General features: G+C 39.5%; 5 protein-coding genes across 8 annotated transcripts; 2 read left to right on the top strand and 3 right to left on the bottom strand.

Annotated features, from left to right (window-relative positions):
- Window positions 1-917: 917 nt before the first annotated feature.
- On the bottom strand, window positions 918-11098 carry ppp1r10 (protein phosphatase 1, regulatory subunit 10). Of its 3 annotated transcripts, none has more exons than XM_056740901.1 (19): window positions 10974-11098; window positions 10494-10791; window positions 6422-6537; window positions 6251-6337; window positions 6025-6160; window positions 5889-5940; window positions 5718-5804; window positions 5488-5619; window positions 5290-5395; window positions 5060-5163; window positions 4816-4919; window positions 4557-4716; window positions 4323-4466; window positions 3967-4213; window positions 3576-3651; window positions 3259-3480; window positions 3043-3178; window positions 2577-2954; window positions 918-2484 (listed from the first exon to the last, which is right to left on the bottom strand). In XM_056740901.1, exons 3-19 carry the CDS (start codon window positions 6526-6528, stop codon window positions 2360-2362), a joined length of 2403 nt encoding a protein of 800 aa, XP_056596879.1. In that variant the 5' UTR covers window positions 6529-6537; window positions 10494-10791; window positions 10974-11098; the 3' UTR covers window positions 918-2359. The 3 variants fall into 3 exon arrangements, with proteins under 3 accessions (XP_056596879.1, XP_056596882.1, XP_056596881.1); XM_056740904.1 differs by having other exon boundaries at window positions 8885-10791; XM_056740903.1 differs by having other exon boundaries at window positions 10884-10978.
- Window positions 11068-13420, top strand: mrps18b (mitochondrial ribosomal protein S18B). Its single transcript, XM_056740905.1, has 8 exons — window positions 11068-11198; window positions 11430-11706; window positions 11858-12011; window positions 12092-12189; window positions 12637-12705; window positions 12800-12866; window positions 12974-13033; window positions 13140-13420. The coding sequence occupies exons 2-8, from the start codon at window positions 11626-11628 to the stop codon at window positions 13334-13336; spliced, it is 726 nt and encodes a 241-aa protein (XP_056596883.1). The 5' UTR covers window positions 11068-11198; window positions 11430-11625; the 3' UTR covers window positions 13337-13420.
- Window positions 13413-24203, bottom strand: abcf1 (ATP-binding cassette, sub-family F (GCN20), member 1). Its single transcript, XM_056740900.1, has 27 exons — window positions 23992-24203; window positions 23432-23478; window positions 23131-23202; window positions 22899-23028; window positions 22441-22475; window positions 22026-22136; window positions 20975-21034; window positions 20604-20711; window positions 20228-20296; window positions 19918-19992; window positions 18580-18681; window positions 18355-18477; window positions 18177-18277; window positions 17963-18048; window positions 17736-17875; window positions 17504-17652; window positions 17330-17413; window positions 16620-16744; window positions 15703-15815; window positions 15456-15627; window positions 15247-15321; window positions 15077-15147; window positions 14962-14994; window positions 14709-14877; window positions 14564-14628; window positions 14396-14468; window positions 13413-14235 (listed from the first exon to the last, which is right to left on the bottom strand). The coding sequence occupies exons 1-27, from the start codon at window positions 24047-24049 to the stop codon at window positions 14069-14071; spliced, it is 2613 nt and encodes an 870-aa protein (XP_056596878.1). The 5' UTR covers window positions 24050-24203; the 3' UTR covers window positions 13413-14068.
- A 465-nt stretch (window positions 24204-24668) lies between these two features.
- Window positions 24669-32386, top strand: c25h6orf136 (chromosome 25 C6orf136 homolog). The gene is made up of 7 exons (XM_056742136.1): window positions 24669-24889; window positions 25630-25832; window positions 26483-27130; window positions 28514-28602; window positions 29005-29205; window positions 29281-29350; window positions 30469-32386. The coding sequence occupies exons 2-7, from the start codon at window positions 25734-25736 to the stop codon at window positions 30604-30606; spliced, it is 1245 nt and encodes a 414-aa protein (XP_056598114.1). The 5' UTR covers window positions 24669-24889; window positions 25630-25733; the 3' UTR covers window positions 30607-32386.
- Window positions 32387-33347: 961 nt separating this feature from the next.
- Window positions 33348-44588, bottom strand: bag6l (BCL2 associated athanogene 6, like). Of its 2 annotated transcripts, none has more exons than XM_056741811.1 (25): window positions 44458-44588; window positions 43926-44026; window positions 43697-43814; window positions 43273-43502; window positions 43093-43164; window positions 41439-41561; window positions 41151-41296; window positions 40937-41066; window positions 40685-40852; window positions 40369-40597; window positions 40173-40220; window positions 39647-39939; window positions 39453-39531; window positions 39077-39372; window positions 38689-38968; window positions 38253-38422; window positions 35837-35890; window positions 35658-35760; window positions 35358-35482; window positions 35143-35277; window positions 34984-35040; window positions 34667-34852; window positions 34474-34581; window positions 34183-34329; window positions 33348-34100 (listed from the first exon to the last, which is right to left on the bottom strand). In XM_056741811.1, the coding sequence occupies exons 2-25, from the start codon at window positions 44001-44003 to the stop codon at window positions 34005-34007; spliced, it is 3471 nt and encodes a 1156-aa protein (XP_056597789.1). In that variant the 5' UTR covers window positions 44004-44026; window positions 44458-44588; the 3' UTR covers window positions 33348-34004. The 2 variants fall into 2 exon arrangements, with proteins under 2 accessions (XP_056597789.1, XP_056597788.1); XM_056741810.1 differs by having other exon boundaries at window positions 40173-40223.
- Window positions 44589-50819: the final 6231 nt, after the last annotated feature.

Consider the following 50819-nt stretch of genomic DNA (forward strand, 5'->3'; position numbering starts at 1 on the left):
GATTCCCATCGTGCCCGATTTAAAGAAAGACCAAATAACACAAATATTTCGGTAAAATAACGATTGAAAAAAATACAAACGCTCAATCCAATCCAAAAGAGCTCTCCATTCCTTTTTAAAGGGACAGTTCACCCAAAAATAACAATCCTGTCTACATTTAATCACCCTGGAGTGGTTCAATATAACGTCTTTGTTTTGATGAACACGGTGAGAGATATTGTGCACAACAGAATGAAGAAACTTATAAAGCAATTTTTCCAATGGTGGCCAATAATTGTTTAGTTACAAGCATTCTTCAAAATATCTTTCTGTGTGTTCCTCAGAATAAAGACATTTATACAGATTTGGAACAACCTGAGGGTGAGTAAATGATGAAAGAATTTTCATTTGTGGTTGAACTGTTCCTTTAAGTTTTGTATTTTCTTCAGACACCCTATTGAATGTCTGTGACTATGACACGGGTCGAGAGAATTGCTGAGGTGTCCTTAACACTCATTTATTCTTCCTTCACCTCGTATAGGCAAAAACTCTCCATGTCAATATTTGTCCTTGAGGGTTGGGTGCACAGGCCACTCCTTGTCATACACACTCCATCGCCCATCTGCACCCGACTCCGCCCTGAGAACACGGATCTGACGGCCAGGAATGCAAACGCACGGCCACAGAACTGTTAGGATCCAACTGAATTGTTGTAACTGGAGGAGGAGACTTTGAGGTTCTAGTGAACCCGTCAAAAAAATTGAATTACGTTGTTTGAGGTGTACAAACACTGATGGATTTGGAAGTTGGAAAGCAAACAGGCACCGAGTGTGAATGATGCTTATATATGCATACATGGTATAATGCATACAATGTTAGTTACTATCAGAAAAAAAACATGTAAAGATAAGGAAAGTTAGAATCACTACACAATCCGATTCATTTCTTAACATTTATTAATTTACACGTAGAAAAAAACTTTACATTTCCGAATATGCCTTTCGTGTTTACTCCGCGCTCTGACACACATAGACATCTCTCAAATGATAATGAAACCTCAGATAGAAAAAATATCATAAGGCTCGTGTCAAAATAAAATCATGGGGAAAAAGTTCAAAAAAAAAAAAAAAAAAAAAAAAAGTCCCACTAGAGACACAACGGCCAATGTTTTCACAGAAAACACCCGAATTAATTAGGCCTTGATAGTGGTCCGAAGCCCGGGTTAGGCTCATCCGAACACCGAAGGAGCAGGACAGACGCGTCTCGGGAGTCTGAGAGCCTTACAGCTTGAGAACGCACACAGCAGATCAAACAATAGCATCAATATCAACACGTGAAAAAAAAATCACAACCAATTCTTCTGATTGTCGCACTATAAGGAACAACAGTTGATACTTCTTTACAGGCTGGGATCTCTTTTCATAGAAAGGTATGATCATCGGACTGAATTCAAGTATGCAGCGGGACTTCAGAGGTTTGTATCTTGTGCCCAGGAACAAAAGGTGTTGTTTGCATGTAGTATTAACCCTTCAAGCTAAGATTCACATGTACAGTATTCTGATGCAGGAATAGAGGAACCACAATGGCAATACAATTCAGTGCAAGAAAATATAGCTTAATACCAGATTTGAAAGAAAATCTTTGAAATATTCGTGAAGAGGACCGTCAGGCACTTCAAATGCCTGTTTGCGATCTACACATGTGGTATGAGGACTTTACCCTTTTTCAATAGAAATCAGCTGGAAATAAGAATTAAACAATATTTCTGGCGATCTTAAGAGGGACAAAATTCAACCAAAAGTATCGTAAAATAAAATTCTAGTAATCGATTTTTCAATTCAACCATTACCTTGTTCAATTTCATGATGAATGATTGAAATGAATTGATGTCCGATAATAATTAATACATTTGCACTCAGCACCCTGGGGCTTTGGAAAGCTACCAGAATAAAGCCCTGGCAGAAGACTTTCTATACCTTGTCCTAGTGGTTACAAAGCAAAAGGGTACAATCTTAAGCAGTCGATTCAGTGGTACACAGCGTCACAATAAAAATATACATTTGAATCACCATCTTCAGGAAGCAGTATTTACACAGATGGTATATAATGGGTTTCAACGACTCTGCTCCTTTCATAACTTTTCTTAGGAGTCCTGCATATTGTTTGTGGACCCCATCAAACTGGGGATAGTGTTGAATCGAGAGGAAACTTATGAAGAAACAACTGTACAAGGATGCAGATGGAATTGTGCTGTCACAGATGCAAACATCCCAGCCCACAGGTCCTGTTCCCTTGAGTCAGATTCAGTCACTGTACATAAGGCTCATTTTGAGTCCTGTTGCCCACTAGTGGCGGGATAAAGGAACAGCAGTGTTTTTTTTTAGTGTCCATGCTGGGGAGGCAGTGGTGGTCCATTTACACCAGGATGGTAAAATGCACAATTATTCTCATAGCGACAGTTTCCCTTCATCATGAAATGGCGACACATGGGCCTCTTTGACATGTCTGAAATGAAAAGAAAAAGTTATCAGACTAAAGGTTTACAGTTACATGCGTACAAATATTTCATATTTCTAAAAGCAGGCATTTAAGCTTACCACCCATGTTGTTATGTCCTCCACGAGGCCCCCCACGTCCACCTCGTCCTCTGAAGCCCTGATCTCCCCCCCTGAAGCTCTGTTCTCCTCTCCCTCTCCCCCGGTGAAAGTGTCCTCCTCGGTGTGGTCCTCCCCTCATAGATTCATCACCCCAATAGTTGCCGTTGTCCGCTCCTCTACCCTGCGGCCCGGGCGGGGGGCCCATCATGCGTGGCCCACCGGCGTTAAAGGGAGGACCGTGGCCGTGGGGAGGAGGCGGGTGGTTGAAATGGGGCCCCCCGGGGGGCTTGTTCGGTGGGAAGCCACCGTTCATGGGCATCTGCATGTTCATATTGTTCATGTTCATTCCAGGTCCATGTCCGAGCAAACCAGGGTTTACTACGAATGCAGAAAACAAAATTAGACATGCTGCTTATGCGGTTTGTCAAACGTTTTGAAAAACAACATTTAGATGAATAATACATACTTGGAGGAGCATTTGGAGGTGGGATCTGATTCTGGTTTTGATTCTGTTGGAGAGAGCCCAGAAGCTGCTTGATTTTATCAGAGAAATCAGGCTGTTTGATCAGATCCTCTGGTGACTGGTTTGTTCCCTGAGCACCCTGAAAACATGCAGGCAATTTTAGAAGTCATGTCTAGTCGAACACAACTATAATCATCCATAAAATGTATTTTTTCTTACCATAATGGAAGTCAGCAGTTCCTGCACATTAACAGCTGGGTTATTATTGGCTGGTGTGGTGCCGCACTGTGCCTGAGGGCTGCGGCCGCTGTTGCCCATGCTGCCCATGAGGTTAGCCAGAACAGGAGGCAGCTTGGAGCCTTCGCCAGATCCAGAAGCGAGACCAACAGAAGCTGTGGGGTCTGTCTGCTCCATGAAATTCTCTTCCGTCATAGTGGAGTCCTATAAGCACCACAGAATGAGGTCAAAGTCTGTCATACAATGGATAAGCGACAAGAAAAACGAGGGTGGATTTGTGTAAAAAAAAAGTTTCTCACCTCATCCAATGGGATGAGACGGGGAGGCATGGGCTCATATGGCTCAGGGTCTGGTTCATGAGGACTGTCTGGAACACTGCAGAGAGAAAAACACATGTTTATTAAAAGCTCAAAAACATCTTGTATTTTATACAAACACATCATATTCACTTTTTCAAATCTCTTGTATATTTTTCCTAACAAAACAACGCTTCTAACAACTTTTTGCTGTAATGACCTAGGAGCACTTTCATGATCCAAACAAACCATGATGTATGAAACCAATGACAACTCTCATTATTTACTATGTGATACCACATAAAGAATGCTAACGTTGATTCATGATGTCTTTTAGTGAAGAATAAATGGAAATGAATAACCCCATTATACCAGAACACTAGATGAGTCTTACCTCTCTTTAGTAAGGAAGATCTCCTGCAGAATTCCCATTTCTCGATCTCTCTGGATCGCCTTCTCTCTGCTGCTGGAGCCTGGAATGATCAGGCTTCCCACCATGGTCAGAGGTCGTGGTGGAGTCCAGGGCACCCTTTCCTCCATGGTGTCATGAGAATGACGACGTGCCATCTCAAACGTCTGCCTGTCCATCATCAACTCCCGTTTAGCCGCCTCTCCAAAGTCTTTAATCTTATTGACATTCACTATAATGAAAAAGAATGGTCAAATATGATCAAATGAGGCACATGAATTTTTCAATCCAATGTTTTTTATACAGGGGAAAGTCAGTTCATGTCAGAAAGGCAGTCTTACCCCTCTCTGTCTCATCCAGGTCAAAGTAGAAGTATTCTTTAAGATTATCTTCTTCCGCCCACCGAACGCTTTTCTTTTTCTTTCCTTTCTTAGTCAGCGATTCCTCCTCGCCTCGAGGTTCAGACAGAGCATTTGGTTTCTCACCTGCAATAAAAAGAAATATTCATAAAAAAATCTGCACATACAGTCACATATATAAAAGCTCTTTGCTGGTTTCTGTGAAGTGTGACTCACTGGTGTCCATTGCTTCAGGATCTTCGGTGGGCACCGGGGTGCCGGGCTGCTCCAGGTCTTGGTTCTCATGAGGAGGGGTCTGAGATGAGGAAGCCTCAGGGGAAGAGGGTTTGGCCTGTGTGCCCGAGTAGGTTTGTGGCCTGCTGTCGAATGGACAGGGCTGTGATGGAGCACGAGAGAATAAACACTGTTAGTGATTGTGTGTTTAGGGGTGAAATTAAAATTCTCAAATACACAAAAGCTATCTCTAGTAACAAACCTTATTAGAGGTTGGAGATACTGCCTTAGATTTCTTCTTTTTGATTTTGATGCCAGGAACTGGGGCAGAGTTAAGAGCATCCAAAAATCCAGTGGCCTCCATCGCTAAAGAAAGAAAACACAGATATTCAGTAAAGAGATGCTTTCACCATATAGATGAAAATGATCTCAGCTCATTATATGCTTTTGTGTTTATTATCATAATCATATTCCTTTGGCTAAAGATGCTGAATGGGCAAACTCACGCTGTGGAGGTATAAGTTTGACTTTGATCTCTTTGGTAGAGTTGGGGGTTGTGTTAAGGGGCTTGTACTTCTTCTCCACCGGCGGTGCGTCAGACGGCGTAGTGCTGAATGAACGGAAAGCCAAAGTTTTAGCATCTGCTTTAAATCCACTGAAGCACAACCCTATGCAAATTCATTCAAATAAACTAAAAAAGGAGAGGCCAGACGAAAGAATTAGACAAAGTATTTACCTTGGTCTCTTAAGTAAAGCAGGCTTGATGTTGTATTTGTCACCGAGCAGGGGTGCGATGGGGGTCTTCTTCACAGGAACAGGAGCTGGGCTCTCCACCTCCAAACCTGTTTAAACACACAAAGTAAGAAATTTATTTCAAAACGAAAAACACCTATTGACATTTTTATCATATCTGTCTAATCTCTGAAAGACGGACCTGTGAAGCGGATCTTTGCGTGACTCGGAGCGTATGCTTTCGGTTTCTCTTTCTTCTTCTCCTCTTCCGCTACCTTTTCGCGGGGCTTCACCTCCTGGCGCAGTTTTCCCTCATCTTTTTTCTTTTTCTTGTCTGGTGCAAAAAGGAGTTGGGTTACCAAAACGCTTCCAAAAGCACATGCATTCACAATAAATCCCATTGTAGGTTTTGGTGAAAATGAGAACACCTACCATTGGGCGAGACTCCACTGGCGACACTCTGAGAGCGTATAATAGCCATCCAGCCCTCCACCAGCACTAATGACAGCTTCCTTAGCTCTGAGGGAAAGAAAACACACCAGGTTCAAATCTAAACTCTTGTATTGGAAGCAGACGGATGATTCGTGAAAGATTCACTCTTACCTTCTGTCTCTGCACTCTTGCTCAGGTGCTTCACCAGCTTGGCTGTGTTGTTCTGGAAGGAAAGCAGAAAGATGTTAAAAGACTGTGTGGGACCGTGACGTGTGCATGATCGGAATGCATTGGTGTGATGAAGTACCTGCTTGAGATGATCCACGGTCAGGGGAAGTTTCTGCAAGGTTAATAGGATGAGCTGAAGCAGGGGGGTGTTGGTGGTGGTTTTTGAGTAGGTGAGCCAAGAGTTCAACAGCTTGTAGCCCCCAACCCGGATAAATCTGTGCCAGAGAGGAAAAGTTAATCACAACTTCCAAACCAAAGCGCTTGCATTTTTTAACGCAATTTCAATGTTGGTTTTTTACACTTACCGATTAAGTATGTCGTGCGATTTCGTCTGTAGCAAAATGTTTAGATACATGCATCTGCTGACCATTTTATGGGATGCCTTCATGAGACTGTATGGGAATAGAGGCATTAGACGACGATGTTTCAAAAAAAAATATTTATGAGATTTCTAAAAAGTGTTGTTTCTAACTCACCTAAAGACTTTGGCGACTCCCTCAAGGCTCCGTAGCTCTCCATCCTTCCCCAGCAGAGCTTCGACTCCTTTCAGCACCTCTCTGGGGTCCACTGGGCCCACAGCCATTACTGCTTACTGAAAGAGAAAGAAAAACCTAGTGTTATTTATGCGCTTGTACCACAAACAGGTTCCATATTGGTATGGCATTAAATCTGTAAACAATACTGAAAATGATGATTATTGTTTTTTTTAAATGAGAGCCCACTGGAACAGCACAAAAACTCAAAATCTTTCAAATGTGGATTCCTATTACTGTTAGTTTTGCCGAGGTGACCACAAGACTGAAGCGACATAAAAATTATCAAACCGAGGACAACGACAAAAAGGCTCTCATGGCCACCGTGATACATCACCAAAGACCAAACACATGGGTGCTGCCAAGTGCCACCACTGTCTGTGTTTATGAGATCTAAAAGTGAAAAACAACTTGAGTGGAGTTTGTTTTACTGAGCAATATATGCCACGTTCTGGTATTCACACAACATTATTCAGGTTTGATAATCCATGTGGAAACGACTATCCCTCACACAAAACCACAAGGCAAGCAGTGTCCTGAATTTCAGCGTCAAGTCATGTCTGCATTCATTAAACATACTTCATACAACAACTTTTGCTACTAGAATTCATTCTGTTTGAGCAGGATAAAATGAGGGACTTGGATTATCAAGTTGAATGTGATAATGTGGATGACTACAAAGCCCACTACCTACTGAAGAAATTCATTATGAATATATGATGCCTGTTCATATTTAGTTTCTACAAGAAAAAAGGGCCAATGGATCTAAGTCTTATAGTTTAACATCTGGTATAAAAACTTCTTAATTATACAAGACCATTTTGGTGCTACATAAACAAAGCATCATTGATCATCTATAAAATTGGATGCAAGATTAGCGATAAATAGAATGTTTAGCTGGAATAAAATTTAGTATTATATTTGTGTGTTATGCCACTGTCATCAACCCACCTGCTTTTCATATATACTGTACATTACAACAAAGGAAAGGTTTACAGGTAAAACAAACATTGTTAAACAATCCTGTGATGGCTGTGACCAGCACCGTGCATTCAACCCAATATTTCGTTTAAATGATATAACTGTACAACAAGAGGAAAGACAAAACAGACAAAAATAAAACGACAGTTACTTCAGGAGAATGCACTTAAGAGTTGAACATAGTCTTCACAATTTCTTTTATTTCAATTGATTTTATGATAACCCTACCAAAAGCTCTCAAATATATGGAATATTTCAAATACCTTTAACAATTTCATTAATATTTCTTAAAACACTGGTAGAGTGCCCATGAATGATCTTTTCATTCTGTCTACATTCCTGAACCAGTCAAGTTGGACAAACACGTATTCAGCTGTCTTGGAAACAGAAGAGCACTGTCACACCGACGGCTGTGAACCACATAGAAAGCCTGACATACACTTCCTCCTCTAAACTGATCATTTACATTTAAAAAAAAATAGAAATTATATAGAAATGTATATTTATAGATTAAATAGAAAGCAAGTCAATTCACTTTTATGGAGAAAAGAAATCATTATATCCTCATTACTTTCATTATACATTATTTTCATTATATTTCAAATGTGTGTTTATCAACACGCACTAAACATAATGAAAATGTTTTGTTATTTGTATATGTAAGAATTTAAACATGTATATATAGAATATCATATATTACAAAAAGAAATCATTTAGCTACTTCTGTGTTTCATATATAGTGAAAAAAATTATATATTAAATATATTTCAGGTGTTGCAATCTCAGTACATTAACTTGACCTTTAAATTATGATGTATGGCGCCATCTTGTGGTTATTTAAGTCCACATTTATAGTTACACTGTATTTCCCACGTAGTAATATAAAGAGAATTGCTTCCTTTATAAATATTATAACTGAGACAAAGATAAGCAAAAATAATTGTACATTTTAATCAAACTTAAATGGACATATACCAATAACACAAATACTATTTGACGGTGTGGGAAGAGTGGGGGCGAGGGCAGCGCTTCTGGTAGAGAGAAAGAGAGAGAGGTTAAGAGAGAAATATATCACGTGATTTGCCCTGCCCACGCGGAGCATCAGGGAATATTTCTGCCTTCAGTTCCTCTCGATACAACACAATCGACTGGATACAGCAACGACACGATCTACAACACTGTAAACTAATGAAACGACTTCAGAAAGTAAACAACGGCCGAGGGTATTGCGCAATATAACAAATGCAAACACCAAATGTATATGGATTATGAGTATTTAGCATGCAAATTGTAACGCTGTGATTTATGTACTGTATATATTCGTCTAAAAATACGGTCTACTAATGGCTGAATCGAAAAGTACAAAATTACGTTACTCACTTTTGATCTGATAAAAATCGAGTGAGAAATCAGGTTTGGTCTTACCCGTAACACTGTTGTTCTCAGAATTCCTCTAACACGGAACATTACACAATTCCTGGAAACGTCACAGTTGTCATAAACAAGAGTGTGAAAAGTAAACAAGAATGTACAATTCATATTAAAAAAAAAAGTGTTAACATTGTCAAGTTTTCATGGGAGTACAAATGTGAGGACACGTTGCCAGTAGATAACAAATAGAAGGAAAGGTACTGGTTCACTTTAAGATTACAAATAGATCAGATTTTCTGAAAATATATGAGAATTGACCCCCTTATCCTATATATTCGTGTTCCTACTAGCAATTTGATGACCAACATCACTTGTGGATAAACTAATGAACCCTTCAAGTTCACCACAATGGAGACTATTTAAATTTTAAACAAATAAATAAAAACTCATTTGAACAAATGCAGCATAAATCATCCATTGTTGATTAAACGTTATTAAAGGCCAGTTTACATAAACTTATGAATCCACTCCAGTAAAGCACACATGGGGATTTGCCATCTGTCGAAGTCGCTTTCTCTAATAAAGCAGATTGCCATAAACTGACAGAAGAACAGAGGGGCTACTCTGATTCGCTGACGCCAGGGTTAAGCCACGCCTTCCATCTTTAACCACTTGTCTCGCGAACTCGATGTCTACCAAAACTTGTGCGCGGTCGCCATCTTGGAAAAAAAACAAGTTCTTTAAAAAACAAGGTCTCTCTCTCTTCCTTCGCCCGCCACTCGTCTTATTCATTTACAACGTCCTATATTTACCCGCAAGCGACTCACGGATGTTAAGACGATACCTCGAGCTTTCCTAAGAGGATGATAGCGACGCGAAAGCCGATCCGGACTGCAATATTTCCCGTAACGTTACATCCAGTCTGGAAAACAAAGCCACCATTGCCTCGAGTGCTCCGAGCAAACGACAACCCGTCCGCCATTTTAAAAGCAAAATCTACAAGACAAATAACACCATCGCCGTCCGTTTCGTAACGTTAAAGCATCTTAAACACACAGCATAAAATGCAATCTTTATAGGCAGACTGCTATAAAGTGATACAAAACCGTATGCCTAGGTTTATTACATCAGACGAGCCCAACGGTATCAATTTCCGACAACTAATACACCTAACGACATTAAAAAAAGAAAATGTTGCAAGTCAGTCTGGGGTATTTTTCCATTCGGCTAAATCCACAGTCGCACTCGGCAATCTTTATGTGCAGATTGCGTTGGTTGTTCCAGTGAGCTCTCCTTTGGAAAGAGTTTATAAAAAGCCCCAAATTAAATTCAGTCACTTCCTGCCTCAGCCTATGGCAATCTTTATGTACAGATTGCTTATGGTCAGCGATGGCTAGCTTATTATGCTATTTATCGTTATTAAATCAGTAAGATGACTCCCGTCTCACACACAAAGAGAAACAGGGCGTTGAAGCCGCTGCTCGGACTTTGCGGTGTGAGCTCATACGCTAGCTAGCTCTGCCTCGCTTTATCTCAGCATGCTGCCTGCCCCTAACTGCCTGTGGCGCACGCTTAAACTTCATTTATAGATTTTAGGAATTTATCATTTTTAACAAGACAATTGGTTAATTCGATTCAAATGGTTTTGAAAGTAAACACTTACTATTAAACCTCTCCTCTGCGTCACGGGTTGCTATTAATATATTGTGCTTAACAGCAACAATTTTCAGCTATTAACAGTTTAAGAGAACGTAAACTGTCATGACTTTAGCATTATTGGCTGAAAAATGGCATAATGGGCGGGATTGTGGTGGCTGAATTTTAGCTTTTCCTTCTTGAACAATCTTGAGCAAAAAAAGTAGTAAGCAAATGTCCGTTACTCGAGTAGAAAAACTGAGTTATTTGGGCTTTGATCTTCGAACACAGTTGAAAAATCCTCGACGTCAGATTTTCACTCAGACCTGAAACGAAGAACAGCACAAAGAAATGTTAGAGAAAACGCTGCGACGCTCAGCAGAATCCATCAGAAGTAGTTTGTGTGGTCAATACTGACTTAGTAGTCGAACTTTGGGACCAAAAAATAACAAAAACGACGTATAAATCAGAAAAAATCGAAGAGTCCTTTCTCCGATATGCCACTTACCTCAGATGAATCCAGGAATGCGCTAGAAGGGTGGGACTCTGTTTATATAGTTCTGACGTTTTTTACGTCACGAAGCGTAGCGTGATCGCGCTTTCGGGCGTTCCCTCAACATAAAATGTACTCGGTGATCACGCGGTCGGCTCACGCGCACACTCTCGAAACGAGTCAACGACCTTTGTCTGTTGAAGGTCACACCCATCCCCCTCTGCCAGTGTATTTTAACATGTATGAACATGCCTTGTGCATTTGGCTGTTTGTTTGTTTGCAATGAGATGACCTGAGTTATTATCATTTATTTTAAAATGGATAATTTGTGTTTGTACATGTACATGTACAAACATTGTAACGATGATTCAGGTTTTGTTTTCACTATGTATTGATAAAAAATGTTTCACAGAAATGACATGTTAAAATGTATTAAAATGAGCTGTTGCGTGGTGTTCTTTTCACGTGTAGAGCTGCGGAGTTCGATCGGGTATGACGCCGAAGTATCGCGAGAGTAATTCCAACGATGAATTGGTGCTTCGAATCTCGCGGTGTTTCACAATTCAATCGCTTGGCGCTGCGCACGATCTTGGCTATGAAGTGGAACCCCTTCCGCCAGTGTAAACTTTAACCTCTCAGCAACTTCCTTGTTTTATAGAAAGACAAAATGGCAGCCTCCTTACAACGCATTGGAATAGTATGCAGTCGCATATTTCCAGGTATTTTGCAAAGAAATCTTCAAACACAGGTTGGTTTGATGAAATCGTTTTGATGAATGTTAATAATACAGAAGCGATTTATTTGCGGTGCTCGTATAATCTTTACGGTATAACTTAGTGATCATGCAGACAAGATGACAAGGTTGATGTAGGACGCATCTTGTGCATTCTATATTACAGAGAATTCGTGATTGGAAATTAACCCCCATTGCTTCAGTGCATCGGGTGACTCTTCGTGCTTCATCTTCATCATCATCATCAGCAGATGGCACTGAATCCCCTCAGACGGTGTCTAGATATGCAGACAGTCCATGGGAGTACTTAAAAAGTGAAGGTACACATGAGCATATCTTGGGTATGAGAAAGTATTAGTAGTCGTCATTGTTAGGTTTAATACCCCCTCCCACTCTTCAGAGTACATTGAGCGATATGGATCCAAACCTGTCTGGTCTGACTACAGAAGGAACCACAAGGGAGGAATTCCTCCTCAGAAGACAAGGAAGACATGTATTGTATGTACATAATTATTCTGCTTTATTTATTTATTTCTTTGCCTGTAAATCTCAGTGGTTATGCAACAGTAATGCTCCACTTGATGCATTGAGCTTAAAGGTATAGTTCACCCAAAAATGAAAATGGCGGCGTCATTTTTTCACCCTCTTGACATTTCAAACCTGTATGTACTTTCTTTTTACTGCAGAACACAAAGAAGGTATTTGAAAGAAAGTTGGTAACCAAACAGCGCTGGCACCCATTCACTTCCATTGTATGGACACAAAACCAATGCAAGTGAATGGGTGCCGGTTAACAACATTCTTCAAAATATATTTTTTCTTCTGCGAAAGAAAGAAAGAACGAACCTATAGGTTTGAAATGACAAGAGTGTGAGTAAATGATGACAGAATTTTCATTTTTGGGTGAATTATCACTTTAATGGGATTCATTTTCTGTTGCCATAGAGAGGAGATGAGATTTGTGGGAATCCTTGTCCCATATGCCGGGATCCAAATGTCATTATCCATCACAAGGTTTGTCACCAACCTGTATCCATCCCACTGTTAAATTTGAGAATACACATTAATCTTTGAGTGTTGTGTTACTATGTGTATTTTTTATCGGCAGAATGTGAACCTGCTGCAGCAGTTTATTTGTCCTTACACAGGAATTGTGTACGATCCCACTCGAACAGGTACTTCCCCCCATGTTTTATCTCTTAACACATCACAGTGGTCTTCTTTTGTCATGCGATAGTATCTTTACACCTTTCCCTTAACCTTCATGTCATTGTTCCTCCAGGGGTGTGCATGAAACAACAGAAACTACTCAACCAGGCCGTTGATACTGCTAGAGATCATGGTAAATGCTTGTTATTGACGCAAAAAACACAAAGCTATCAGTTCACACTGTAGGCTTTCTCTTTATTTGGTCTAAACAGTTTGTGGTGACTTTTTCTTTCTTTAAGGCTTACTTCCGCTTCAGTTGCCTCATGTGGACTACTCAAAAGAGGACTACTCAAACACGCATGGTGCTGTAGGACAGACACCTGCCCCATCTTCCCTCACCTCCGGAGAACTGTGGTATCCATGGTACGGTCATGTTGAACCAGATGAACGAGAACTGGCAAGAGTGAAGAGGATCTACAAAGCCTACCTAAAATAATATTGAATAACCAAGGACATGCGTTACATTTTGCCATAAGATTCAGTCTGAAATAAAACCTTCAGAATAACCTGGACATTGTTGCAAAAATCATTTATTTGGTTTTACATGACAACAACTGGATGCATACTTCATTCAACCAGAGCTTGTCAGTGAGAATGTGCCTTTAAACACAACTCTTCCATCTGACATTTTATTTGTTAACTGATTCAAAATAGTAGCGTAATTCATCACACATTAATTCTATAGTTTTATATTTTGAGACAAACTGCTAATTATACAAGGCAGTTCAATACTACATGTATGTTTCATCAGTCTCGCAATATAACCCCACTTTAGCGCTAAACACTGCATACGTCTAACTTTCTCTGGTTAAATTGGATTAGTCCCATTGTGGCAAGTTAAGTTTTCGAGCATTGCATCACAAATAAAATGGCCTGAATATAATAATAATACAAGAATGTCAGACATTACGACTAAAGAACGAGTGCTGCATCTAATAAAAATATTGATATGGAATCGGTCAAGGCATGAAAAAACCCATCCTACATTAACACTGCTCTCAACGGTTTCCACAAACCACCCGCCAGTTCTAACGCGTGTACTTGGCATGGTCTTTCAACTTTTAAAAAACAACTATATTTTGTGTCTGTTGATTGAGCAAGGAAGAGAGGTTCACCGAGCCCTCCAGTGATGCAGTTTGACATTCTTGTTATTAATACCAGCCGTCGTTCAGTCTTTAGCCTTGTGGACGAGCGTTTCACCAAGGGCCTCCAACACTTCTCTCTTGTAGTCATCAAAGTCTCCATCGATATGGTTGATCGACTGGTTCTCCACCACCCACAACTGGCACTGGGTCTCAGTGATCAGCCTGGCATCGTGGCTCACAATTATCACAGCTAGAGAAGACAGATTCCCATTAGATCCTTGGTTTAAATCGTTTATAATTTGTACGATTTTACACATTTCTCATAAGCAGTATAAATATTTACTACGATACGGCATGAATGATCAAACTCTTAAAGAATATAAAGGAATGAATAATATAAATATACACACCCCCTTTGTATTCATTGATGGCTTCGGACAATGCGTCAATTGACTCAATGTCCAAGTTATTGGTGGGCTCGTCCTGTTAATTTGCATCAAAAAAACACAATTTGAATCTCCTCAAGCCTTTGTTATTAGTGATTTTATCAATGCAACACAAACACAACAACTCCTTACCAGGATGAGGACATCAGGTTGCCTACAAGAAAGTTCAGCAAAGACCACTCTTGCTTTCTGGCCACCTAGAAAACAATCAAAACATGTCTTTAAAAAGACAGTCGAGTGTGAAAATCACACCTGAATGCATTTCGGTGGTGCTTACCAGACAGTTTAGAAATCTCGATGGTGTGTGCATGGCTCTCTAAACCAAAGCGACCCAGACATTTCCTGGAATCCTGGTACGGAAGGTTAAAGTTCCTCTGGAGGTATTCTGTGGGAGCCTCCTCCATGTTCAACTGATCAGCGTACTGCTGGTTGAAGAAACCTACTTTCTACAGACAGACACACAAATTGAATTACCCAAATGAATATACAAAATGAATGTATAAAACATCATAGCACGCCAAATAATTTACCAATCTGTGGTTCTTTCTCATCTCGCCTTTTGTCTAAAATGAAGAGAAAAAATACTTTGTCATAATGCTAACAAAACTAACAAAGACGGGCTTAAAGAAAGCAAGTGTTACTTACAGGATTTAATTTCCCAGTCAGCAGTAAAAGGAGTGTACTCTTTCCAACACCATTTGGTCCAACTATACATACTGAACCAGACAACATTAACTCATGTTAGGTGTGTTCAAACTGCAGGTGGTCAACTCATGTTTTTGTTTTCGACCTTCTGAAGACACTAGATGACTTACTTCTAGACTCCATGTCAATACCGAAGTCCACATTCTTGAACAGGGGCTTCTGGCCTTCATAACCAAAGTCAACACCTACATGTGCAAGACAGATACAATCAACAAATCAACCATATCAAACACTCTAACGTTATTATTTTTAGAAAAAACCCTACTGCAAACCAAAGAGATGAGAGAGGAAAGATAAAAATCTAGGTCTAATAACTCACTGTACAGTCCGAGAATTGGCGGTGAGAGTGGTGGAGGGTTGGGGAAGGTAAATTTGACAGTATATTCTCTCGGCCTCTTGATGAGCTCTGGGGCCTCATTGCTCTCCTCCTCTTGACCCTTCTTCTTGCCCTTCTGCTGTTTCCTCGTCAGAGCGTCTTTCGTCTGTTTCTCCTGAGAATGAAGGACGGAGGATGAGAGGCTGTGCTTCAAAAGATTCAAATTAGGAAGTAAAAGTCAAGAACTTACGGCTTGTTTGGTGGACTTTCCTCCAGCTTTCAGGTCTTTCAGTTTCTTTTCTTGTTTCTCGTAGAGCTTGAGGAGTTCTTTCTGTTTCTGTACGTACATCTTCTTAAACGTCACTAGAGACATTAAGCACACGTGTGCAAATAGATATGTATAAATATATCCCACATTTGACTGCTTGGGACACGCTACTATGGTGTTCCGAGTGGTTGTTTGGGTGTTTTAGGGTGTTTCCAATGACAGTGAGACAGTTATATGCCCAGTTTCACAGATAAAGACAAAGCTTAAAGGGATAGTGATGACAGTATTTTCATTTTTGGGTGAACTATCACTTTAAAAATAGTCAGTTTGAGCTGTCTTTACTGAAAAAAATTGCTCTGACATAATAAAATATGTCATTGCCATTGTTTTGTCTCAAGAAGCACACCGATAGTGTTTTATACAATGTCATTTTAATCAAAGCAACTTACATATGCTAATTTAACTAAAGCATAGTCCTGGCCTAAGCTAATGGCCGAAGTATGGTCCATCCGTCCGCATACATACGCCATCAACATGATGCAATTTTCGTCATCAGAAAGGTCGTGCATGTACAAAAGTGCATGCGCAAAAAGTGCACTTATACATTAATTTGCAGTGGTTCTGTGATTGACGTGACTCAGCGCTACCCTCTGACACACATGCTCACTTTGTACTGCGCATGTGTCGAACTCGGACGTCCGCGCCTAATCTGTGTAGAGTATGTTCAAGAAGATGTGCAAACGCGATTATGCTCGAGATCTACGCAGAAAGTCAAGTATACCCTCTCCTTCAGCCTTGTCTGTGAAACCGGGCCAAAGTGTAATAAAAAAAGTGTTAAATATTTGTTCTTATTCATTTAATAGACTTTATTCGCATCTATGTTTTGAATTGAAACTCACGGTAGTTGCCCCTGTAGTAATAGAGTTTCTGATTGTCCAGGTGAGTGATATCTGTACAGACCTCATCTAAGAAACTCTGGTCGTGGGACACGATTAGCAGCGTCTTCTTCCAACTCTGTAGGTAACTTAAATAGAATACAAGAGATATGATTGTGGTTTATGAACACCCAATAAAAAAAGAATACTTTTTACAAATGAAAGTAACATGTGGGCCAGATGGATTTGATTAGCCGATCAATCGATTAGTCAATCGATTCATTTACACCTTGCTAATAGTTCACCCAAAAATGAAAATTCTGTCATTTCAAATAACACTTAAGATGATATTTTTAAATTCTGCTACTTAGGTCACCCTCTAGTGGTTCCAAACCTGTTTAAACATTCTTTGTTCTGATGAACACAACAGTTCTGAGGCACCATTGACTACCATAGTAGGAAAAAATATTGTATCATTTATTTCCTGTTACACACAATGAATTTAGAAAAGCAACTAGTTCTCGGGCACTTCTGACTACCTACATCCTTTCCTACAATGGTAGTCAATGGTGCACCAAAAATGTCAGTTTCTAACATTTTCCAAATATCTTTCTTTGTGTTCCACGGAAGAAATAAATGTATACAGGTTTGAAACCACTTAAGAGGCGAGTAATTCACAACAGAATTTTCATTTTTGGGTGAACTGTCCCTTTAAGTAGAAGTCAATCAATTACTTGTTAAGCCAGATGACAGCGTTCAGGTCCAGGTGGTTTGTGGGCTCGTCCAGCATCAGTAGCGTGGGCTCCATGAACAGTGCTCTGGAATGGAAATAAACAAAAACACGCTCAAGCATCATACCTCACATCTGGTTTTTCACAAAACCATCAGAGTCCAAAATCTTTGCTGACCTGGCCAAGGACACTCTCATCCTCCATCCTCCAGAGAACTTCTTGGTGGGTCTGTTTTGCATCTCTGGAGTGAAAGACAAACCGGCCAAGATCCTACGTGCTTTGGCTTCTGCTGCAGCAGCTCCGATTATCCTTAACTCCTCGTAGACCTGAAAAAGAGAGAGAGATGCACACATGGTTATTGTCCTATGAAGGACGTTCACATCCATGCTGTTGACGGACTATAATTCACCTTATCGAGTCTCTCAGATACGCTGTCGTCTCCTTTCTCCAAGAGATTTTGCAGCTGTCTCTCCTCTTCCAGGAGCTTCAGTCTCCGTGTGTCGGCCTTCAAGACCGCCTGGACCGCTGGAGTGTCGCCCGCCACCACCTCTGAAGAACATCATAGACAGAAGTGAGGGGGGGAAAATGACCGAAAGTATTGGTGATGACAAAACAAGACATAATGCTGTGCTGTACCTTGCTCACAGAGCAGAACATCAATGTTGGGAGGAATACTTAGAGCTCTGTTGGCGATGTGTTTAAGTAGAGTGGTCTTTCCTTTTCTGTGATTCAAATACCGTGACAACAGAGCAAGAATTTACAATTGTGTCTAAAGGCAGTGCATTAATTATGTATATATTTTAACCTAATTTTGCTAACTATTTAAAACGCTAAAACAGTATCAACTCACCCATTGGGTCCAACCAGACCATACCGTCTCCCAGCAACAATCAGAAGGTCTGCATTGACGAACAGCTCTTTACCATGGGCTGAAATGCTAAATCTTTCCAACTAAAAAAAAATGTAAACAATTAAACTTGAATAAACCTTTTCAAATGGCTTTGAGACAACGATGTCAAAGATCTGACCTTGATATCAGAAGCATTTTCCAGCATGGCCTGTCGTGAGGACAGCTCGGCCTGTGAGACAGAGAAATCTCCCTCGATAGCGTTCTGAGCACGTACGCTGGCCACCTGACGCTCATACTCCATCTATAGATCATAAGACAAGCCAAAGACCCCAAACATCAGTACTCTGCAGTCAAAATTGTATTATTGCATTTTAATCGTATGTGGGGATAATGAAGCAACTACCATTTTCTTTTTCTTCTTCTTCTCTTTTTTACTTAAGTTAGCGAAAGGGTCCTCCTCTTGTTTTTCATTGGACTGCTCAGATGCGATCGCATCCTCTGCACACTAACATATCAGAAAAAAAAAGAGGTTAACACTGGGTAAATGCAATGGACACTTAAAGCTGCAGTCCTTCACATTGCCCTCTTTGTCGCCAGTCCTTTACATGGTTTGTGTTTTGGCACGGCTGCTAAATGACTTCTGTGCTAAATGACTGACCGCTCACACCGCATCAGAGCACATCTGAACATCAACATGACATAAACATGTGACCGTGTCTATACTAGATAGAACGCAAAATATATAAAAACATTACTAATCAATTGTAGTGTTTGATATCGCGTCGCACATGATGTAGACAATAACATGGAAAATACCGTCTACCTTACGTCCTACAAGTATTATATCTCAAGCATGTCATCTGAACACGTACAATATCTGTCAGTTTTGATCTGACTACATGAAACAAAGACTTTTAAAAACTAAATAAAGATAGTGAGTAGGGCTAGGTATCGATTCTGATGTTCCGATTCACGACCTATATTCCATTCTCGATTCGAGTCAATGATTATAGATTTAATACAAACCCTAGAGATATTTCCAAGAAAGATCAGTAAATCCACACACACGTGATAAACAAGTCGGTTCCTCTCCTTTGTGTTTATGGACGTGATGTAATGACGCAAAGAGGTACTCCCCCAAATTCAAATTTCCTGCCTGGGGTGACCCGACTTATAAATCATTATTATAAGCTTACCGTTGTGAATCAGGGTAAGATACGACAATAGTTTTGAACACTGATCTGTCTATGTATTTACTCAATAATTGATTTCTGATTATTTTTACCCCAAAAATGCCACTTTAAAGGTCCGGTTCGGTAAATAAATAAAGACTAATTGAGATTTAGTGGTATCTAGTGGTGAGGTTGTGAACTGCAACCAATGGCTCACTCCACCTCTCCTTTTCGAAACACTACAGTGGCTAACAAAGAAATAAGATGTCGCCACATTTTCGCTTCTTTGCCGAAGGAGATACCAGATTTACGTTATACGCTCTGTAGAGCAGTCTGTCCGTTTAGGGGTACTGTAAAAAAGACATGGCGATTTCAATGTAAGGGGACCCACGGTGTATGTAGATGGAAAGCTCATTCTATGGTTAGAAAAACATAACGCATAAACACATACACATAGTTATGTATATCATATTGCATTTCTGTCAATAGAGCCTGCAAAAAATTACACAGTAGACTTTTAAAACAGGGAATATTTGGAACACAAGAATAAAACGTAAATATTATTGTACCATCATGGTATCATTATCATCACTCTTCTCCTCTTCTTCCTCATCTTCACTAGGAGGGCGAGCAGGCTTTCCTTTCTGAAAGCACACAAGCAAACACAGTTGGGTAATTATAATTCAAGAAAAGAGCAATCCCAGAATACATTGCAGCACGAAAAACATATCCAAGATGACAAATAAATAAGTCCTTAAAGCAATTATTTAACAGATACTTTAGACATCATGTTGTAATTAGCTTAGCAACATGCTAAGTATATAGGAATCAAATAAAGATCAAACTATGATTTAATGTTTGTGTCAAGCTTAAACCAACCTTTGGCTGTTCTTTCTTGCCTTTCTTCTGAGATTTCTCTTGTTCTTTCTTCTCAGCTTCGACTTCCTCCTGCCAACATTAAGATGTCTGTCAGGTTACAACACACTTACTCGATATAGGCGGTTTCATCGGACTCACGCTCCTGGCTTGAAGTTAATTTCCAGTCTTTATTTAGTAATAATATAACAATTTATTTTATATTAAATTTATGTTCATATTTTATTGTATATAAACTATATTCATTACATTAAAACTACTCAACAGTTATAGATTCTTTGCTGAGGTCTGCCGGAAATTAAGTTTGGACCACATATCGCTTATCTTGTACCGTATATATTCATTGGCCGTTTAATATAAACACACAAACGACACCCACCTTCACCTTATTTGGTTCAGAAGCAGTTTGCTTGCCCTTTTTTACTCCCTTCTTTTCATTCTCATCTTTTTTCTCCATTTCTTCATCCTGTTCATCCTCAGAGGCCTCCTGTGTTTAATGAAACAGTGAGTTAAAGATCCTGAGACAGTGAATGTGTGCGGCCAGCACGGTTAACCATTTTTTTCATAAGGCAGTTTCGAATGTACAGAATAGGTTAGTTCTCATTAGGTTTGAAGATCTGCCTCCAAGTTTAAAAGATAAAACTGATAAATAAAGAAAGAAGAAAAAAGAAGCAGGTCGGAGAGAAAAAAGCAGAAAAGAAAAACTGTGGACAGGAATTTTAAGGTTAAGAAACATTCCCAAGTACCCACCTTCAACACCTTAGGTTTTGGCTTATCTTTTTTCTTGCCCTTGGTTACCTTCTCAACTTCCTAAATCACATACATACATGTACAGAAACAGGCACATGTCCTTGTAAATTTAAAAATCATTTATCAGTTTTAATCAGCATTTTATCCAGCATTATTTGCTTTTGTATTTAACATGAACAGACTCCAAGTGATCTTTGAGATCATGCAAACTGGATAAATCTCATTGGTTAATGCAAGAATAAAATGATGTGATTGAGCCTCACTCTAAAGGTAAAAAAAATAAAACAAGACGGATGTAATAGGCACCAATGTCACACAAGGGGGAAAAAAAATATCATAGTTTTCAATGCATGTACATGAGAGCACACTGGACGAACCGGAAATGAACTTTACATACAAAATTGAATGATGGGAGAGAAAATGAGGGATAGCTGGACTTCAAGTGAGGATGAATAACACTGTCAGAAATGATGAGGTGTGTGGTGTGTGATGTATCCGTGTGCATATTTTAGGTAAGAATAAAGTCCAACATTTGAAAATACTGCAATGGTAATATCAGTACCGATGAATATTTAGAAAACAGGTAAATATTATCAAGGCTAAAACAATCCATCAACCTATAATTGATTACCTTGACAAATGTGACGCAACATTCATTGCAATTCATTAGAAAAGCATCTTTTCCATATTATTTATAGTCTTGGTCCTAACCAGCGGTGCTGGTGATATGCAGCGAGCTCTAATGGACTCTACAGATGGTTTCATTGGAAGCACGTGCCTGGCCTGAAGTTAACTTCCAGTCTGTGTTTGGGTATCGGCCTAGCTTGTGGTAAGTAATACAACAATTTATTTTATATTCATATTTATTGATATGATTTTTTTATTCCTTATTAATTATTATGCAGTACTCGACCCGTGTTGTATTACACAAGACACATGCAGATTATTCTAAATTCACACTAAATACTAATTACCTAAGAACTGTTATTTTTAAAGTTACTTAGAAGTGTTAATTTCCATGACAAAAGATTAAAAAGCAGGAAACACTCACTTTAGAGCCCTTCTTGTTCTTGGGTTTATCATCATCATCGTCGTCATCATCCCCACCTGCTTCATCTTCATCATCCTCACTCTGACCTAAAGCAGCAAAAATGTTCCCACCCTAGTAGTAAGAAAATCAAGCGAATCATTTTATATACATAGTAAATTATAAATAAATAACACACATTGATGCTAATTGGGTAGTTGACAAATAAACCATCAATGTATCCTAAGAATTTTGAAACAATCTGTTAATAGAATTTTACTTTATTAAAATATATATTTATATTATAAAATAAACTGAAAGAGATTTATCTTCAAAGATTTTTGGTCTATTACACCGTAGTACACATGAACGGTTCATTTGCAAACCACCCCTATACGGTATGAAATAAAAAAACATTTTGATAAAAAAAAAAACTTACTTTGTTTCTCTTTCCTCCTTTGACTGGAGCAACAACTGCAATATTAAAATAAAACCTGTCAAGTTAAATAGCTGGTGCGTTGTTTGTTAAACACTAAAACTTTAAAGCCCTCGTTCACATTACAAGCTCCTCGTTTGGAGAAAGTTAAACATTTCTCAAATTTGTCGCATAAACAGTTGCTACTGCTCGTGTCGCCAGAAGTCGCCAGCTTTCCATTGAAATGAATGGGATCATGTCGCTTGTCATGTGAATGGGGCATTAGACTGCATTCACACTCAAGTAGAATACAGCCGTTTCATTGTGTATACAGATATGTTAATGCACTGTTACATTCGTTTTAAAAGTTACACTTGCATGTTACCACTATACATTTTCAAAGAATCAAGAAAGTCACTTTGGATAAAAGCAAAATAAATGTAAAACGTAAATGAATTAATGTCAAAGTATTCTGATCTTACCCTCTTCTTCCTCTTCGTCTTCATCACTAGGCTGCACTGAAAGTTTCTTCAGACGCTGCATGACCTCTTCATCTTCATCCTCATCATCTCCTTTCTTGCCTTTCCGCCTGTCTTTCTTTTTCTTCTGAGGCTGACAGCAAATGACAAAGGATTTCACAAATAATACATATTTGATAGTTATTTATTAGAAAGGTTTAAATACTGGAATGTATGAAGTACATCAATTTCAGACCTGTTTCCCCTGCGTCTCTTTTAGTGGCTCCTCTTTAGCTGGTATATTATCTGATGTCAGTTCTTCAAAAAACTATAAGGATGAAACCATTTATGAAGACACATTTCTGATCTCATTTAACATGCATGATGACAAAATAATTAGAAAAAAAAACATGATAAAAATGTAATAAGTTAACATATTCATAACTTTTGACCTTTCTGTAATTAGATAAAGTAAATAACAACTTATCAATGAATTACATTATTAAGTTATACAACCAAGTAGAAATATATATATATAGAACATAAATGTTACTTACACTCTTCTTCCCTTTCTTATCTTTCTTTCCTTTCTTGACATGTTTGTCTACGAAGAAAAGCATCACATAAAGACCGTTAGATATTTCTGTTCACACAACACAGTCAGACACAAAGCAGACTGCACATAAGCACGCTGTCAATTGTATGACAATGACATAACAGAGAATGACATGTGTACATGTTAAAAACAACGAAAGTGTCTCAAAACCTAGTTTAAACTGCCTACCCGATCATTATAAGAACGATCTCTGGGTTTTGAACATAGCCATGTGTCAGCTTTCACAGTAACTTAACGTAACGTTGTCTTGAATTATAACTTGCTGACAAAATGATGCAATGTCTCTTGAAAACTCCGCAATCCGCACTAGCATAAAACCAACTCTTGTCTTAAGCTAATGTGCTTAGCAAAGTACATAATAAAATGAGTCCCAACCCTTTGATTTACATTCAATATAATGACAAAGCTGCGTTCGCATAAACGAATGTTGTTCTTCATTATTAGCTCCATCTCGTTATCATCATAAGCCCTTTTGTGTTTAAATAAGTATTATAATATTACCCGTGTGTGATACGTCATCGCCTTCCCATTCAGCCACTTCCTTTGATTTTTTTGGCATTTTTAGATTATTGTTTTGACAAAGAAAGAAATGATGATAATTCTGAATCAAAGATGTAACTGATTACAGCTGACAATGCACGCGAGCACACTGTAGTTCATATCACATGCGGCCTATACGCACTATCACCGCCACACACACTCAAACGCCGGGAAGTGGAACCGGAACAGCGCCACACTTCAGCGCAGGCCGGAAAAGGTACTTCACTTGCCTTGCCCAAAAATATTTTTCAAAGAAAAAGTTCTCACAGTCGAAAAATTGCTAACGTGCACTTAAAATAAATAGGTAACCAAAGAGCAGGAATTCACAACTCAACAATGTAATTATTTCCAGTGGATGTGAAACAATATATCTCACATGCTGGCTTTCGCACGTCCAAGCAGATCGGAAAAACTAATCGATGGATCATCATCATTTGCTAAGCAATTTTCTGGCGGTATTAAAACAATAACCAAACTAATGAAGTAAATAATGATATCAATTATAAAAGCATTGTTGTAATATTTTTCAACAGAACTGTCTTGACTTTCGGACTTTTATTTTAAAAAGAAAGCCTCATCCCCGTCACAACCGGTGTAAATGTGCTGCAGGAGCTCGTGTTCGCCGCCAGCTGTCGCTGTATCTATGGAAATACGCTGCTAGGATCCGATGTGCGCATGCGCAGTGGCGCACAACGCTGGGCAAGGGCATTAGGAGAGAAGTGACATTTGCTTAACGTTGACAACTGTTTCGTATTCTTTATAAATCATACAGACGTTTACGTTAATTGGATTCATATACTTATATCTCTGCGTGTAGATCAGACGCATCGCTGCTTTAGATCTGATTGACTGTGAGCAGGTATGCATTCATGTTTACAAACAGGACTAACACAGGCTGGGATCTAACATATGAATACTAACTATGATCTGACCGAGTTCAGCGATAATCTTTGTGTTGATTTCTCTTATCATTTGGTATATTCAGCTCGTTATCATTTGTCTTAAAGGTCTGAGTTTATCGGATGGTCGGTAACGTTAGTTTGATTGTGTTGATTTGTGAAGTATGACTAAAGCGTGACGTGCATGTGTCAGGCTGGAACTCTGCAAATCCACGTCAAATGTAAATTATAAATGTAGCTTTAAATATTTGCTTCATATATGACGCGTAATATGTATCAGACTGCATATAAAGATGTTAACTTCTATGTTAAGCTTTTTTATTAATCTTTGAATTGAGATGTAAATCCAACGTATTTAATGTTAATAATAAAACCATGAATACAATGGACAAGAGAACAGCAATGAAAAGTATACATCGATAACTAAAGAGCATTTTGTGGAGAGTTGGCGCATGCGCAAACTGTCATGATTAAAATAGAAATGTCTGCCTACATTGTAACAGCTTGTAAAAAGTCATTAAAGTCCTCGTGAACCGGAAGTTGGCATATTTAATTTAAGCACGTTATTTTGCCATGCTTTCTTTGTTTGTAAGTCACCTCACCTCAGCCTGAATTAATAAATATGAAAGTAAATGACTAATATAGTCAGACATGTGGGTTTGCCGGTACAACAAGGACATATTTTCTCATTTGTTTCCAGAAGTGAAGGAGGGAGCTGCACCTGTGAAGGAGAGGTGTCTTATAATGCCATCACACTGACACAGACGCAGTCTGCAGACGGGGCGCTACAGCATCCTAACTTGAATGGCGGTGTGCAGAGGGGGGGTCTCTCTTTGGGTGGGGTGTGTCAGGAACCAAGGCGGCTGGCAACCGGTGACCAAACAGTGCTGGAATTTATGTCAGGTAAACACACGTTTTATACAAAAAGTATATGTTGACTTGGGGATGTTGTGGAGTTTGTGGCGACTAAAAGTGACCCTGTTCGGTCACCAACCTTCTTCAAAATATCTCCTTTTGTGTTTTGAGGGTGAAATAAAGTCTTAAAGGTTATACGAAATGATAAGAGGGTTAGTAAATGATGACAGAATTTTCTTTTTTGGGTGAACTATCACTTTAAGGACTTCATTTTAGGAATTTCTTTGCATTTGAGTAGCAAAATAATGAAGTAGTGGTATCTGTAAATGTTTCCATAACTAACAACACTATTTCAATTTAAGTACACTAGTCTCAAGGTCATTGTTAATGAATACATAAAGATTTATCACGCTATATGGTAAAGGACTTCTTGTCTTGTTTTTATATATATATATATATATATATATATTAAATATTATATATTCGCTTCAACAGATGAATTAACAAATATTTAAAATATTATTGCGATAAATCAAAGATGTCAAATATCTTGTACATAAACTGTCATTGCTGTAGACCCACAGACATCGTCTTGGTTACAAAATGTCATTTTAACTGTTAATTCTTTTTTATTTGTACTTTTTAGTTCTAGGGCCTACAACCAATATATCTATCTGTATTCTTTCTCTGTTTTGTAGACCACCGAGTTTCACCTGCACGACAACGGTAGGAACCTGAGCAGTGCATCGTGGGCTTTGGCTCCCCCAAACGGTCTCCGCTACCGGTCTGTTAATCGTCCATCGCTTTCCCATCCCTTCCACCATGCCTGTCAGCCAAACCCAGCTCACGGCCTTGAGGAGGAGGAGTGGGAGGAATCCATCAGCCTGTGTGTCCTCCTCAAACCCGCGGATACAGACGAGCAGCACGCCGAGGTGGAGGTGCCCCTCCTCGGGCAGGCCAAACTGAGTGAGCTGCTGGCTTTAGGACCCAGCCGAACCTTTGACTTGCTTTTTCCTTTAACCACTGTCGATGGTAGCAGAGAGGATGATATTAGCATTACCTGGAAGGCAGGGACTGGGGAGGATCTGAGGGAGAGAGGCTCCTTCAGGAGTCTGTTTGAAACGGAGGGCTGTCCCGCACCGTTTATGTTGGGATCCCGTTTCTATTGCTTCCACTGTCCTGGGATGGAGTCTCACTTTATGAAGGTAAAGAAACCGGAAACGCAGGACTATTCAGGCCTCCAGTGTAGCCCTGCTGAAATGAAGAGTGCGGACTGGAGCACCAGTCAGGAAGATATGGAGAAGGAGGAAAAACTGGCCCAGATGTTTGAGAAGCTGAGGGTGGAGGTAAGACGCTCTACTGTAGTTCCTTATGTAGATGTTGCTTTTTAGGTGCTTTCTGTTCTTAAAGGGATAGTTCACCCCCCAAAAAAATCTGTCATCATTTATTCACTCATGTCGTTCAAAACCAGGGGACGGATTCACAAAACATTCTTGCGAAGAAAATTCTTCTTAAGAAAAATGTTATTTCTTATATTCAAATTTAAGAAAAAAGTTAGGAATGTTACTGTAACAAGGTTCAATTAAAAGGAAGGAAGGAGACGACAACCGGCAAACATTTAAACATTTAATCAAATAATAACAAGAGAGTAAAAGACAGCCGGCAGCCCATCACGGACGACTGCCGGCGAATAACACAAACCACATCTAAAAGCCAGGCCTGGTCCTCTCTTATTGACGGTTCGGTCGCTCGCCCTCTTATGCCCCCGATCTCCTCCGTGATACGAGACCGGTGCGTGTACAGCTGACGCTCATTATCACTCACTCACCGGCCTCGACTCACGGTCTCGTCCCGCCTACTTCACTACATTACGTTTCCCGATTTTTTACTGAGAATCACGACAGCTTCATGGTTGTCTTAAATCTCAAAAGTTAAGATATTTAATACATATAATTGGTTGTTTCACATGTGACCTGTATTGTTTTTAGCCAGAATCGTAATTTTGACGTTTACTTGCCATTAAGGAATATTTATTTTGATATTATAATAATACAGTTTAAATCCCTTTCTGGGACAACGTGACTCGAAACAGAGAGAGGGTCACAAGTATTATGCCTTAGTAACAGGACTTTTTTTAAATGTATTTTTCTAAAAAAAAAAAACGCTTGCTAACATATTAACTAACATGCGTTGTAAATGCTGTTTAATGTTAATACAGTTTATATATATATATGCTCTATAAGTATGCAATGTGCTTGTAACATACATACAGTTTATTAGCTAAACATCTAAAGTTACCACATGAGCAAGCAAGTACAATCATACTGTTTTATTCTTACAACACAAATGAAGATGTTCTTAAGAAAATATTTGAGAACGTTTTAAGAAATGTTTGAGAATCCCTTTCACGAACATTCTTACGAACTTTCCATAATTTATCTTAAGAACTATCTTAGATTTTGTCTTAAGAACAGTTTTGTGAATCTGGGCCCAGTATATCACTCTTTTATTTTGTGAAACACAAAAGAAGATATTTTGAGAAATGTCAGTGGTTTTGTTTCCAAACAATGGAAGTAAATGGAGGCCAATGCTGTTTCAACATACTACCAACATACAACAGGTTTCAAATGACATGATGATGGATAAATGATCATTTTTAGGTGAAGTATCCCTTCAAGTGTCCTTCTGAGAAACTGTGTATTTATTGACTGAGCAACATTGTGTTCCAGCTGCCAAGTTTCTTTGTGAAGAATCACGACTACAGCATATACTCTGAAGATGTGGAGTTCATCAACGGTCTTCTGAACACCAAGACAAGGTACCCATATTGTAGATCAAGTGTTCTTTCTGACCATATAAGGTCTCAAAAAGTGGTCAAAACAAAGTCATTTGCCACTGACTTGCGTTGAGACTCTTGTTAAAGGGATAGTTCACACAAAAAGGACAATTCTGTCATCATTCACAAACCTGTATGACTTTCTTTCTTCCAAGGAACACAAAATAACATATTTTGAAGAATGCTGTTAATAGGAAACTGGCACCCATTCATTTCTATTGTATGGACACAAAAACAATGCAAGTGAATTGGGGCCAGTTTACAACACTCTTCGAACTATCTCGGCTGACCACACTTGGATATTGTATTGGAAGAATGCTTAGATTCTGTTTGTGTTAGTATCGACATCGCTTATTGATAAATGTCTCTCTGGTTTGTCTAAAGGGGTCGTGTGGTGTACCAGCTGACAGTGACGCTTTGGCGACTGATGTGTCTTTGTTACTATGCGGAGGCTCAGCTGGAGGTGCTGAAGCTCACCAAGCATCCAGAAGACGGGTCCATCCAGGCTCGCTGGAGAGTAAAAGGCCTGCCCTTCCACTCCCTTCTATTGTTCTTCTACAAAAAAAACAAGAGCCAACTGTACAAGTGAGACACGTTCTGTTTCTTCAAAGCTTTGCCTGTTTTTGTGTGCATAAATATATTTACTTTTTTCCCCTTCAGAACATATGATGCATTCTCCACCTTCTATCTCGGACCTGATGGACGGATTCACTGTCATAAAGTTGAAAAGGTGGGGCTTACCTGTCCACCACTACTGTAACACAAGAATCCTAACCAGGCATTAAAGAGACAGTACACCTGGAAATAAAAATCCTGTCCCTCGAGTTGTTCCAAATTTGTATACATTTCTTTGTTCTGATGAACACGGAGAAAGATGCTTGTAAGTTCTTTGACCGCGTTTACTACCATAGTAGGAAAAATGACAATGGTAGTCAAAAGTGCCCCAGAACTGTAAGCTTTCCTTCATTCTTCAAAATATCTTCTTTGGTGTTCAAAAGAACAAATCAATTATAAAGCAACATTTTCTAAAATGGTTGTCAGTGGTGGCCAAGAATTATTTGGTTACCAGTAGGGATGTGACGATTCACAGTGAGCCGGTTGAAAATGAACTGAACCGCAATATATTTTTTGAACAGCAGGGGCCGCCATGTTCACTGGAAACCTAAACGTGGACATGGTGATATTTCTCAAATGCAAAAAATTCAAGATAATCACAGACAGTATTAGTTTGTTTATATTAAAGAGACTTTTTCTATTATTCATTTGTTTTAAAATTGCAGTTTAGTTTTTTTATTTGAAATAAAACGATTTTATTATACAAATAAACGTGAAGCATTTTAGAAATAATGCAAGGGAAGTTGTTCATTTCTAATTTGTTTCAACTCATTTTGTGAAAATAAATCGCATCGTGAGATCAGAACCGTGAATCGTTACATCCCTGGTTACACTCATTCTTTCAAATATCTTTCTCTGAGTTCATCTAAACAAAGAAATGTAAACAGATTTGGAACAACTGGAAGGTGAGTAAATGAAGACAAGTTTCTAAACCGTTCCCGTAATCGCAAACTAACGCCACACAATCACACACATTAAGAACTCAGTTTGCATTAATATGCGGGCGGAGCTCATCATGACGTGACATAGATAGAAAACAAGGGACTGACAACAGGATGATAAACTCAGATAAACTTGAACTTTTGTCTTACTAAAAGATGAATTTATGAAAATCAAATGGGTTGCCTTTTTTGATTTATAAAATTGAGCTTTAGCAAAGCAAATGATTTCCTGCATGTGACCAAAGCTTGATCAAACCGCATCTCATCGGTTCATCTTTTCTTTGGTTGTCAGGTTATGCAGGCTCGGCCTCCCTTGCTGCCCAAAGTGACCTCACTGCTTGCGGGGGCTTTGGTGGCTCTAGGCATTCAAGAACACAGACCCGCCCTCAACCTGCTCCCACTCCTCCTGTCCTCTCTCCGACGAGACTGAGCTGCAAACGTGTAGACGCTCAGGAGAATGTGTGTGTGGTCAGACCATTAAAAAGACTGAGAAAGAGAAAGATGTGAAAATAATGTTATTATGTGTGTCGAGTGAATGTGATGATGGCAGCATTCTTTGGAAAAATTGAAGTTAAAATGGGTTATTCGTTTGATTTTCAACACATTGATCAGATCAACTCACAAAAACAAGTTCCTCCTGTAAACACAGCTGGTTTAGTTACAAAGCATAGTTAAAAGGAAAGTTTACACAAAGATCAAAATTATTTCATCAGTTATTCACCCTCATATCGTTTAAAACATGTATGTTACTCTTTCTTCTGTGTAAAACAAGAGAAGATATTTGGAGAAATGTCTCGGTGGTTTACTGTCCATACAGTGGAAGTCAATGAGGGCCAATGATGTTTGTTTACCGACCTTCTTCAAAATGATTTCTTGTTCTGCCCAAAAGTCATAAAGGTTTGGAATGACATGAGGGTGAGTAAATGATGAAATAATTCAGTTTTGGGTGAACTGTCACTTTAATATACATCACGACTACACAGAAAATCCATTAGCCCCATCATTTGAGCATCACCTCCTTCACTTAACAGGTGATTCTTTCTTGCCTAATGGACAAATCTTCACATAATATGGTTGTTTTGCGCACACATAAATCTTTACAGGTACAATAAATGGGCTCTGGACTTATGGCTGAGTTTGACTGATAGTTTCTTTTTTTCATCACAGCTGTTAAATCAGTCAATACAGCTTTAATACACAATGAAAGGTCCAGCTCTCAGATACAATTACAATAGGAATTGACCATAGCATGCTATACATCATGTTGGTATATATAAATGCATTTACTGAATGTTCCAGTACCTGATATCACAAGCAATTTCATAATGTTTAGGGCTGCCAGGGTTTTTATTAATTTAATGGGACAGTTCACCCAAAAAAAAAAATTCTGTCTCACCCTCGAGTTTCAAATCTTTATAAATTACATCTGTGTTTCTGATGAACAAAGGAAAATATATTTGGCCGAATGCTTGTAGCCAAACAGTTCTCTGCCACCATTGACTACTACAGTAGGAAAAATGATTGTATATATTTTATTTTGTGCTGTTTGACACAAAACACGATATTTTGAAGAATGTATGAAGGCAAATGTTTCTGGGGTACTTTTGACTACCATAGTCATCTTTCCTATGGTGGTGAAAGGTGGCCAAGAACTGTATGTTGAGTCACTGACATTCCTCCAAATATCTTTGTTTATCAGAACAAAGAAATTTCTTTTTTGGGTGAACTGTTCGTTTAAATGACGGTGATGTCAGAGACTGCTTATGCAAGTACTATTTTTAGGCATAGTTACCAGGACTTGTTTGCTCTTACTTTCCTTATTTGCTGGTTTGACTCAGTCAATATAGTGGCTTGGATTATCAAATTGCCAGATCTAATAATGCACTAGTCTTAAAAATCCCATGCTGTCCAAGTAACTTAAAACACTGTTGTACAAACCACAAATGAAATCTTCAAATGAAATGTCAGTGCTTTGGGTAAAAGAGCATATGTTTTTCTCATACGCAGGTACGATTTGTTTTATCACAAACATCCAATTGCTTTCCTTTAGGACAGACAAAGCATTTTAGTGCACGACTGAAATATTTCCAAAGGGCATAAAATAAACATGTAAAAAGATAACAGACATTGTACCTGGTGTTCATTTCTGTGCTAATGACCCAAAAACCCGGTGTGAATATGTTGTGTGAAAAATAAAATGCACACTGACATCAGCATCTTCAGCTTGTGTTCTTTTTTCCCCGAATTATATTAAAGGGATAATTCACCCAGAAATGTTAATTCTGTCATCATTCACTCACCCTCTTATCATTTCAAACCTGTCTGACATTTTTCCACGGAACACAAAAGAAGATATTTCGAAAAATGTTGTTAAATGGCCGCTAATCACTTGCATTGGTTTTGTGTCCATACAATAGAAGTGAATTAGGGCCAGTGCTGTTCGGTTACCAACTTTTTTCAAAAGAACTTCTTTTGTGTTTACAGTCTTTACTGTAGCTCAGTGGTAAGAGCATTGCGTTAACAACGCAAGGTTGTGGGTTCGATTCCAGGGGATTGCAAATACCTATGTAAAATGTATTGGATAAAGAAATGTAAGTCGCAATGTAAATATACATGTTTGAAATATCAAGTGACAGATGACAGAATTTAAGTTTTTGGGTGAACTATCCCATAAACATGTGTAACATCTAATGCTATAATTGTTCCCAATTTGCAATAACAGCATGATCTGTATTTCTTGGCATTAGGATAAGCGGTTGCGTGAAACCACTTCAATTTAGCATTATTTATACAGTAACTTTGGTATCGAGCTGGAATGGTTTAAAGAGATCACTAGAAAGGAAAAACGTTGATAAAATTATTGATTCACCTGCAGGTCGTATAAAACCTGTATGACTGCTCCTTCTGTGGAACACAAAAGATATTGTGAGAAACATCTCAGTGGTTTTGTGTCCATACAATGGAAGTTAATGATTCGTCAAAATATCTTTTGTGTTCTGCAGAAGAAAGGCATACAGGTTTAGAATGACATGATGATGAATAAACCATGAATGAATTTCAATTTTTGAATGAACTATTCCTTCAAACTTGATCAATTTAGTCAACGCCGCAATGTGTCCATTGAAAAAAATCTTGTGTTGATGTCACAATTTTATTATGATGCTGTTACCAAACTGACCACCAGTTTGTACCCTGTTTATGGAAAGTATTGTATCCATTTTGTTATAACTAAGCTACACAAATAATGTTAAAATTTGAATGCATGAAACAAGGCTAGACACAGGTGTTTGTTTAAAAAGTAATTCTACACTATTTTATTTCAACATCCACATTAACGGGAAACGTGGACATAGCAGCCAACAAGATGTCTTTGGCATGCAAGAAATAATACCAGCTATGCATCACTAAGGCTCAAAAACGTCTTCAATGAAGAAGTGTGCGTTCATGTTTGGATCTAACTTGGCTTCCCATATATCTCACCAAATATGAGCCTGTAATACAATACAATTGCTACTATTGTCAATATTAAAACAACTTATTACAACAATATACAGCTCATTTACAATACGCAGAGACATGAAGAATATCGAAGCTATTTATCACACGCCACCTTGAACTAGTTTGTTCCGAGCGATACAGCTCCTCTGTAGCTAGTTCACAGGTGGTCTATATTTAGTCCCTATCCACACATATGGCTTGACATACGAGTTGGAATGTGTCTGATGCAGATTTCGAAAATCTGGTTCCCCCATAGCATGAGATGTTAGATGATACTGGCTGTTCTATGCGAACACAAAGACAAGCCACATTTGTGAACTGAGCTGTCGGTCAGAAGTCTTCAGAGAAAGCTCTGTGTGTGTTAGGAAACCGCTGTTGGTTGTAGTCTGGATCGTCGCTCAGTCTTTTCTTAATATCGCTCCTCACCTGCAGGACGATGAGGAAAATGGTCTCACAAGCATTTCAAACACAGCTCTTAAATTCTTTAAATAGGCTTTAAATCTCTGACCTGTTGTGTGTAAGCTTCTTGCATCTCTGGTTCCTCGAGCTCCCCCTGCAGGTTATCAGGGGTAGTTACAGGTCGCACCCCTGCTGCACGGGCAGCTCGGCTCACCGCATCCGCAAGAGAGAGGGGAGGACCCTCACCCTGCCCTGTCTAAAAGACAAGACACATAGACATATGAAAGTGATGGAACATTTGCGCAAATTTGTCTGATCTAAAGAAACTTTGTTTATTAAAATGTGTTAGAATTGTACAGGAAACTCTTAGTTTTGCGTGAATGTTTCAAAGTAAAGAGACCTTTCTCCTCTTGGCTGGCATTCCGTGCAAATAAGCGTCGGAAAGAGGCGGCTGTGCTTTCATCTTCCTCTGTGTCAACATATCATGTCTTATGATGGGCACCCATTCCTGATGAACACATGCATATCAGAATGGCTTCGTTATTAATAAAGAAATAACTTAATGATTCTCTCCAAAGGAAAAAACTTCTTACAGGTGGAACAGTTGCAGCCCATGGCTCCACCTCTCCAGACTCCTCCCTTTCTGTCAATGTCATGGCAACTGCACCTCGCATCTCCTCTGGCTTGTGTGGTGTTGCTTCACGATCGGTGGCATCTCTTGAGGAGACCAGGACTTCTTCTGCAGTGGTGACTGGAGCAGGACACAGACCTTCCTCCATCTGCAGCATGTCATCAAATATTATGTTTAAAACAGTAGATGTACACACAACGAAAAAGTATAATCTTGTATCATTTCATTCCAAACCGGTGTGGCTTTCTGAGAAAAAAAAGATCAACAGTTCAGACTCACCTCCAGACTTGAGTTCTGCTCTCGTGCATCTGACTCTGTTCTCTGAGAGGACTCGCTCTGTATGTGAAAAAGATATCATGAAAACCCATATTACATGATGCAACATTATGCTGTTCACTTTCTAAGTGGATCCTGAGAAGGTGAATCAGACTAGAGGACCTGTCTGGAGATCACGTAATGCTGGATCTGGTCTTCTGTCACTGGATTGTGCTCTAGAATGACATGCAGCCTCATGGACATCATACTGGTCAACCAGTTTACCAGACTGGGGTTTACTTCTGCTGACATCCTCCTCTGTGAAACAAGACACATCTTTACATATTCCTTTCAAAAAGACCAATCTCACCTCATGAGAAAGAGTTAAGGAATCTTACGATGCGATGGTTGATAACAGCAGTAAGAGCCCTTTGGTCTCCTCTTAAGCAGTAGAGGTTGAGAGCCAGACACTCAAAGAGACCTTGAGTGCACAGGTACAGAAGACGTTGTCCAAACGTATTATCTGAAAAGACGGTAGAAAGAAAGAAAGCTCTTGAGACTGTGTAGAGTTCACTAATATTGTTTTGAATGTTTAACAATGACACTTCTTATGCTTGATCCATCATTTTAGATGCTGTATTGAATTTGAGTCATAGCAGTTCTTAGGCCTGTGTATGTAGACCATGCCCTTTAGTCACCTGTGCAACGCAGGATATGAGTGGCCATGCGTGTGAGCTGCTGTCTCAGGAAAGATGTGTTGGTTTGGATGATGTCCACTCCTTCTCGAACAGTCACTATGGACTGGATCACATACAGCAATGTCAGAGCATTCAATGTACAAAACATTATAGGGTAAATAGAAAGAGTCGAGACTTACAAAACTCTCTGCGATATACTCCTCTAGTTCATTGATCAGATCCTCAGCAGCATTCTACAAAAGATCATTAAAACCATTAGTTTTTCAAAATACAGTTGACAAAACTGTGATATTTGTAGTTTAGGATCCTGTTTTGTTGTTCATTACTAGTTACTAATTACATATTTAATAGTGTAATCAGATAACTGTACACATTTCTCTTTACTAAAAGTATTTAATTATGTTTAGGCTTTCAAAAACATGGTTCTTTTTAAAGATTCTAACAAACAGAGCAATTCCTTACATCATCACTGCTCGGGCCATAATTAACAACATCCCTTTACCCAAATTTCCCTAGAACAAAGAAATATAGAATATTATAAATAATCTATATATATCCGTTAATGTGCCTCAACCCGATCATTTTTAACAGTAACTCAGTGCCAAAAGGACGCTGAGGTGGTCATATTTAGTGCAATTGTTTGATAGAAGGGAAAAATACACATTTCTAGTTTTAACCTTATTTGTTCTTCAGACATTCCTCTTTAAAAGAAATGAAATACCACATTTTTGAAAGATAATCCATGTTTGTTTTTTGATTACTGAAATGTGTCCATTTTAACAGTTTTCTCATGAAGCATTATTTAGATCTCCTTATTTCTAAGACTGAACCTCATAGGGCTTAAAAAATTAGTTCCCAAAAGAAAAGTGGGTCAAGTACAACAATGTAAAAGGACCTTAAGGTATCTCTAACAGTTCTGGAGTTTCAGGCATGCAAAATTTGTAAGAAGAACACAAAAAGGCCCTTCTTCATTTATTTAGCTGTCACCATTGGCATAAAATGCATCAAAGATTGCTAAAAAGAACAGATTTATTTACTAACAGATATACCGAGCTCTGTGTGAAAAATAAAATGATGATGCTGGAATAGTTCACATGTCATTTTTACCCTCTCTAATACGGCTCCAAATTGAAGGTGAAAATTGTCATTTTTACCTTCCTCAACAAATTTACTGATTATTATTCATTGGTGGCATTTCATATTTTGGCTTTCATCACTATTGATGTTGGTCTTTAGATTCAAAATTCGAGCCGGGGAAGAAGAACAGCAGCTCAGAAATCTGTAAAAAGAGCTTTATCTCAGACTCACAACTGTAAAATCATTGTCATCTTAGACTCATGCTGGAAATCATGGCTGTAAACAGAGCTTTATCTCAGACTCAAGACTGTAAAATCATTGACAGCTCAGACTCATGGCTATAAAAAAAGCTTTATCTCAGACTCACGACTGTAAAATCATTGTCATCTCAGACTCATGGCTGTTAAAAGAGCTTTATCTCAGACTCACGACTGTAAAATAAGCTTTATCACAGACTCATGGCAATAAAAACAGCGTTATCTCAGACTCACGACTGTAAAATCATTGTCATCTCAGACTCATGGCTGTAAAACTGATTTATATCAGACTGACGACTGTAAAATCATTGACAGCTCAGACTCATGGCTGTAAAACTGATTTATATCAGACTGACGACTGTAAAATCATTGACAGCTCAGACTCATGGCTGTAAAACAGATTTATCTCAGACTCACGACTGTAAAATCATTCACAGCTCAGACTCATGGCTGTAAAACAGATTTATCTCAGACTCACGACTGTAAAATCATTAACAGCTCAGACTCATGGCTGTTAAAAGAGCTTTATCTCAGACTCACGACAGTAAAATCATTGAAAGCTCAGACTCATGGCTATAAAACAGCTTCATCTCAGATTCACGACTGTAAAATCATTGTCATCTCAGACTCATGGCTGTAGAAAGAGCTTTATCTCAGACTCACGAATGTAAAATCATTGACAGCTCAGACTCATGGCTGTAAAATAATTGTCATCTCAGACTCATGCTAGAAATCATGGCTGTAAAACAGATTTATCTCAGACTCACGACTGTAAAATTATTGACAGCTCAGACTCATGGCTGTTAAAAGAGCTTTATCTCAGACTCACGACTGTAAAATAAGCTTTATCACAGACTCATGGCAATAAAAACAGCGTTATCTCAGACTCAAGACTGTAAAATCATTGACAGCTCAGACTCATGGCTATAAAAAAAGCTTTATCTCAGACTCACGACTGTAAAATCATTGTCATCTCAGACTCATGGCTGTTAAAAGAGCTTTATCTCAGACTTACGACTGTAAAATAAGCTTTATCACAGACTCATGGCAATAAAAACAGCGTTATCTCAGACTCACGACTGTAAAATCATTGTCATCTCAGACTCATGGCTGTAAAACTGATTTATATCAGACTGACGACTGTAAAATCATTGACAGCTCAGACTCATGGCTGTAAAACAGATTTATCTCAGACTCACGACTGTAAAATCATTCACAGCTCAGACTCATGGCTATAAAAACAGCTTTATCTCAGACTCACAGCTATGTTGGCGTCTGTGGGTTCCCGGCCCTGGAGATAGTGCTCAGTAAAGAACGCTGTGAGCTGAGGTTGAATGCGGCTCAGAGGCTGAGGATTACCATGCAGGAGCAGAACCATGTCCACCATCGAGAAGCTCTGACACACCAGAGAAAGCAGATCTCCAAAGAAACCTACCACACAAAGAGAAAAAGTGAGTCACATCAACCCACTGAACACATTAATGCTCTTAAGAGGATTCTAATGTTGCGATTCATCTACGGTAACAAACTGCTGGGTGTGTCTCAGCTCAAAATGTGGTCAATCACTGTTGCGCTCTATTAGGCGTACATGTATGCTTTAAATTATGCTACAGTGCTGTGCATTATCCTCAGTAACAACAATAGCCAGAACAAGATATTTCTTTTCAACTCCCAAATGTCTCGACAGTGATACTCACCCACTGCATCTCCAGTCCCAGGTGTGAAGAGATTGCTGGTTTGGGAGAGTCTCTGGACAAACTGGGCGATGCTTTCTGTGTTGCCCTGACCGGCTCCAAGAGAGCCCATCATGGTGGAAAGGACTCCCTGCACGATGCCTGTGAAAAGCTCAGGGCTCATGGTCTCCCCACCTCCACTAGGAGGCTGAGGGGTGGTGGGGGCAGCCGCTGAGGGGGGAGTGGGTGTGGCTTGTGCAGGTGGAGGCTGCTGGTTTGGAGGAGGAAACACAGGCTGGCCAGACTGTGAAGAAAAGTGCCAGGTCAGATCAATGGGGAAACACTGGGAAATGAACCTACGACCTCTGCACTGCAAATGCATCGCTCTACCAACTGAGCTACAGGGACTAACCTGAACAAACTCAGACAGGCCCTGAATGAAGTTAGAGACCCCCGGAACAGTCACCGTAAAAGCACCTTCACCGGAAGCAGCTCCTACATTGGCTCCTGCAGCTCCACCCAGGAAAGAACTCAGCAGCTGCGCGAGGCTGTCCCCAGTGTTGACCTCCTGGGATTGACCCACAGACGCTGTATTGGTGGTGTGAGTGGAAGTCTGGGCAGATGTGTTGGCAGAGGAGGGGGGAGCAGTGGATGAGGAGGTAGAGAAGGTGAAGGAATGGGACGAGGAGGTAGTTGATGTCTGGTCACCTAAAAAAACATAACACATGAAATCACAGCTGTCCGATTAAACATCTGAAACAGGATTTGAATAGGATCAGGAGACTCACCTGTGTGCAATGGCATCAAAAGCTGCCCAACTAAACCACTGACCATCTGTGTGAGAGGAGAGGATGCCCCAGGACTACCCTTCATCGTGTGGATAAACACAGCACAGAAACAGAATAAAGTGAAGTAAATTTAAAAAAATGTTTTAGTAAAAAATAATAACAGTGAACACCATTGAACTAAGATATGTTCATACTTGGCCCGTCTGTTGTCCTGCTGAAGGGGGCACTGTTGCCCGCACGTTGATGGTAGTCCCCCTGGTGCCTGCAGACTGGGGAACGCGTGGGGATAAGGAGGGTCGTGTGATTATCACCCTGGCTTGAGGAGGTGGAGGGACCGTGCCCTGAGCACCCCCAGTGCCCTGCTGCTGCCCCAGTTGCCCGGCAGAGGCTGCGCTTGTCATGGCAGCAGCCTGCTGAGAGATCTGATGCATGATGGCCTGCATGAACTCTGGTGGTAAACCTGGAACGTGGAGGGGCGCAGAGGTGCCTTTAGAGGACAAATAAAGACATTTTTAGAACAGGAGACTGCTACTTTGTTAAAGGAATAGTTCATCCCAAACTCTCCAATCATAAATTGACGTTTCTCAAAACGAAAAAGACGTTTCTCAAAATATCTTCTTGTGTGCTCTACAGAAGAAAGGCAGGTTTTGAGCAACATGAGGGTGAATAATTGATGACAGACTTATAACTTCGGCTATAGCGAGAGGCAGAGAAACTAACCAGTCTGTCCAGCAGCGCTGGGGTTCTGTTGAGCTCCACTGTCTGAATCTGCTGCACAGAAACGCACAGATCAGCAGCTGACAGTTTAATAATGCCCTTTATAGAGGCAACTATCTACTGAATTCATTAATTGCTGGTATATTTAAAGATCAAGACCATGAATGACTGATGCAAACACAGAAGCATTAAGACGTACCATCCGGATTCATCTGCATCATGACCACAGGCTCTATAGTCTGGTGAGTAATTCGGATTACTCTAGGAGTCCCTTGACCATGGCCTGTCTGTTGATTGGCTCCAGCGGATGGAGGGGGAGGAGCCTGGCCCTGCTGCTCTGATTGGCCAGTGGCTTGAGAAGGCTGCGTCTGACTTTCACTCATCTGTCTGCCATTGGAGGTCATGGTGACAGTGGTTCCAAGGTTCATCTGGCAGGAGGTGTTTTCTTGTCAGGTTGATTATTGCTATTATTATGAATATGAAAAATCGAACATTTGTGGGAGCAGGCAACTCACAAGAGGAGAGGTGTAGTGGGACATCGGGCGTACCACGTGTAAGTTGCGGGGTGGCTGAGCGGATAAATTGCAGCGAAGGTCACTAAGAGCTAACAAGGTGTTGCCGAGGAGATGAAGCGATTCTCCAATCAAATTGAGAGTACGCTGATCTTCCTCACGTTCTTGTGTCTGCCAGGGGGAAAAAAGATAACTTAATCTAATGAAAACAGTGATGGGGCGCATGTCAGTAATAGGATTTCACTTATGACCTACATTGTTATTGTAGTCCGCAGAACTGGCTGCTCCAAGGATGGAATGAGTTCTCTCCATGAAGGGACGGAGTCGCTCTTCCACCCTTCGCACCTCTGACAGAACCTCCACCAACTCCAGTGGGCTCGGCTGACTGATAATAATGACAAATATGAGACTATTCAATCAGAGACAGGGCTTAAATCAAATAAAAATAGCTAAGATTTAAGAATCTTACTTTGGTCCGGAGTGACTTGGTCCCTCTGTCTGTGTTGTGGAGGAGGGTGGTGGTGGTGGTGGGGTGTCCATTTGTTGTGCTGGGAATGCTGAAGATGACTGAGGAGGCTGTGTTTCCTGTTGAGGTGACGCTTCACTTGACTGACCCTGTGACAAAATGTCTCATCATTAATGAATAAGCCCACTGTCCAAATCATGTTTTCTGCTGGTGTACCTCGCATTGATCGGTACACTTATCTGATAACAACTACAAATCATTTTTGCGACATTTGCATCGTTCATGTCGCACCTCAAGTCTGTGGACTAAGGCTTGGGTATCTCGCAGTAAACTGTCAGCCAATTGGAGCCTCATTCTGGGTTCACTCTGCGCTGATTGGTCCAAGTTGATATGGACATCCACAGAGCCGCTGCTCTGTAAGAGAGGAAACAAATGATACAGATTAAGCCAAAGATAACCTTTAGTTTCAAACAGGCTGTGACTAGACATTCTGAACCACCATATCTAGAGCGTTCAAGCAAATTGCTTAGAGTACAAGTAACTCTCAAAATATTTATGTTTTCTCTAGTGGTGGGCCGTTAACGGCGTTAACGCAGTGAGACTCTTATCGCGCGATAAAAAAAATGTCGCCGTTAATCTATTCTCAAAGTTGGGTTGGGAGCTGGGTCTATACTACGCAAGCTATGATGACTTTCACCTTGATATTTTAGCGCGGATGTATACCAGTTTAACTGCACTGTACGGGGCGAGAACGAGATTTTTCAACTCGCGTGATTCGCGTCATTCGCGGAAGCAGAAGCCGCCTCATCATCTCATAACCAGGGCTTCATTCGCGTCATTCTCGCCGCCTCATCATCTCATAACCAGGGCTTCATTCGCGCGATTCGTGCAGCAAGTAGGTCTATTGGCTCTTTGCATTAACATATAAATCACTCGCGCTTGACACGCCATTCGCGTTTGGTCTGAACACAACATAACGTTACTGTGAAATTACCGCATCAAACGTGACGTCCTAACATGGATGCAGCTATGAAGCTGCCGGGTTTGCTTCAGGGAATATTAATTTTTAAGAAGCTTCCCAATAGAAACATCGACAAGACTAAGGTTGTTTGCACCTTGTGCAATGCGGAATTGGTTTAAAAAAAAACACTTTCTCTCAACAGGTAGTGGTCTAGCTTTAGTTGAAACCAGTAACTTTGTATTGAGATCTAATGTATTATGGCTCCTGTATGACATATCGCTTGTTGCTCCCTCACTCTTTGTAAGTCGCTTTGGATAAAAGCGTCTGCTAAATTAATAAATGTAAATGTACTGTAGGAGCTCTTCCAGTCTCAAGTACCACCTAGACGCAAATCATCCCTTAGCTAATGCGGAAGTAAACACAAGTTCATCTTATTGAACATAATTTAATTTTCATCACCAATTATCATAGTAGAACAGCTTTCTCAAGCAGTTTGTGATGCATTTTGGAAACAGGAGATGAGCCCCTGGTCTAATGCGCCACCTGGCTTGAGAAACCCGTTCTCAAAGACTTACTTTTAGTCATTATTTGGGTAGCACACATATTCTGAATGCCTTCGGCAGAATTCAAATGAGCCATTTTAATCTAGATTAATCTAGATTAATCTAGATTAAAAAATTAATCTATGCCCACCACTAGTTTTCTCACACAAACATGTCAGACATTTATTAATCCACTGGAGTCATTTGGATTACTTGATGATGAATGTATGCATTTTTAAAGCTTAACCATATTGATGAAGACAACATGATGACATAATATTTTTCTGTGTGTTCAACTGAAAGCGGAAGTCATATACATATAGAACTAAATAAAGGCGAGTCATTTGTGAAATAAACAATCATTTAAATAATTATATTATAATAATGATTTTTTGATGAATTGTGACTTTTAATATACATTTCTGAATAGTCGGTCACTCACTCCTGTGCTGGTGTTCATCCTGACATTCCGCCCTGTTTCTCCAACACCAGAGAGCATCTGCTGCACTTGCATCTGGAAAAATGCAGACACTTTCTTCAACTTTCTTCATGTACGTATTTAGCCTGTACAGTTCTCCCATTTACAAGCATGCTATCTAGATAGAAAATAATTCCATAATACCTGTATTTGCTGCGGATCCATGATGTTCACAGGCAGGTTAAATGTGCCCAGCATGACATAGTTGTTGGCATTGCGGTCATGTGGAGCTCCTGTAAAAGCGGAGGACTGAGATGAGGTGGATCCCCCATCCGCTCCACCAGAGGAATCTGAAACACCACTTCCTCCACCCCCAGGCTGACTGCTCTGGGGAGGCGCTCGTTCCACAAGATGAATGACTTTTCCATCAACGTCTTACAAAAGAGGGGTTTAAAAAGATGTGACCATTTTTATAGATACAACATATACATAACAATCCTTTCTGACTGCTTTTATAATATATTGATAATATATTGACATTTTACACATGCAAATTGTTTTGCTAAAAGAATCAATGCTCTGTAATTCAATGCATGTCCCAGCGGCAGTAAAAATGAAAAGGTCTTACTGTATTCCGTGAGAGTCCTCTCATCTTGCAGCACTTTACCCTGGTAGATCAACCTCTGCTTATCCACTGGGATTTCAACGGAGGAAGCGATGTATTCTTTAAACTCCTTCACAGTCCACTGAGAGAGAAAGAATTTGTGATATGAAGAGGGATTTCCCAGTTTGATTGTGAATAAATATCAATGCCACTCGAAGTAAATCATAGCATCAGAATTTAGACATCTCCACACCTCTCCCCTGACAGTGAAGGGCCTGCTCTGAGAGTCCAGTGTTTTCACAGTCACCTCTATGCTTCCTGGCTCTTCCATGGTCCCTTTGTGCCTCAGTCTCTCTTTAAACACACAGAATGTCATATACACAAATTATAACTGAAACTTATCTTACAAATCAACAGCAACACAAAACCACATCTACTGACATTAGACAACGTTACAACACTCCCACTTTATCTACTAGCAGGCGCGCGTTCATCTGTTACCATAGTAACGCTTTCACGGTGTCGTATATTATAAGAGTGGACTAATTGTCGACACAGTAACGTCGCACGCCAGCAGAATGAGGTGAAAATTAACCAACATATAACGTTTTTGAATCAGACAATTGAAAGTGTTCAATTTATATTAGCAATAGCAGCGACCTGCCACTGTAAACTAGCTAACAATATTATTCACGAACGGTTTCTAATTCCAATTCACGCAAACGCTGAATATAGATAGAAGCAGTGTGTAGTTTGGTTCGAAAACAACTAGTTATATGACTTACTTTTCGATACTCCTGTGGTAGATCGGCGATTTTTAGATCCAAATGATAAATATTGTATTTAATGAACAACTATAGGGACATGGCTAGCTAATCGGCTAGCAAATCCCGAACCATTCGTTTCAGGAAATTACGTCATGTTCTCTTCCTGAGCTGCGATTTCAAAATAAAGTAGCGTTAAAAAATTAATTCGAAAATGAACTATTCATTATACGAGATACGACATATTAATAATTCACGTGTATGTTTTTCACTTGTATATTAAATAAATACTGTAAACTTTTTTTACCTCAATGTTAATTTTAGGCATTTGTTAATTGGTGGAGTTCATCTTATCAGATGTTTTGTCTCAAGCCAAGATTTAGAGAAACTAGTTCATGCTTTCATCAGCAGCAGGGTGGATTACTGTAATGGACTCCTTACACGTCTTCCCAAAAAGACCATCAGACAGATGCAGCTCATACAGAACGCTGCTGCCAGGATTCTGACCAGAACCAAAAAATCTGAGCATATCACTCCAATCCTCAGGTCCTTACACTGGTTACCAGTTACTTTTAGAATCAACTTCAAAGTATTATTAATTGTCTATAAATCACTTAATGGTCTAGGACCTAAATACATCTCAGATATGCTCATTGAATATAAACCAACAGACTTCTCAGATCATCAGGATCAAGTCAGTTAGAGATAACAAGGGTTCACTCAAAACAGGGCGAGTCAGCGTTTAGTCATTACGCCACCCTTAGCTGGAATCTGCTTCCAGAAGACATCAGATGTTCATCAACAGTAGATACTTTTAAATCCAGATTTCTATTTCTTTCTGTCAATCATTTTATGTAAAGCACTTTGAATTGCACTTGTGGATGAAATGTGCTATATAAATATATTCACACGTACTCAAGTTTTTCCTCCCTCGTTTAAGAAAAGCACCGCGTCCACAAGGAAACGCAAAAACATGCTATAAAGCAATGTCAAATGCATGCCTAACCAACAGGTGGCGAAATACGCCTTTCCATAAAGCCGTGTTGGAAAATCAGAAGCCTGGAATCTGACGTTAGACAAAGGAGATAGCAGAGTGCAGTGCAATGTCATATGTAAAGTCACCGTCTACACTACAACACTGAAACCGGAGTTTCTAAAAACTTTCACCCTTGCAGGAGTTTTCAAAAAAGTTCGGTTTCAGTGACCGAGTGTTGTGTTTACGTGTGGACGAACAGCCACTGAAAATACCTGTGTTCGTGTGTAAAGGGCCTGAGAGACAGCACGGTCTAATTCCAGAGACACCCTAACAAGGTCTGCAGTGGCATATTGGATGACTTATCTTTGCTTATAACTCAGAGTTTCTAAGTTCAAGGTCTGATTTTATGAGATTTTTCTAATTTTAAACAAAGGGGAGCCTTATTTGACAGTAACGTTCTCAGTTGTCAGAATACAATCATCCATCTATCATGCACGAATTTAGAAATAAAAGGCTGAAAATGTCAGAACCCACCTGTTTTGGGGGTAAGAGCCAACAGCGTAAGTTTGAGACACGCAAGAACTGTAACTTTTATGAAACACAGAGGGAACGGTATCTGACAGCATCTTCTCAGCCGCCAGATACCCCCCCCCCTTGAAACAGAGAGTCAGCAAGGTCTAAATCTAGCACACCCTCATAAGCTCTCCAGGGGCAGAGCGGTCTGCTCTTTGCTTATGAATTGGAGGTTCTTCATTTATGCATTTGGCATAAGACAGCAAGTTCTCAGATGCCAGATACCGATTCCCTTTGAAACTGAGAGACTAGAGTTCCGAAGGTCTAAATCTCAACAAAACCTCATGAGGGCTTTAGTTGCAGATCAACTGACAGATTTTTTCTTATGACAAATTTGCACAAATGTAGATATGGAAGAATGAAAATCTCAGAATACTCTTATTTTGTGGTTAAAATTCAACATTGTACATTTGAGACATTTTTATATCCATAAAAATAGGAGCCTTATGTGACAGTGAAATTCTCAATTGTCTGCATACTTTCCCCCATCTATCATGCACAGATTTGGAGATAAAAGACTGAAATGTATGAACTGTGACTCTTATGGAACACAAAGGGAACGGTATCTGACAGCAACTTCTAAGCTGTCAGATACCGTTCCCCATAAAACTCAGAGGCGGCAAGGTCTAAATCTATGCACACCCTCACCAGCTCTATAGTAGCATGGCAGATGACTGATCTTTGCTTATGGGGTTCTTGTTTCAAGGTTTGTGTGATTGCTTGTCTCCTTTTAAACACAGTGGAACCATATATGACAGTAAAGATGGCACAAAATTTAAACGTAGCTATTCCATGCATACATAATCAGATACTTGCAAGCTCTGTAGTGAACAATGTCCTGTATGTGCGTGGAGAGAAATCTTCATTGGTTTCAGATTGCAGCCCTGCTGAAGCGCTGAGTTTAGGGTCTAGCCCAGGTGTCCGAAGTTTGCAGGGCCTAAGCGGGCTTCCTAACGGGAAACCATAAGCCCGGGTGTCTGTTGGATTCTCTACTGCCAGAGAAAGTTCCTTTGTTTGTCATGCTGCCTTATTTGCATAGCTCTGATAGTATGGTTAACTTGCACCTAGTTACTGAACTTAGCTATGGACAGTGTTGGCCATGTCAATTAAAAAAAGTATTAGTTATAGTTAGTTGTAACTTCTCACAAATAGTAACTGAGTTAGGAATTGAGTTACATCATTATAAAAGTAACTAATTACCAGGAATGTCTATTGCGTTACTTTAAAGAAAATGTCAAATAACGTTGATGCCCCAATATTAAAAATATTAAATGAATGAAATGAATATATAATGAATGAAACTTAATAGAATACATTATTATAACAAAACATTATGCACCAATCTACACTATTTTAATGTTGCTGTGGGACAATGTGAGGGACACCAATCAAATTCAATATATTAATTTAAACATTATCACTACTATAGTGGAACACTAAAACACAATAGATGGTTTAGAATGTTTAATGTTTATTGCACAGACCACAACTGGCTTTAAAATAAATAATGCTTCTTAAGAAATGTACCAAAAAAATTGTATAAAATATACAAACACACTTTGTAGTGCAAATTAAAATTGTAAATGTCACCTAACTTAAAAACTTGTTTACATACTGTAGCCTACTTGAAGTATTTTCTTCCTCACTTAAGTGAACAGTTCTCTCAATATAATGAACCAAACAATGGAACAATGTACCAAAAATAAATAATAATAATAAAGTACACCTTTCGTAGTAAATCAAATAAAAATAAACACCCATGGCTATCTCTTACCACTTGCCATAATTCAAGTGTAAATTGAATACGGCCTTCGACACTATTGACCATGACATCCTCTTGAATCGACTCAAATGTTTAGTAGGGGTTCAAGGCACGGCATTACAGTGGTTCACTATGGGGTTCCATTTATGCCCAAAATGTGTCGACTGCTTTGTGTCTTGTACTAAACATTTGTCTTTGTCTACAGTCATTGCCTACTTGTTCAGGTAAATCAGTATATGTTGACGTGTATGTTGTCTGTTGAAGTCGTCTTAACCTGTCATCCTGCCGTCTTTTTCACTGTTGTCCTTATTGTCATTTGGTTCTGTCAACTTTACTATAGTTCTGTTCTGTCGTCCTTGCTGTCGTCCTGTCTGTCGTCCGTTCTGTTGTCCTGTCTGTCGTCCGTGCTGTCATCCTTGCTGTAGTTTGATCTTTTATCTTGCTCTATTTGCTTAAAAAAAAAAATTGAAACCGTGTCAAATATGTGCACAGGCGCAGATGCAAAGATGTCCAAACAAACGTCTTATCATCCTCACAAATAAGCCAGTGCACCGGTGTTGTAGTGTAAGGTTCAATTGAGTTTCACCTCTTGATATCTATACTCTATGCTTTCAGTTCACTACACAATGCAGAATAAATATATTCTATAACATGCACAACAAGAACAAAATACAGAGTCAGGTGTCCATTGTTCAAATGTTACATATTCGTGATACATATTGTTAATCTTCCTGGCATCCTTCCAGTAACGAGTCTGACGCGACTTCCACGTTTCGCGTTCAGGAAAAAGTTATAGACCTGTTGGTATGGAAACAGTTTTTAAACCTTTTTTTGGGAGGATGATAAGACGTTTGTTTGGACATCTTTGCATCTGCTCCTGTGCACAGATTTGACACAGTTTAAACAATTTTAAAGCTAACAGAGCAAAATAACAGATCAAAATGACAGCAAAGGCGACAGAACGGATGACATCTAGGACGACGTACAGGACAACAGACAGGACGACAGTACGGACGACAGAACAAAACGATAATAAAGTTGACGGAACCAAACGACAACAGTGGAAAATGATGGTAGGACGACAGGTTAAGACGACCTCAGAAGACAGCATACACGTCAACAAATACTGATTTACCTGAAGTAGTCAATGACCGAAAAACAAATGTTTAATACAAGACACAAAGCAGTCGACACATGTTTGGTAAAAATGGAACCCCATACACTCGCACAAGTCATTTTGACTTTGGCACTAATGGGACGGGACACTGCGATTTTGTGATAACAAATGCAATTGGCCCTGCTCTTTTCTGGAACTCCCATTGTGATTGGCTGTTGGTGCCGCCCTCAAGTCGATGAAAGCACAGCAGAGATGGCAGAGAATTGGGAAAATAGGATCTAAGAAATTCACATTGAAGGGCCGCAGATCAAGGGGTTTTCTGCAATGTAAAAATAGTCAGTGGTATCCCCAGAATGTCTCTGTAAAGTTTCAGCTCAAAAAAAGCATAAACATGCATTCAGAGTACTTGCATATGACAGACAGGTATGTTAAGAGCAGCAACCAGGTGTTATTACGTTGTGAGAAGCAATTTCTGCGTAACCTCATTGTCTTACAACTGCACGCTCTGTTTTTATACGCTCTAAGTACTGTCTCACTTAGGACATACTAGAAAACACTGAACTCACCAAGAAAGACACTGCTATAACTTCCTTTTGTTGTAATGAATAAGCTTTACAGAAACGATGTCGGTCACCAACGTTACGACATAACACATGTCTTGGATCATGTCTCAGGTTTAGCCGCGACTATGAAAACAACAGCCACTAACATGTTAAACACATTATTTAAGAAAGGCGATTTAAAAAGCGATCTGTAAAACGTACTTCTTCCGGATATGAAGCTTGATCGCGAACATCTTGTACCTTGTATTTATCCACTCTTGAGAATTTTTTTTGGGAGAAACCCAAGCTATACAGATGGGCCACCGGGTCCCGAAGCTTAGATTTTTCAACCTTTCCGGCTACCGGGAGCTCTAGCTCCCGACCCGCGGTCAGTGTCGTTCGATTGCCCTGGCGGAGACCTTTCCAATGAGTCGCATCTCGTTTCTCTAAGTCTTTCTGGACCGGAATTACCGACCGGTGAAAGTTAATTTGTATTTCCGAAAAAAGTAAATTATTCCCGAACGCGAAGTCATGATCATCCCACCCGGGACTTCCGATCGTTTATAACTCCGGACCGCGAGGTCTCAGCGGGACGAACACTCGCTCGCCATCTTTTATTTTCCACTTTACATCCAACAACAGCACACATTTGTTGTTTCTTAGACATTTTTGTCGCTGGCTAGTAGCTTCATCTGTTCTTGCCTGAAAATGGCTGACAGCGTGTCTCTGACGGAAGGAAAAAAAAATATGAAACATGGGTTCAGAAATATTACAACTAATTTTCTCTTTAAGCTGCAAACTTGCGTGGCCGCGCGGACTCATTGAAGGTCCCGTGCGTTGCAATTTTAACCTGGGTGCGGACAAAAACATCCATTCAGGCAGCAGAAGCGATAGAAGAAATGTTACATCTGCTTCATCGTCTCCCTTCCGATAAGTTCAAACTAAGCATGAAAGGAGTTGTGTGCAAATAAAGTACATTCTCATATATTTACGAACTTCTGTTCAAATTTGTTAAAGTTGTAAAGCGCTGAAATAAAGCCTGTTTTCATTTACATTGTGCCTAGTATGTCTGGGGGGCAAATAATTTCATAAAAGCGGGACCCGCGGTTTGGAAAAACCCTGACCCGCACAACACTAGCGTAGGCGCTTACAGGTATCAGTTCAACATCTGCAGTGAGGAGCTACTGAAAAAATGTCCCTGTTATTGCTGCTTGCAGCTATATTTTTATTTAGTGTTTTATTTATAATTATCATAATTCATTTGAAATGTTTTGCATTTTTTAATTTGTAAGAATTTATATTACTTTATAAGAATAATTGACATATTTTAGTGTTGTAAATTTAGCCTATATCAGTTTATTTCTTAGGCAACATTTAAATGATCTGTTTAGTTTTTTCAATAATTTTCAGGCC

The sequence above is a fragment of the Triplophysa dalaica genome, chromosome 25 (assembly GCF_015846415.1).
Source record: "Triplophysa dalaica isolate WHDGS20190420 chromosome 25, ASM1584641v1, whole genome shotgun sequence".
In the NCBI taxonomy this organism is placed as follows: domain Eukaryota; kingdom Metazoa; phylum Chordata; class Actinopteri; order Cypriniformes; family Nemacheilidae; genus Triplophysa; species Triplophysa dalaica.

Coding starts and splice junctions, on each gene's coding strand:
- ppp1r10 (XM_056740901.1), bottom strand. CDS start 6,528: ATGGCTGTGGGCCCAGTGGACCCCAGAGAGGTGCTGAAAGGAGTCGAA. Junction 5,620..5,717: donor CAGTGGAGTCTCGCCCAATG/GTAGGTGTTCTC, acceptor TTTTTGCACCAG/ACAAGAAAAAGAAAAAAGAT. Junction 3,481..3,575: donor GTCTCATCCCATTGGATGAG/GTGAGAAACTTT, acceptor TGGTGCTTATAG/GACTCCACTATGACGGAAGA.
- bag6l (XM_056741810.1), bottom strand. CDS start 44,003: ATGGAAGAGCCAGGAAGCATAGAGGTGACTGTGAAAACACTGGACTCT. Junction 40,224..40,368: donor GATGCAGATGAATCCGGATG/GTACGTCTTAAT, acceptor GTTTCTGTGCAG/CAGATTCAGACAGTGGAGCT. Junction 39,940..40,172: donor CAGCGCTGCTGGACAGACTG/GTTAGTTTCTCT, acceptor TGTCCTCTAAAG/GCACCTCTGCGCCCCTCCAC.
- abcf1 (XM_056740900.1), bottom strand. CDS start 24,049: ATGCCAAAAAAATCAAAGGAAGTGGCTGAATGGGAAGGCGATGACGTA. Junction 20,297..20,603: donor CTGAACCAAATAAGGTGAAG/GTGGGTGTCGTT, acceptor TAATGTTGGCAG/GAGGAAGTCGAAGCTGAGAA. Junction 14,469..14,563: donor AACCTGATGTCCTCATCCTG/GTAAGGAGTTGT, acceptor GCAAATTAACAG/GACGAGCCCACCAATAACTT.
- c25h6orf136 (XM_056742136.1), top strand. CDS start 25,734: ATGGCGGTGTGCAGAGGGGGGGTCTCTCTTTGGGTGGGGTGTGTCAGG. Junction 29,206..29,280: donor AACAAGAGCCAACTGTACAA/GTGAGACACGTT, acceptor TTTCCCCTTCAG/AACATATGATGCATTCTCCA. Junction 29,351..30,468: donor ACTGTCATAAAGTTGAAAAG/GTGGGGCTTACC, acceptor TTTGGTTGTCAG/GTTATGCAGGCTCGGCCTCC.
- mrps18b (XM_056740905.1), top strand. CDS start 11,626: ATGGCAGCCTCCTTACAACGCATTGGAATAGTATGCAGTCGCATATTT. Junction 12,012..12,091: donor GGAGTACTTAAAAAGTGAAG/GTACACATGAGC, acceptor CCCACTCTTCAG/AGTACATTGAGCGATATGGA. Junction 12,190..12,636: donor AGACAAGGAAGACATGTATT/GTATGTACATAA, acceptor CTGTTGCCATAG/AGAGGAGATGAGATTTGTGG.